The following is a 72089-nucleotide window of genomic DNA, read 5'->3' on the forward strand; positions in this document are numbered from 1 at the left end:
CAAAATTCAAAATTCAAAATTCAAAATTCAAAATTCAAAATTCAAATTTCAAATTCAAAATTCGAATTTCAAAATTCAAATTCAAAATTCAAAATTCAAATTTCAAATTTCAAATTTCAAATTTCAAATTCAAAATTCAAAATTTAAACATTTGATAATTAATTTAACTAATTAAATTAATTAGTAATGTCTTGGACTATCCAAGCCCATTACTTAGATCCACGCGCCCTCCACCCTATCTGTGGAGTTCCAAACTACTTCTTGGGCTAATAACAATTGTTAGGCCCAATACCATTAATGCTAGAGCATCTAGACAATTAGGTGTTAGTGTGTGACCCATTAGGTCCAACATAGCCACTGACATAAATGGGCTTGGGCCCAATAAGCCCACAACCCATCTAATGACAACACAGAGCACTAGCAATGCTTTGTTACCTCAGAACTAGTTAGATTAGTGACTTGATCATCCTATTGCACATATTTGGTTGCCATATATATTTCCTTTCGTCTCGGTTACCTTCCCATAAAACCTAGGGTAAGGAAGCGTATCAACCCCTGCGGTTTAGGGTAAGCTTTATTCGAAATAGGGAATCTTCAATTTACAGACTCTAAAGGCAGATCATCTCATGATCTCTTTTACTATGCATAGATTCCCGAGTCCCTGTAAATGTCATCCTGATTTCTCCGGTTTACAGATAACCTAATCTATCACAGAGATTTGACGAATTCCTTCAGCTTATCACCCTAGCCCTGTGTTCTTTCAGGACAAGCCCAACAGTATACCTATGAGTCTCCATGTTTCAGGCAGACGAGGTGCACAATCAAAGCATGCCTTCTAGAACACAATCTAGGTAATAACTTCTGGTCTTAGGAAAGACATAACCAAATATAAAGAGACTACTCTAATGATACTCTCTATGAGAGTTCCTCATAGAGTCTCTTTGTGGGTCTGTTCAGTGCGAGCTATACCCTTATAGGTCCACCCACGACTTTAGCTAAGACATCTCCATATCTGTAGCACATGAGGTCTATACCTTGTATCCATATACAAGTAGATAAGTCGTGCTAGTCTTACCCGAGATCACTGACCCCATTCTCAGTATCTCTAGACTAGGAACATAAAATTAGGAATAAACATCTGGTATTCTTGAATCCTCATGATTGTGATCTCATCACAGATACTCAAGAGATACCTATTTCATTCCACGGGGTTTATCAAGTTATTCATAAAATATTAACATTAATATCGAGACAGAATTATGAAACAAGATAAAGAATGCTTTTATTTATTTGCGACAATATTAAAAAGGTCTACATCTATGTCCTTATTTAATCATAAGATTGTCTCTAGGACACCCAAATACTAACAAGTATCTCAACAGTGGAATGCACACTCAATAAAAATTTTCTGTATAGGCTCAAAACCTCACGGCTATGATTGCACAGTAATTATCCTGTTCTTTTTCTCAAACAACTTCAATACCAAACAATACATTCAATGAATCATGTCACTTATTGCAATGATGTTTATAAAAATTTGAATATGTATAAGTGCATCTTCATGCTCTGAATCAATTACGAGTTTAAAATTCCCGCCATTTTTCCAATTAAAAACACTGAGAAAACTTTTTAAAATATTCAGAATTTTCACAAAAAACATTGGCTTAGGGTTTTTCAACAACTATTAAATTAAAAGATTTAAAAATTCAAAGAAGAGGAGGTGTGAGATAGTTCCCCTTCTCAGCCGGTATTCTGTATATACTCATGAAATTCCTCCGGCTCAATCCATTGTGCTTAGATGGAATGCGCATTCTCCATTCCCAGATTTAAATATTGCTGTCCTCAGCAACAGATTTAAATCTAAAAATAATCGTGAGCAAGCTAAGCATAACTAGTCGCTTATTCTGAAACAGCATGAAACAATCCAAACTCATCAGTCATAAAAGTGAAAGTATGAAATCAAAACACAGGGTTAGCATATAAAAAATGCTAATCTCAATCACCAAATAAAAGGGGGAGTATGGGAAAGGGGTGGTAGCAGTGAGCTAATATCTCAGTCATCCATGTCATCATCCTCAGCGTCTCGGACAATGGCAGGGATCATCTCTGTGTCCGCACCAGCCTCCTCATCATGTCCGACATCAGCATCGGCATCCTCCTCGGGCTCCTATGCAGCATGTGATGTCGAGGACTGCGCTGTCGATGCGCTCCTCCTGGCCGCATCGAAAGTATCCTCCTCATCTGATCCGTCATATGGCGCAGGCTGGAAAGGTGGAGGTCCATCAGGTCGAGCAGGGCAGTGATATTTCACCATATAGGTCTGATACTCGTGCTCCCTCTGCTACATATACCTAAGCCGCCGCCTGAGGAATCCTATCTGCGTCTCAAGATCATCCAATCGATTATCTTTAGTCAGAACTGATGCTCTCTCAGCTGTAGCAGATGGTCCTGGTGCGCGTCTCGGCCTGCCGCGAGTCTCCTGTGGTGGTGCTGGGTCATCCTCTCCCTCAATTGTTGGTCCTCCTACATAGGTGGAAATGTACTTTGCATCTATGATGGGACGCACGGGGATCGTGTCTCCTTCAGTGGGGATTTCTACCCCTGCTGCTGCACATAAACTCTGAATCAGAGAGTCATGACCAATGGCGGCTGAGCTGGATTTGTTGTGGGCCATTTCATAGATGCTGTCAGCTAGTAGTCGGGGCAAATCAATCTGTAGTCCCTCCATGATAGTATAAATTAGCACAACTCTTTTCACCACAATCTCCGTCTGGTTCAAGCTTGGCATGATGTTGTTGTTGATGAAGTGATGCCACACTTTGGCCACATTGTTCAGTTGCTTTAATCATATCCTCTTTGGTTGGCTGTGGTCTTTAGTCGGGTCCCACTTTTCGCCGAGAAGTGTTATACCCCAGAGAACTGGCTCAGCCACTCCAAAAGGATCATTTCGTTCATATTCAATGGTTGCAAGTTTTGTTTGAAACCTGCAAGTCCTCTGTGTAATTCTGTCATGGTTAGCAGCCTGAAGAATTTCTTGAATTGCAGTAGCATTGTATCTTACTGTTTTCCCTCTCACTTAGCTAACATATTCTCTGTTCGGCCCCTTGCTCAACCGTGTAAGCATTGGCATAGAATTCTCTAGCCAGTTCTTCCATAGCTTTTACCGGCAGTCTCCCAAATTTCCTCCATCCATTGGCCACCATTATGTTGTAGAAGTCCGGGTGCTGACCTTGCTTCAGGACCGATTAGCATGAGCTTCGGACCGGAATCTGTGCTCGTCATAGCCAGGTTCAGCTGCTGGCCGAGAGATGGGTCCACCCCGTGGATTCACCTTGGTCCTCTTAGGATTTTTGTTCCTAGTAGACATGTCCTGAAATGCAGAAAAGTATTCCAAGTTAATTGCAGTGTATAAATCTTAACTGGATCTTCCTATCAAGAGTTTCCATCTAAGTAATTCCATATAAGCATGTTAATTATTACTTTCATGCTGAACATGTAACACAGTATTTGCAACCAAACACAACCAGCATATATTACTTAATCCTTGTATGGCAACAACTCTTATTTTAATCCACCTTCATTAGAATAACTCATGGTGTATTTAACTCATGGTTCATGCTGATCGGTTATTCATATCACCATTCTAATGCATGTTTTCATTTTATCAAGCATGTGGGTGTGTTTCATTTGATTGCGTAAAAAACAAAATATGTTACCATGTAGCAAAGATTTGGGCATTTCATAGCACAATTAGTAAGTGTACATTTGAATGATTAGTTCAGTGAAAAAAATTGTGTCAAAACATGAGGACCGAAATGAATTATATTATGCAGCTCTTATGCGACATTTAATCAAACAGTTGGTATGCATGTTTGAGGATATGTCATTCAACTTCAATTTAACCACGGAAGAACTACTCCAATAGAGCTACAGATGGTAATGCACCAGATATATATATATATATATATATATAGTAGATTCTTTTTCCTACAATTTACCATTTGCATTGAATATTTCTGCCATCTAAATTTGAAACCCTAAGTTCGGTTTTATGCATTGGTGGGTTATCAATTCAACCAAAACCTAGGTGCAATCCCTAAACTCAATGATGTAATAAATAAAGGGGTTGAAGAATACCTGGATGTTCTTGTGTGAATGATTTCTTGAGGATTTACTTGAGATTGGAAGAGGATGAGTGAGAGAGTGTAGAAGAGATTTGTGGGTAGAGAGAGAAGAAGGTGCAGAATGAGGGGGGAAAGGATTTTAAAAAATCTGGGCCGCGTAGGGGCGTTTTAGCGCGCTATGTGCATGCCAAAACGCTCAGTGGCAGAGAGCATGGCCTTGTGAGTACATTAGCGTGTTTTAGCGCTTAAAGGCGCGCTTTAGCGCGCTCTTCGATCCCTTCTTTTGGCCTTTCCAGAGTGTTTTGGGGCTCAGTGTAGAGTTTAAACGCGTAAGGGCAGTGGCGATTGTGCCTCTTTCCCCTTTATTAGCACGTCTTAACGCGCATGTGGCCGCTAAAACGTGCTCTTCGAAGCTCAGGTTCGTTTTCCTCTTGAGCGTTTTGGCGTTCTAATGAGCGTTAAAATGCTAGAAGGCAGGAACATTTTTAGATTTAAAAAAATTCATACCTTAGCCTCTTGAGTCCTCTTCTTCCCGTCACTTAAGATCCTGAACACTATTAGTCTCACACTTCTATCTTTTTGTATATTTTTGTTTTTTATATATTTAATTCAAAGTAAAAATAACTAAAATAGTGAAATTAAAATAAAGCAGTAAAGTGTGGGTTTGCCTACCTATTAGCGCTTGTTTAACGTCACGAGCCTGACGTTTATGGCTTAAGTTACCTCTACAAGAGCAACGGTGGTTGTTCCGCTGTCTATTTCTCCTCCCATGTATAGTTTCAGCCGTTGACTATTCACTGTGAAACTCCTGTCGGAATCCAGCGGACTGATCTCCACTGCTCCATATGATTTCATGTGTCTTACAATGAACGGTCCCGACCATCGGGACTTTAGTTTCGCAGGGAAGAGACGGAGGCGAGAGTTGAAGAGTAATACCTGATTTCCTACCTTAAAGTCTCGAGGCAGGATCTTTTTGTCGTGCCACTTCTTCGTCTTCTCTTTGTACAGACTAGCACTCTCGTATGCAAGAAGTCGAAACTCGTCGAGCTCATCCAATTGAAGAAGCATTTTCTCAGCTGCGGTCTTGGAGTCAAAGTTTAGGTACTTGATTGCCCATAGTGCTTCGTGTTCCAGTTTTACTGGTAAGTGACAAGCTTTTCCGAACAGTATCTGGAAGGGAGACATACCTATTGGAGTCTTGTATGCAGTACGATATGCCCACAGTGCATCATCAAGCTTCTTGGACCAGTCTTTTTTGGAACTTCCCACTGTCTTCTCCAAAATATGCTTCAGCTCTCGGTTGGAAATCTCCACTTGACCACTTGTTTGCGGATGATATGGTGTTGCAATTTTGTGTTTCACTCTACATTTAGCCAGCACATATTCCACTTGCCTGTTGTCAAAGTGGGTTCTGCCGTCACTTATAATTTCTCGCATTACTCTATATCGGACGAATATGTTTCTTTTTAGGAACGCGATGACTACCCGAGCATCATCAGTAGGAAGAGAGACATCTTCTACCCATTTGGAGACAGTCCACCGCCATAAGGATGTATTTGTTTCCATAGGAAGGAGGAAAAGATCCCATGAAGTCTATTCCCCACACATCAAAGATTTCAACCTCCAATATGTTGTTGAGGGGCATTTCATGTCTTCTGGAGATATTCCATATTCTCTGACATCTATCACATGATTCTACGAACTTCCTTGCATCTTTGTAGAGTGTTGGCCAATAGAAGCCATTCATCAGCACTTTTGCGGCTGTTCTTTCTTCTGTGAAGTGACACCGTAACTTGAACCATGACAGTGCCATAGGATGTCTTTCATCTCTTCTTCTGGAATGCACCGCCTTATTACTCAATCAGCACATCTGTAGAAAAGGAAAGGCTTATCCCATAAGTATTTCTTGACATCATGTAAAAACTTCTTTCTTTGTTGCTATGTGAAGTCTACTGGAATTTCTCCTGCTGCTTTAAAATTTGCGAAATCCGCAAACCATGGAGGTGTATTTGTGTTCTTTACTTCCTTCAGTTGCGGATCCGAGATAACATTTATAGCTATAATTTGCTCATCGGGAAACTCCTCTCTGATCTTCAACTCAGGTCTGTCTTGAAGATCTTTTTCTTGAATTCGGTAGAGGTGATCAGCCACCAAGTTTTCTACACCTTTCTTGTCTCTGATCTCCACTTCAAATTCTTGAAGGATCAGCATCCACCTAAGTAATCATGGCTTTGCATACTGCTTATTCAAGAAATACTTTAAAGCAGCATGGTCAGTGTAAACAATTACCTTAGACCCCAGCAAATACGGTCTAAATTTATCAAAAGCATAAACAACTGCTAGTAACTCTTTTTCAGTGGTTGCATAATTCATTTGTGCATCATTAAGAATTTTACTAGCATAATAAATCACATGCAACAATTTATTCTTTCTTTGTCCTAAGACAACTCCTATGGCATAATCACTAGCATCGCACATTAATTCAAAAGGTAGTTTAAAATCAGGTGCAGTGATTATAGGTGCAGTGGTCAATCGATCTTTTAAAATATTAAATACTAACAAACATTCATCAGTGAAGTTGAATTCCTCATCCTTGACCAACAGCTTGCATAGTGGCTTTGCTATCTTGGAAAAGTCTTTGATAAAGCGCCTGTAAAAACTTGCATGACCGAGAAAACTTCGAATGCCTTTAACGTTAGATGGAGGGGGAAGTTTCTCAATAACAGATACCTTAGCTCTATCAACTTCTATACCATCTTTGGACACCTTGTGTCCTAAAACTATGACATTTTTTTACCATGAAGTGACATTTTTCCCAATTTAAAACAAGATTACTCTCTTGACATCTTTGTAAAACACAAAATAAATTTTCTAAACAAATGTCAAAAGAGGGGCCAAAAACAGAAAAATCGTCCATAAAGATCTCAATAGATTTTTCAATCATATCATAAAAGATGGAAAGCATGCACCTCTAAAAAGTTACAGGAGCGTTGCACAAGCCGAAAGGCATCCTCCGGTAAGCGAAGACTCCGTAAGGGCATGTGAATGTTGTCTTCTCTTGATCTTCTGGAGCTACTGCTATTTGGTTGTAGCCCGAGTACCCATCCAGGAAGCAGTAGAAGGCATGGCCAACTAGTCTCTCCAACATCTGGTCAAAGAAAGGAATTGGGAAGTGGTCCTTCCGAGTGGCTGCATTAAGTCTTCTATAGTCGACGCACATCCTCCACCCAGTGATTCTCCTTGTGGGAATCAACTCGTTGTTCTCATTTCTTACCATGGTAACTCCACCTTTCTTGGGTACCGTTTGTACAGGACTTACCCATGCACTATCAGATATAGGGTAGATCATACCTGCATCCAATAGTTGAACTACTTCTTTCCTAACCACTCTTTCATGGTTAGATTGAGTCTCCTTTACGGTTGCCTTACATGTTTAATATCATCTTCCATTAGAATTTTATGAGTACAAAAGGAAGGATTTATACCTTTTAGGTCAGAGAAAGACCATCCTATGGTAGCTTTGTGTTTCTTTAAAACTTTGAGAAGCTTCTCTTCTTCTGCAGTTGACAGCTCAACATTGATGATGACTGGATAAGTGTTGTTGTCGCCAAGGAAGGCATATTTCAGATTTGGAGGTAACTCCTTAAGCTCCACCTTCGGTGCTCCAAGAGGGATGTCATCTTTCTTTCTTTCTAATTCCCACACTTATTATAATTTTCCGGGATACTTCATCGGTACACATTTATACTGAGGAGCAGAACCAGTATCTGCACTTTTCGTCAAAAAAGCGACTTTCAGCATTATTAATCACTTATCATAATTATTTAAGCCTTCTCATAATTATTAGGGTCAATTATGGAATTATCTCATTAATCACATAATTAATTAATTTCCTAAATTAACGGTGCAGGTTCTTACACAAGGGGTCCTCGAGGATTTCTCCACCTCAAGCTCACTTACATGTGCAATATAAGTTCTAAAAGTAATATACAATATCAGTTCCAAAATCAGTGCAATGCAACAGATAATCATGTCATGTCTGTCAAGATATTCTACTGGCCGGAGAAATGCAGGATTTACATACGTCTATTGCCTACATTAGTGCAAGACGCCACTTGCACCCACCCGCAGAATCACCGTATTGTATGACGCCACATACTCAGGCTTACCGTCTAGATGGAACAACACATGCATATTATAAGGCCCTTGCACTTAACAGCTCAAAAGCATTTCAATCATCAAAACATGAAAACACATCATGCATATAGACCATTCCCCCATGGGGTATGGTGGAACCAACAATGGCTAAACCGAGGACACAAAAGCTTACCTAGCAAGCTAAACTATCCAAGCCAAGCTCACACTAGCTCAATGCCCACAAACAGCACAATCACAATCTGTTTATACAATAATTAATTATCAATAATCATTGCTCAAGATTCCATTAAGTGATTAAGGCTTTCCAACTCATTTTAAGTCATTTCATGCAAATTCTGCAGGAGGTATTCGAATACTCCCCGATGAGTATTCGAATACTCCTGGTCTCCAGAAAGTATCCGAATACTTTCACTCAAGTATTCGAATACCACAAGGTATCCGAATACTTTTCCCCAGTATCTGAATACCACCAGGTATCCGAATACAAATACCACAGTATTCGAATACTACCCAGTATTCGCATACTTATTCACGGTATCCGAATACTTTTTCTTCCCAGAAAAGTATTCCCATACTCCTCCAAGGAGTATCCGACTACTGAAGCATAAGTATTCGAATACTACACGAAAAGTATTCGAATACTTATCAGACAGAATGCATAAATTCGTGCATCCTCTGCATAAGTCCATATTTAAGGGTTCAAACGTGATTTGGAGTCCAATAACTCCATCAACAGAAGTTCATTGACATGTTTGAGACTCAGAAACACAGTCCTTAACTCAAATGATCCAAGTTTTACTTTTTAATGGATTAAACAAGCTTAAATCATAAAAATGACAAAAAGGTGATCATGGTATACCTCCAAGGCTCAAAACTCCGAAAATAACACTGACTTGAGCCTCCGACACAACTTCAAGGTGCTGACTTTAAGGAACCACAAAAATGCAACACAAGATGGGTCCTTTACATCAAAAGGTGGCTTCTTGAAGCCTAAAATGCCATGACAATGGCTTCACCCAACCCAACTCTCAAACTCAGCATAAAACCCCAACAACCAACAGCTTAAACCACAAAAATGAAACACCACACTCCCTCACAATGCCAACTACTTAGTGTTTACAAGGTTAGAGGTGGATAATCTCTCATAAAAGTGGTGGCTTGAGGGATTTTGTGAAGAAAAGGTAATGGCTTTGTGAAGAAGAAGAGAGACAGCAGCTCAGCACATAAGACCCACATAGGAAATGGCTGAGTATCAGCCTAGGGTTGTGTGCAAGTGGCTATTTATAGTCCATTTAATTTTAATCACACAATATTAGCACTAATAGCTACGCTTATCATTTTAATCTCAAACTTAGGATTCTGAACCTAGCCATTTTTCTAGAATTTTTTATATTTTTATTTTATTTTTCGCAGCACTTTGCCGATACGCGCTTTAACGAAGCCGGTATAAATTCTGACACCAGTTCTTATTATTTTGACTTGAAACTCGTTATGCTAGCCCTATATATTATTCTAGTGAAATATACACACTTTTCATAATTTTCCGGGATACTTCATCGGTACGCACTTATACCGTGGAGCAGAATCGGTATCTGCACTTTTCGTCAGGAAAGCGACTTTCAGCATTATTTCACACTTACTATAATTATTTAAGCCTTCTCATAATTATTAGAATTAATTATGGAATTATTTCCTAATTCTCATATTTAATTAATTTAATTTCTTAAATTAACGGTGCGGGTTCTTACATTGCTCGTGAGGAGTCTCAAGTGGGTGATACAGAATAGAGAAGAAGTGTTGTCATTTAACTACAGCTAAAATTATACAAAAGAAAAACTACAAAATAAACTAAGAGATCTCTTTTTAAGGAATTCGATGATGTTCTTCGTGCTGGAACGTGCTATTTATAGGCAGAGGAGTGAATGGCAAAGTGAGTAATTCCCTTGGAGTTGTTTTCTTGACTGCATGAAAGAGGCGGTGTGAACAGTGCTTTGCTGGATGAGACAATTATTGTTGAGATTTGTCTTTCCTTCTGATCATCCTCGTGCCTTGCTTTCCTCTTAGCCAATAGAAACCGTTTATTTCCTGTTGCGCACGTTTCCTCTTGCTTGATTGCTGCACCGCTTATGCTTTATGGAAACTTCTTTTCAACGTTTCCTGAAAAGTGGTCAGAGAGATTGAGTTAGTGAAGCAGGTGTATTTAATGTTCTCAATCTGTTCCGCATTTTATATATTTTTCAAAGGATTACGTCACCATATGTTCCCCATTGTGTTTTTGTCATAAAGATTTTAAACATGTGCTTTTAGTGCTAAAGTTGCTCATGGCTTATATGGGAACGAATTTTCGTCCCATCAAGGTGTAATTAAGAAATAAAAAACATTGTTTCCCAAAGTAATTGGAAAGTTGTTCAGAGCAATAAGCACAACCTCAGTGCCCATTTGTTACGCCACAGTGGTTTATAGGGTCAAACCAAAAGAGAAAGAACCCCACATACTCGCCCAGTTTGAAAGCTCAATCCCTTTATCAATAGTTGTTTGACTCTTCTCTTGTACCAGTACATGTTTTTTTTGCATTCGGTCTACATCTTCATTTGCATTAAGGCCATTCACTCATCCAACGCATATTCACAGCCACATTTAAACACTTTCTCTCTTTCTCTTATCTATATAACAAACTCTTCTCCTCCTCTCAAACCCCATCACCAAATCCTCAAATTCCTCATTTGCCCGTCACACATTATATTCGACCTCTCTATCTTTTTTTTCCTTAACATAATCAGAATATTGGTATATCCATAGATGCAGTGAGCATACCCATGTAGAAGCACAAAATGGGACCCATTGGTAATCCATTGTTACAAGCCTTTTCAGGTGAACTACACGCCAAAAGGGGAAAAAATGAAAAAGAGAAGAGCAGGAAATACATATGATGAAAGAAAAATCGTGGAAGGAATTTAACTTGCATTATGTGTCTTTTTTCTTTACTTTTGTTTAAACTTCTCAAGCTTGGTTATGCATGCTTGCCTTGACCATATATGAACCTAGCTGCTCCCTCGGTGTATACATGAGTTTCATTGTCCAGCCTACCAATAGTCTTTGAAAGCATGTCAATAATAGAATATTTGAGGAGAATAACTATAAGAAGATAGGGCTATAATTTCGCTTACGAAGTGCGAACAACTTTGCACAAAGTTGAGGTTGATGAAAATGTTTTCCGGTCAAGATATCTATTTTCCCCTTTAGTCCTCTGCCTCATTCTGATGTCTACTTCTTCAGCACTCAGGTCCAATGGTGAATCTGAAGCCTGGTATATTCCAAGGACAAAGGTAAACAACTTTTAGATTTGGTAAGGTACAACTTAACTCGTATGTATACATTATTGAGTGCTTCTAATATGACTTCTTGTTATGGACCAATTAAATGGTCCTTACTTTTATCCCCACTGCATGAAGCACTTCACTCTCCTATTTTCTCTCAACTTTCCTCCACTACATATAACCACCCATTATGAGCACCACTTCTCTAACTGCTAGTGCACTTTATCTATATATAGCTCTCTATATAGCAAAGGATTAAAAGGGGGAATACAACATCTTTACAACCTATTAATGTTCATTCCAGAACATTTGGCGCCGTCTGTGGGAACTGTGGGAACTGAACTGTAAAGTTCTAATCCCACCTCCATTCACAAATACCCATTGGAGAATATTTCACGCTAATGACGAATAACACTGCTAGTCCATCCAACTATGGCAGAAGCCAAATGGCTTCATGAAGGAGAAAAAAAAAAAAACATTGTCTGCAATTTATCTCATTTGCTGATAGAATCATCGAGTTGATTTCCACGCCAGATTTCTAAAGCTAAGTCTCTTTTGCTTTTCAACATCTTTATCCCATAACTCTAAGTTTTTGCAGATTTAAAAAAAAAAAAAAAGGTCTTAGACAACTACACCCACGATATGCAATTATTTTTCTTTAAACTTTTTTGATCTGTTAACTACATTGTCACTGAACTTTTCTTGCTCTTCATACTAGCTCGGTTGTGTTTTCCTCTACTTTACCTAAACTAATGCTTCAGTTTAATTTTTTATAGTGATCGAGGGTCTTTTCAAAGTTTTTAAAACTGTTCGGTTTTGTCAAGACTGATTTGCTTTCGAGGCATCTTTCCCCATCCTTAGCATTGTTATTAAGGCGTTAACAGCAACACCCTCATGCTAAATGCCGGGAAACATTGGATATACCCATCGAGCACCGTCCAAATCATCAATGCAAAAGTCGTGCCTCGCCACCCTCCGAGTTTGGGTCTCGATCTACAATCAGAATTATTTCCTCACGCATGCATCAGTGATACCATAATTCCAAAATTGCGTTAGATGTTCAAGTATTCATAGAAAAGCTTATAAGATAAGTGATAACTTTTTCCTTATTTATAAATTAGCTACTCTTTTTAGATTTGAATAGATAAAATAAATATGAATGGAGAAAACACGATAAGTACCACGTCTTAGCAAGATAACACCATACCTGTTGAGGTGCTCTTTTCGCAAACAATTCCATAAATTTTGGTTGCACGTTCTTAACATCTTCAAGTAAAATTACAATTTATTTTGAGTATTCCTAGTTTGATTTTATATCTACCAAAATTACAAAAAATAACATTGAGGCACTGATCCCCAACCACAATAACTAGTAAGGATGCAAACGTGATTTCTAGTCAAGCCCGGTAACCACTCTGACACGTCCACTTTTTGATTCTATATATGTCCTATGCACATCCTATCCACTTCCCTAATCCAATGGCATTCCTTTCACGAGTTATAAATAAGTTTTTATGTTGAAATATTAATAGATAACATTAAAAATTAGTACTTTTAAATTTTATTTCAAAAATAAAAATGAACATCAACAAGCATCTTCATGTGGACAGTTTTTCATCCATTTATATTGCTTGAAAATTACTACATGCTTTGATAATTCACTAGGGTGGGGGAGCATGTGTGACTTAGGCATTATTATTTATTAGGATGGGAGCCATATTTTACCATTCTTAACCGCTCTTTTTTAACTGCTCTCTGAATTTTATATGTGGGACTATTCTAAGGACAGAGCTGGCCTACCACCAATGCGTTGCTGATACTGATACCGAACCTGACCTGTTCCCGAATAAGAAACAAGCAAAAGAAGTTTCGAACGATGAAGTGCGCTCGGAGGTTTCCAACCCCAACGTTTCTGCAACAGAATATGCGCTAGCTTTTCAAGATATCAATAGCTGTAACACCCCGTTCTAGAACCGGTTTGTTAACATCGCATTATGATATTAAGCGCAGTTACAATCACATGGGTTCAATTAAAATCCGGATAAATTTTTCATTTTAAAACGTACCGAACTTATAATACCCAATTTCGTGATCATAACCATATTACCTTGCGGAAACAGATAAATTAAGCTTAACATCATGTTCATTTTCCATTTTTAAACCATTAATTTACTTCTTGTTTAGTTCAAAACTTCTACTATATTGTAGGTTTCTTCATTAGCTACCCGTGGCTTCAAACCGTGCTCAAATCGGAGCACTGTATCCCAAGTTAGGACAATTTGAAGCAACACAAGAGAGTGTTGGTCACAGGCCCCGCGCGCTTCAGCGCGCTACCGGGCGCTCAAGCGCGCGCTATCGAGCGCTAAAGCCTCCATCTGGGCGCTTAAGCGCACGGAGGCAGTAAGCATCAGGCATTCCAGTGTGGATGGGCGCCTAAGCGCGCATCATAGCGCTCAAGCGCGCTACCCTGGGCGCTTAAGCTCCCACTGGGACGTTTTAGCGCGTAGAGACAGAAGCATCTCCTCCCTCAGTGGCTAAGGGCGCTTAAGCGCGGACCAGGGCGCTCAAGCGCGCAACCCTGGGCGCTTAAGCCCCACCCTGGGCGCTAAAACCCGAGGGGACAGTAAGCATCCCATCTTTCTGCAGCGAAGGACGCTTAAGCGCACGCCAGGGCGCTCCAGCGCGCAATCCTGGGCGCTTAAGCCCCCACTTGGGCGCTCCAGCGCGAGGAGGCAGAATGCATTGGCACTCGCAGGGGCAGCAGGGCGCTTGGGCGCGCTCCTGGGCGCTTAAGCGCGCTGCCAGGGAATTCCAATTCCCACATTTCTCAAGTCCAAACCTAGGGGAAAATGCATCCCCATTACAAACCCCAATTGTCCATGCCCCAAAACTAAATCCTAGCACTCATCCAACCTCTCCTCATGAGATTTAGCTAGAATTTGGGCAGCATGACCTTTGTTTTCTCATCGTTTACCAGTTTAAACAAAAGGGTACCTAATTGATTTTCAGCCCAACCAATTCAACAACTCAATACATAACAAGCATACAAATATTGAATTTCAAGTAGGCATCATTTACATTACATATCCTTTACAAATCATAGAACTTAGCTTACAAAACACTATGATCATTCCCTTGGCTCCCATCAACAAAAGGTGCAACCAAAGGCATGAGCATAGGCTAAGTTCATCCAATGAGTCAAGATATACAAATGACCATGGGCTTTCAAAATAAAATCCTATACATGTCAACTACAAAAGGCATGCATAAACTCAAAAGAAATGCCACATTTCATGCATAATCCAGATATGGCCACTTGCCACCAGAGGCTCCTGCAGCATCCTTACCTGAAAGGGGGTCCCCACAACACGGGGTGAGATATACGAATATATCCAGTAAACCAGGGGTCCTTGGAGCATCTCTCCACCCCACAGTTCCATATCAGTGTAATAGCAATAACAATAATAATGCAGTAAATACATATCTATGCAAAGTGCAATAACATCTCCAGGAGAAATCCCTCGAGCTCTCAAGCTGTCCTAAGGAAACTCAGATGCAAATAGTCCTACTGGCCAGCTAACTACCAAGTATGATTTACGCATCGTCATGCAACATACCAACATAGGGAAACACCATCCTATGCCACATCAAATGCATACACATACGTATAACAAAGCATTACACTATTTTATTGCATTTATATACACAATCACAACCTCCACCCTTTCAGGGCTTGGTAGAACCGTCAAGGGAATTACACCCAAGGTCCGAAGGCTTACCTCAATGCTTCAGTCGACCTTTGTTCTTCACCAATGTCAATAATACTCTACTCCAAAACCAACACCTACACATGGTGTAATGCAATCAACACATTGCATCCAAGAGTATTTCACAATCAACCATCAACTACTCAATTCAAGACACAACACAAGTATGAGCTTACCAATTACAATGAGCTATTCAAGCTCCATAGCTTGCTCCAATGGTTGATCACTCACGGTTGGTCCAAATGTCTCAATCCTAGACATCATTAGGACACAATCATCAATCAACCAAGTCATACCATTCATCAACAATGCAAGAAATCCAATATCAAGCATCATATTCTTGCCATTTTACAAGTATACTCATTTAGCTATCTAAGCTCATTTTCACCGATTAAATGATATTCCTAGCATTTTCCATAACATGCTCTAAGCTCCATTCTTCCTAGAACATAGCTAATTTAACTACATTTCATCAAAATCCCAATTTACTATTCATAAACCCTAACTCATGCAAATTTCAAGGAATCATGAGGTTCAAGGGTTAGAATCTTACCACCAATGGTCACACAACCAAGCAAGGAGTGTTCCTCAAGCTCCCACGGAGGTTGAACTTCCCAAAACCCAAAAATCTCTCCAATGGCCAAATTTTTGAGAGGCAATATCCCTCTCCACAATGCTCCCCACTCAAAACAAAGCTTGGATTATGAAAGAGGGCGAGATTCTAAGCGATTTAGGCTTTTGAATCACCCAAAACCGTTGGGATTTTGCTCTCTCTCTCTCTCTCTTCTCTCTCTCCCTTTCTCCTCCTTCTCCTTCTTCTTCCTTTCTTCTCTGTTTCTGTCGACGGGAAAGTGGGGGTTTGGGGTTCATCTTTTGGCTTTTAGTCACTTAACATTGGTTAAGTGGCTTTAAGCGGGTATTGGTTCATCTATCTATTCAACTCCAATAATTACCAAACTTTAACCAAAAGTCTGGAATATTATTCTAGGAATATTACTATTTTTATTTTTATATTTGGGTACTTTTGCCAGTACTCATTTATACCCCTTAATTTTCACTGAGTACACTTTTTAACTCCAAAGTGACTCAGATTCATTTAATTAAGCCTTATACTTAATTTCACTCACTAAAACATGTTTAATTAATTAATTACACTAGATTTACTAATTAATTAAGTTGGGCTATTATAATCACCCCACCTTTTAGCGATTTTGTCCGCAAAATCAAGAACGTACCTGTCCTTAAACTCAGGATATTGCCGGAGAAGCTCATCTTCCCGCTCCCAAGTGGACTCTTCAGGCGTCCTTCCTTCCCACTGGACTTTCACCATAGGAATAGATTTATTTCTCAGCTTCTTCTCATCTCTTTCGAGTATCTTCAGTGGTCCAACAGGAGTCTTCAAATTCTCCCGGATTTCAACATTATCAGGTTGAACCACATGAGAAGGATCAGCTACATATTTCCTCAGCTGAGAAACATGAAACACATCATGCAAATTTGCCAATTGCGGAGGTAAGGCAAGCTGGTAGGCAACCGGTCCCACCCTACGAAGAATCTGATAGGGTCCAATAAATCTCGGACTCAGCTTCCTCACTCCAAGGGCTCGTCCCACACCCGTAACCGGTGACAGCTTCAGGAACACATGATCTCCCTCCTCAAACTCTAGAGGTCGATGCTTGAGATCATAGTAACTTTTCTGACGGTCCTGAGCCTTTTTCAGACGATCCTTAATCATTTTAATCTGCTCAGTAGTCTCCTGAACAAAATCCAATCCAAACCGCTCTGTGTCTCCAACCTCTGACCAACAAGTAGGTGTCCTACACCTGCGACCATACAAGGCCTCGTAGGGAGCCATACCCAGACTAGCATGAAAACTATTATTATATGAAAACTCAACCAGCGGGAGATATCGATCCCATGCAGTACCCTGCTCCAGGGTGCAAGCCCTCAGCATATCCTCCAACGTCTGAATGGTCCTCTCAGTCTGACCATCCGTCTGTGGGTGATAAGCAGTGCTCAGTCTCAACTGAGTGCCAAGAGCCTCCTGCAATGCTCCCCAGAAGCGAGAAGTGAACTTCGGGTCCCGATCACTAACAATGCTCTCAGGCACCCCATGAAGCCTCACAATCTCCTTCACATAGAGCCTAGCCAATCTCTCCGCAGAGAAATCTACCCGAACTGGCAAAAAGTGTGCGGATTTTGTCAATCTATCCACAATCACCCATATAGAATCATAACTAGCCTGTGTTCGTGGCAATCCCACTACGAAATCCATGGAGATACTCTCCCATTTCCATTCAGGAACATCCAGAGGTTGCAACATACCAGAAGGCTTTTGATGCTCAATCTTTACCTTCTGACAAATGAGACACTTAGAGACAAATTCGGCAATATCTTTCTTCATACCAGGCCACCAGAAATTCATCTTTAGGTCCTGATACATCCTTGTAGCTCCCGGATGAACTGTAAAATGACCCTTATGAGCCTATGTCATCACTTCCTTCGCCAACTGCCTAGGTACAACAACACGACCCTGATATAGTAGTATACCCTCATCATTGCAGGATACACCACTCTGACCTTTTAGTCGTTTTGCACTTTCATTTTGCAGCTGAGCTTCTTTAATTCTGGTCATCAGTTCATTCTCAATGCTTGTGATTTCAAAGCCACAAATTTTACATGGAAAGATTTTAGATAATTGAATATCTCCGAACCTCTCAATCACATCATAATCTCTGATCATCATGCTTGATATACTCACGGATTTTCGGTTCAGTGCATCAGCTACAACATTAGCCTTGCCAGGATGATATTTCAATTCAAAATCATAGTCCTTTAGGAACTCGGTCCACCGTCGTTGTCTCATATTCAGCTCCTTCTGATCAAACAAGTATTTCAAACTCTTGTGATCGCTGAATATTGCAAATTGCATTCCATACAAGAAATGCCTCCACTGCTTCAACCCAAAAACAATTGCAGCAAGCTCAAGGTCATGGGTTGGATAATTTTCTTCATGCGGTTTCAATTGCCTCGATGCATAAGCTACCACTCGCCTATCCTGCATCAGCACACATCCCAATCCCTTCTTGGAAGCATCGCTGTATAGCTCAAATTCACCTTCCGGGTCAGGAAGTACTAACACCGGAGCGGTCGTCAGTTTCTCCTTAAGGCTCTGAAAGCATTCTTCACATTCTTGTGTCCAAACAAATGGAGTATCCTTCCGGGTCAAACGGGTCAATGGCAACACCATGGCTGAAAATTCTTTAATGAATCTCCGGTAATAACCAGCCAAACCCAGAAAACTTCTTATTTCTGTTACTGTCTTGGGTCTTTCCCAATCAACAACTGCCTCTATCTTGCTAGGATCAACCGCTACTCCATCAGCAGAGATAACGTGACCCAGAAATTGCACTTGAGAAAGCCAAAATTCACATTTAGAAGGCTTTGCATATAACTGTTTCTCTCTGAGAATTTGCAACACAGTTCTCAAGTGACCTTCATGCTCTTCCTTACTCTTGGAATATATCAGGATATCATCAATAAACACAATCACGAATTGATCCAGAAACGGCTTAAATATGCGATTCATGTAATCCATAAACACCGCAGGAGCATTAGTGAGTCCAAATGGAATTACTTGATACTCATAATGTCCATATCTAGATCGGAAGGCAGTCTTCAGAATATCTTCCTGCCTAATTCAGATTTGATGATAACCCGACCTCAAATCAATCTTTGAGAAAACACAAGCACCCCTCAATTGATCAAGCAAATCATCTATGCGCGGGAGAGGATACTTGTTCTTAATGGTAACCTTATTCAACTGACGGTAATCAGTGCACAATCTCATGCTACCGTCCTTCTTCTTAACAAATATGACTGGTGCTCCCCACGGGGACACACTTGGCCGGATAAACTGCTTAGCCGAAAGCTCTTCAATATGCTTCTTTAACTCGGCTAATTCCGGTGGTGACATCCTATACGGAGCCAGAGAGATAGGCCCCACACCAGGCAACAGATCAATCGTGAACTCAATCTCTCTATGAGGCGGAAGTTGTTGAATTTCATCTGGAAACACATCCACAAACTCCCTCACCACGGAAATAGTGCCAATCTCCTCATGACTTCCGCCTACTAAACCCCCCACAAAGACATATCCCAATGCCCCGGCCCTCAAAGCCTTTCTAACCTGCAACACAGATAGATATGGGGAAGAACTAGTAGCAGAATCATCAGCATCAAGCACAATCCTTTTACCGCAGCAGTCTATCATAGCACAGTTCTTTGACAACCAGTCCATACCCAAGATAACTTGAAGGCTGATCATAGGTAAACAAATAAAATCCAGCACGTAATCTCGGCCTTCATATTTGAACTCAACATCTTTACACAACACGAATGTATAACACTCCTCTCCAGTAGCAGTAACCACTTTCATTGGAGGGCGAATGTCATACATTTGCAAATTTAGCCCAACGGCCATAAAATCAGACATACAGGAGTGTGTAGCTCCTGAATCAAACAACACTTCAACATCCATATTATCAATGTAAATTGTACCTTTCACTAGATTCGGAGCCTTCTCCGATTGTTGACGGTCCATGGTATATACTCTACCAACCGTCTGAGACTCTCGCATCGGTGGAACAACAGAGACCGGAACAACAGTAGCTTGAACTGCCATAGTCCTTGCTTCGCTCTGAGGACACTGCCTGGAGTAGTGACCGGATCTTCCACATTTAAAACAAATCACCTCACCGGAAGCACATGGACCTCTATGCTCCTTGCCACATCCCTTGCACTTGGGAGGAGGTCCTCTATCAACAAAATTCTTCTGAGTACCGGATTTTTTGAACAAGTCAAAGGGCTTATTCGTATTCAGCTTCTTGCCTTGCACCTTCCTGTTCTTCCAATAACCTGAGCCCGTTGCTTTATTGGAACTAGGTGCTGGGCCTCAGAAGACTTCTTGGTTTGGGACACCTTATACACTTCCTCCACTTTCCTACACTGGTTTACAAACCGACTGAACTCTCGGATGTCACAATTTGACATCTTCCGAGACATCTTCTCATTAAGACCCCATTGGAACTTGGAGGTCATTTCAGCCGGAGTGGGTAAGGCTCGCCCATAGTTGGCGTATTTCACCAACTCATTAAATTTTGAGAAGTATTGGTCAATAGACATCGACCCTTGCTTGAGGTCGTTGTACTCGTTCTGCTTTTGTTCCCTAGCCTCCCTAGGGAAGTAGTTATCCAAGAACAATGTCTCGAACAACCGCCATGTGATTTCCCGACCTTCAGCTTCTAAGGGCTGCACGGTATTTGTCCACCAATCTTCTGCTTCCTCTTCCAGCATATAAACAGCGTAAGCCAACTTCATTGCGTCAGGGCATCTCATCACCCTGAATATTTTCTCCATCGCTTGGAGCCATTTTGCAGCCGCCATTGGCTCATAGCCTCCCTTAAAAGAAGGAGGTTTGTGTTTTCGGAAAGCCATCAATCTCCTTTCCTCCATTTCATGATCACCAACATTTTCCACTCGAGGTTGACGAACCTCAGTGTGATGACTCCGACTTCCAGAGTGGTGACTACCCTCACCCTCATTGTTACCTACTCCACCCTCTTCCTGTGAAGGAGGTGGAGAAGGCGTAGCTGTGTGAGGAGGAGGAGTAGGTTGCAGGTTCACGGGCCTAGGACCCCTCAACGTCCTCAACTCGGTCATCATTGCGGCCATAGCAGTCCGCGAGTCTTCATTTGTTTTCATCAGATTTTCATTGGCTTGCCTGCTAGCAGCCAACTCCCTCTGAACGGCTGCAAGAGCTTCAGCCACAGGATCAGGCTGTACGCCCGTTGCCCCACGGCCACTTATAGGCCTCACAAGAGCAGCCAAAACAGGTTCTGGCTGAGCATTGGTGTTTGATGGTCCGGGGTTGTTTCGGTTCCTCGTCATGTCACTACACATGTTACACAAAGAAGTGAGTTGATCAGGCCCACACTTAGTGATCACAAATGCAATAATCATACAGAGTACTAAAACAACTATAAAGCATCAAACACTAAGCATACTCAACAATAGCTAACAGATATTCCCGACGAAACTGCTCTGATACCATAAAATTTTTTATGGTATCAGAGCAGGGCCTCTCATCCAGTACGGTGTGGTTCGAGGACGAACCAGGCGGAAGCTGGTGGGCATGTAACATCCCGGGCACTGACGAGGGCGGAGAGTGATCGCCGGTGCTCAAGGGCACGGACAAGGAGCGGCTCCTGGCAGGCTTCTAGGGACGGGGGTACATGAATGAATCGAATCAACACCCGAAAGAGAGGGATTCCAGAGACTGTGCTGGTATGGGACGGTACAGTTAGGAATGGCTTATAAGAATTAATTGGTACTACCTATACTAACAAGATGCATCTACTTTTCGGTAGTCCGGATCGGAAGAACTCCACAGTTAAGCGTGCTTTACTTGGAGCAATTATGGGATGGGTGACCTCCTGGGAAGTTTTCCCGGGAAGTGTGCGAGTGAGGACAAAGCACACTGAAAAGTCTCGTGTTAGTGTGTGGGGACAGTCATTGATTCTTGCAAGTGGTCGGGCGTTACAATAGCCAACCGACTGAATCCGTGAATGTTAACTAAGCAGAATGTCCAGAACTAACGTACGTCTACTTGTTTGGAGAATTCAAGTTCTGATGAGACCTTGAGTGATGAAGCCGGTGTTCAAAATAGAGACCAGTAACGAAGGTCGCTCAACTGTCAGGAAAGAACTCTCTTATCTTTCATTACGTTAGTATTTTTTTTTTCTTTTTTCTCCAGTACATCTCGTTACTTTCATGATAATTGTTATTTTATGTGTGCAAGATAAAAAGCTAAACGTACACCCAACATAATATTAAACTCTTTCACATGGCATGGACCTTGTCCTGTATCTTTCTCTCACAATATTATCTGGGTGCTATATGCTGACTAACTTGATTGATAGATATTATTACGGGCTTAATTAGTTTGTTAAGCCTCGATGTGGTTAACGAATGCATTGGATTCACAATGGCCTGCCGTGAGTGTATATACTGCATATTCATGTCAGAGTAAAATGTATTATGTTGTTAGTTTATGGTATAAAAGAGCAGGCAATATGGTTACACTTTTCTATCATGTTCATGATTGAATCTGGAAAACCTGAAAGGCCTTGAAGGGAAATGGTCTAATCTTATTCTTGGAATAAAGGGACAAACTTCTAGAATCATAATTTATTTGAAATAAGAAGCCATAAGTCTAGTATTAAGTACATATATATAGTGCGTTGTTGTAAGAATAATGGTTAACTGATGAAGACATGTACAATTTTCCTAAGTTGTATATAACTTTTTCCCTGAACTTCAATTCTTTCAATACACATACGACTGAAATTCTCATAAAATTGTTTGTTCCAAAGGGAACAGGCTAAACAAATAAATTTGGAAGCCAATGAGTTAGAATAGGAGAACTAATCAGTCTATATTGTTAAAATTGGCTGAAATCATTGTTAGAGGAACATATCTAAACACTACCGGGCAGTGAGCCGCACAAAGTAAAAAACAGTCCTAAGTCATAAGTTAAAGAAATTTTAAAAGCGACACTTTAAGCTATTTCAAGCCAGGGTGAAAATATATAAAGTGTGCATAAAAAATCATTTTGTTTGTTTCCTTTTTCCTTCTTTCTATCTTACATCACCATAGTGTTCAAACGGTTGTATCTTTGTTTGCTTGAGAATCAGTTTTTACTGGTCTTTTCATTTTGGAGGGCCGGTTAAATATTTAATGATGGCCATCAAGAACTATTGCCTGCGTGCTATTAGGATAATTGCTACAGTGTCCGGGTACGACTTGATTTCTTTGCTACTGCATTTGTCAAGATTCATATTTTATGTGTCACTAGTAAAGCTTGATTATTGATAAATGTTTATGAAAGGAATTTGACAAATGTTCTACCTGAGAGCTATTGATACGTATGATGACTCATTAATGTTAATTTATTTTATAAATTATTTACATAAAAATGCAATGCAAGCTTTTCTGGATTATGAGTAATTGTTTTATATATTATTGGTGTTGTTGTTTGAGAAAAGCGCAATCACATGATGAAAAGAAATAGGTCCAGGCATAGATGGGTACTCAGAACACCAATCATTTACAAACGAAGATCGATGAGCGACTTACGTGTAACCAGGTGTGGAAATTCCATATTTGCATTATTTATTTTAAATATTTCTTCTTTTTTAAAAATGGTAATAAATAATGTTTTTACGCCTTTAAAAAAGTTGGTAAGACCCTGCTTAATCGTAAAGATTAAGATAAGAGATTCTTAACTGTTAAAACAGATAGCGTACAATTTCTTAATCTCTTATGCAAAATGAATTTTTAGATAACTTTATTGCAATTAAGTTTGGAATTTTCCAGAATTGTTCAATGAGCAAGCTGACTTTTACTGAAAAATAATGCGGTGAAACTGCTAGCCAACGTGAGGGCTATGGAGGATTGTAAAGACTAAAAGTTTGGAGATGCCCATTTAATAAACGTAGGCATGTGAAGATGTCACCCCACCTACGCCAACAACAACCAAATCGCTACACAGGGAGTTCTGATAATGCGCATGCATTTTAATGATAAGTCATAGTTTCTAATTAATTAGTTATTATCATTGATAATCCTAACTATGCTTTATTGATTGATGGTTATTATTTATGATTAGTGAATATTGTAATTCTAATTATGAAAAGCCATACTTAGTGAAGTTGCTGGGAACCTCCATACATAATCTGAAAATTAGAATGATAATTTAATACTTATGATTATTAATTGTTTTCTTGTGTCATGTGAATAATGGAGTATCTACATGATGCAATTTTCACCCTATTTGGACTTTAGTCTCCTACATGTCATCTTAGTTATTAGCATGCATCTTAACTACAAGCAAGAATGACTTCTTAATATAGTGTATATGGGTTCTTACTAAAACCTGTCTTGTTTTTTATTATCTTTCAATAAATTCCCTAAACAATTGACGAGTTTAGTGCAAGCTTGCATGTTTCATGTTTTTCAGGGTGCAAGACATCCACCGAGTTAATAATTCAAGACAAAGAAATCACAACATGGCTAGAAGAACAAAGTCCCTTGCCGCCTTAATTGGCCTCTTGGGCAGCCGTTCAATTCCTACTCGGAAACGGGAAAACAAAGTCTCTTTCCGCCTTAATTGGCCTCTTGGACAGCCGTTCAATTCCTACTCGGAAACGGGAAAACAAAGTCCCTTGCCGCCTTCAATGGCCTCTTGGGCACCCGTTCAATTCCTACTCGGAAGCAGGAAACAAAAGTCCCTTGCTGCCTTCAATGGCCTCTTGGGCACCCGTTCAATTCCTACTCGGAAGCGGGAAAGCAAAAGTCCATTGCCGCCAAAAGAAGACCGGCCCTCCGAGATAAAAATGGTTTATTAAAAGAAGACTGGTCCTCCGGGATAGAAATGGTTTACTAGAAGACCTTTGGGCACCCTTCTTTTTCCTAATTGGAAGCGGGAAAATTATTGAACATTTGATTCTGAAAGATCATAATCAACGCACAAGACATGATCATATAGGGTTCTCACACTTTTCTCAGCTTCAAACTCGGAAGCAATTACAAACCCAGAGACGACTACAACCAACGAGCAACACGATAAAGCCCTGGAACCCGAAAGCATTCATAAGCTGGGTTTTCCCGGCATTCGTATCATTTTTCACAACACTAAATACTATTTGATAGGCACGAGGGCTTTACTTTTACCCTGGCATTCCGGCTATGCGCAATGCCAAGCTGGGGGGCTTATGTTATGGACCAATTAAATGGTCTTTACTTTTATCCCCACTACATGAAGCACTTCACTCCCCTACTTTCTCTCAACTTCCCTCCACTACATATAACCACCCATTATGAGCACCACTTCTCTAACTGCTAGTGCACTTTATCTATATATAGCTCTCTATAGCAAAGGATTAAAAGGGGGAATACAACATCTTTACAACCTATTAATGTTCATTCCAGAAAACTTCTCATTCTCTTTCTCTCTCTCTGGTGTTGGTTCAAAACTTGTGTGTTTTTTTATTTAGATTTTCCTGCACCCCTTGCCGCAAAGATTTATTATTCACAAAGGACCAATCGACTACGTGCCACAATTCATCATCTTTACTTCTAGGACCTAATGAGGAATTGTGCACTGATGTTATGAGTCCAAAGGCATTACAAAGAAAGATGGTTATATTCCAAGATTCATGTCAGAAGGACCCTTCATTTGTTCAAATGGACAACATGCTCAACAAGGAGGTATGTAAATCTTCACTCTTCTTATTTAAGTCTGCTTAATTTTATTATAGGTTTTGAGTCTTATGACATACTTTATTCCAGAAGTATAAATTATGGATCTTTTCTTTTTCTAATCTTTAGTGATCTTTGGAAAATCACAAAAATGTCAGCAAATAAAAAATAGGTGTACTATATCATTGTTATTTATTTTTTAAATATATATAAAAGATAAGAAGATACTAGGTGTAGTTCTGTATGATTATGATGGAACCAGAAAAATAACACTGAAATTATAGAGATAATTACATACACTAATATGTAGGAAATAACCCCAAGAATCCTCAACTCCCCCTTCAACCAAATACCTAGGCTCAAGAGTTCCCTAAAAGTCTCTCACTTTCTCCACTAAACCAGAATTGAATACATGCATAATAGAAACAACACCCTAAACTTCTATATATACTTATTCCTAATTAATGGGCTTGGTTACTTTATTAAAGACCCATCAATACTCCCCCTCTAAAATTCACCTTGTTCTCAAGGTGAGGGAAGAGTACAGGTAATGTGAGATACATTCATCTTGGGTCCCAAAGCTTGAAGCATATTGACCAAGTTATAATTGAAGTAAAAAAGCTGCCACTGCAGAATTCTATCGCCCCCTTCCTTTATGTCTTACTCCATCTCTTACGAGCAATGGCCAGTAGATCATTAGCGTTCTCTGCATGTCCTATTCCAAGCAGTCTCCACCCCTTTAAAAATTCACCAACCCTTTGCATTTGACATATTACCTCTATGATTCTGTGCACGCTCAACCGCATAACCCTGTCATCCCCTTGATCGAGGTGCGAAAGATCTTCTTTCTCCAAATCTGTGAATTCGTTTCTCGCCCGCAATAACATCACTGAAAGTTGTTGATTACCGTATACGTGGTTCACGGAGAAAAGTGCATCACATCTAGAACCAAGGTTCCTCCTCCCTTGTTCCATCACGTTCGGTGTAAGTTGTCGGCATCTTGTTCCCCACCTCTCACCGCTGTACGTCGCTTCTGTGGCGTCTCCATATGAGGACTGAGTCACTATGTTGGTGTTATGTGTGTTGCTGGCCTGCACGTTTCCAATCACGCTGCACCGCTGTCGATCCTCCATTTTCTCCGCCATCAGCCATCGGAAACTCGCGCTCTGGTCACTGTAGTTGTCATTCTCCATTAACCTTCCTTGTGCAGCCCTTTGCCCCCTTACCTATGGCACCTGAACCCTGCCCTATAGTAAGATGGGTGTCATTGGGCTATTTTTGTGGCCCAACACTCCTATTTCCTCCAGTAATAAAATTGGGCCCCTGTTGTAGAGCACTCGACCCATTTCGTTTGCTTGGCCAATTGCTTCCTTTAGTAACCACCGTGGCCTGCTCCTTTAGTTCCTCAGAATTTCCAAATTTGGGCCTTGCACCATCATCAGTTGGGGCCCAGTTGTATGGTTCAGCTCCATACCCAAGTTCCCTTACCTTTTCTTTTTCTCTAATTTCATCGTCTTCTTTGTAGCTTTCTTCAAATTTTTTTGTATCTTCTTCTTTACTTTTTTCTTCTTCTGTTTCTTTGAGCCTCTCTGCTTGGGTTGTTGTAGCAAACGGTCTTCCTATATGTCTTCTTCCAACCTTGTCTGCCTTCTCCCACGTATGTCGTCGGAATCCAACTCCCTGCCGCTCGCCGTCGTACGTCTCTTCTATCTCACCACTGCGCGAACTCTGGGTTGCAGTCCCACGATCGTTGTCTATTTCGTTTCGCTCTTCTCCTTCTTTGATTTGCTCCATCTCTAATTTGGTTGTTGATTTCTTTTGAATTTCTGTTTGGATTTGAGTTGCAATTTTCCTTCTCTGTTTGCAGTTGTTCTTCATGTAGTTCTTTCTTTTTTTCTTCTGCAAAACAAGGATCCATGCGCTTTATTAATGTCCACATTATTTTCTGAATTTGATGAACAACATCTTCAACTTGATCCATTCCTTCTTCCACTCGATCCATGTTTGCTTCTAATCGATCCAAGCTCCTCTCCATTCTGTTGTTTTCCATTTTAGTTTTTTTTTTTTTTTTGTAGATCTGGACCAGAAGCACTCCCTAGATCGAAAATTCTCTGATACCAAATTGATAGAACTAGAAAAATAACACTGAAATTATAGAGATAATGGAGGCCATGCCTCTTTTACACACACTAATATGTAGAAAATAACCCCAAGAAACCTCAACTCCCCCTTCAACCAAATACCTAGGCTCAAGAGTTCCCTAGAAGTCTCTCACTTTCCCCACTAAACCAGAATTGAATACATGCATAACATAAACATCACCCTAAACTTCTATATATACTAATTCCTAATTAATGGGCTTGGTTACTTTATTAAAGGCCCATTAGATTGATATTAGAAAGCTACCTTAACATTTCTTCTTATTGCTGAACCAAGCTTATGTGTACTAAAATTTGCAGGCAACAGATAAAGAATGGGTTCAAATGCATTCGAATGCAAGGAAAGTTCCTTCTAAATGGTTTCCCCATCAAAAGTTGTTGTTTATTTAGAGCCACGGAGTATGCTCTATATAGGTTTAGTTCTTAGTAGTAAAAATAATTGAAATGGAAAGTAACAAGAACCAATACTTAGTATTTTACTTCTGACTATTCTTTCTTTTCAATGAAGTTTCTTAACAAACTTGATAGAGTTCTCACATATAGATCTCATTATTAATTTGGGTAGAATTTTTTTTCGATAAAAGGTTAGTTGACCAAAAAAAAATGGGTAGCGGCATATTATAAAAGAAATAGAAATGTATTTTTTTTATTATCTCCGTACAAATTAGCCACGTTTGTAAGGTTACCACACTTAAGACAGCAGTAACAAAAATGTGGCTAAATAATTGACATGCCAAGATTAGCCACCTTTGGCAAAACTGTGGTTAATTAGTTTCATTTACCCACGTTATCTGTTAAATTTTGCCACGTTGAACTGAACTGCATGTTTTTTGTAGTGAATAATTATATCACATGTTTATGGTTTAAAATTCGTTAATTTTGGTACAAAAGTCTCAACATTTACATGGTATCCCACCAATGTAAATATTACATGTCAACCAAAATTCTCTCCCTCTGTGTGTAATGCTCCCATTGGTGAATGAACTAAAACCATCCAATTCAAGAATAGGACAGATCTAAAGTCTATTTAAGGAAATTTAGATTACGATAATCAATTTTCTATATGATTTCCATTCTTGCGTTGGCCATTGCTGAAATGGTTTTAGAAAACATGAAAAAAGAAATTAAGTATTTAGAGGCCGTTTTAAGATGGCGGTTATATATCCATATGTATCTCGCCCTGATCTTGTTAAATAAACAGGATAAAGCAAAACAAATATTGTTGGGAAACATTAGGGAAGTAGCATAATAGAAAGAAAAAAAAAACAAATAACTCCTGAAATACACTGGAAAAACATAGCCTAGATATCATAATATGAAAACCATCTTTGGATCATCTCATAAACCTCCTTAGGCGTGTGCTCTTGAGCTACATGGCCCCCTCCCTGAAAGTAAATGTGCGTATTCAATATTAATAAAACAGAAAATAAAGAGACATTCATCTAGTTCACTCGAAATAATAATAATAATAATAATAATAATAATAATAATAGGACGAGGAGGAAGAGCAGAGGGAGTAATATTAATAATAACAACGTTAACTAACATTTAAGAATTACTTGCCTTAACAGTCGCATAAGTAAGGTGATACTGATCATTATTTTTGTATCCCTCTGTATACCTGTGTACATATATAACAAAAAAAAGTAGTATAATGAAAGTTTTAAGTTAATTAAAATTTATGAACTAAAAAACCTCTCCCCATAGATGGTATTTAATTCAAATAATAAATTCCATAAAATTAAGTAAACTTATTCATTTAACTAACCCTGCCACTTCACCATCAACGAACCACGCACGCCAAGTGCTATTTAACTTCAAATTAAGTGACTTGATTATAGAGTGTACACCAATATAAGGTGTCGCCATATCAAGATCGCCGCTGCAAGAAAACGAATAAAAATAACTATAAATTGCTTATTCATTAATCTATATAGTCTATTGAGTAATTGACTTATGCTTATGTATAGTGCAAACAAGAGGATGATTTTAGAAACTCACATGTAAATTAGAGATCGAAGGTTTGTGTTGGTTAAATTCTGATGATATTCCACAACACTATGAACATTCTTTATATATGCCTCACTATGATTGCATCTTTTGAAATGCCCTTTCGTTCCCTATATGACATTGCACATTTTCTTAGTCAAACAACTTCTAATTTGCCTCTTTCTTTTTTTAGTTTTTTTATAATATATCATTTAAAGAACGTGTATTACCTCTCTAACATTGAGATCCTTTCGAACATTTGGATCATTTGCCCACAATTCAACGAGCGCATATTCGTCTTCCTATAGATCAATGTTGCAACTTTAAATTAGTTCATGAAAATCAAAATATTTCTTTGGAAATAGAAAAAGAGAGGGTTTTACTAATTACCCGACACCTAAATGTTGATTGGTGGATAGTTTCGAGGTCATCAAAGAGACTTCTTCGATTCTTGTTAGACCCTTTGATACAACTTGGTTGCGTAATTCGATACATGTCTATGTAACGGACTAACTGTGCCAAATATTAATGAAGTATTAAATTAATGGATGCCAAGAAAATGAACAAATTCAAAGTCAGAAATATAAACAAACTGTAAAAGATGATTTCTTACCTCCGAGTAGGCTTCATAATCTGACATGCAATTCGTATTGTTCGGATTAAGATTGATATAATCTCCATTACAACTAGCTTTAATTGACTGTAAAAGCAAAATGTGACCCTAGTTTATGCAAAGATATTTTCCACGAATATAGTACCACTATCTCTCAAAATTTCAAAATATATTGATTATTCAGAAAGAACATTAAACTAAAATGTTAGTTAATGAGTTGAATAATAACCTCATATAACTCATTTGATATAAGTGTTCGTTGGTGAGCATATTGAACTCTTGTATTAAAGTCCAAGTAATCGTCAGTCAATGGACTTGCAAGCACAAAACCCTAGTGCAATGCAAAGATCCAAAAATTATATTAAATAATATTCTATTCTATACAAAAACGATATCCATATAATCTAACGATATAAAATCATGGGCATCTTTGCATACTTGAATGTTTAGTAGTGGTAGGTGTCCTGCTTTATAATCTGCAAGTAAATAAAAAGGGCAATCATAAAACAATTTGAAGGACAATAAAATTACAATTTTTCTTTCTTTCTTTCTTTCTTTTTTTGGCTGAATCGCGTTATCCTAGACCGAAATTCATAATATTCACCTTCATATACTTTTTGCACAAGGGGAGTAACAATTATGCCTGAATATGATCCACCACCTATGTAAAGTTGATTTGATCTGAATTTGGGGTGATCCACAAGCCACTTAATACAGCGTAGAGAAAGAACATAAAACAATCATAACTACAATGCTAAGATCATCAAATACAATAGCAGCTAGAAGTTTCCTTGAAAGTAAAAATTAAAAAACATTGTGAACCTTTTGTAGAAAATCATACATATGTTCCACCCATTGCTTGTCATTGCTATAATAACCTCGTTGGGTTTTTGAGTAAGAAAATCCATTGCCAGCAGGCGCATCGATATATATGATGTTGAGTACCTGAAAATTTACATGGATCGATCAGTCAATACAAGTTATTTCTAAAAGCTAGCAGGTTATTTGAATCAGTCAATAGGAGTTGTTTACAAGAAATATTTAAAATATATTGTAATTGCACAAAGTGAACACCTTCGTCCAAGCGTTTGGATTCAATTGAAGTTCCGGAAAACTCCCATTAAAATTGTCGTAATTGAACTTCAATGGCCCTGCGCAAAAGATTTTTAAACAAGCAGCTCAGATCAATATATGCTTCCTTTGTTTACATCAAAGGGGTCTAAATAGTCGAAGTTGTGATTTAGCTTAAATAATTCCTTATTTAGAATATTTTGAGACTAATTTGGTCTATTAATCTAGTGAAAGCTAAATTATAAGATTAGTGAGTTATCCGGCCTACTAAAATTCAATTACGTGTATTTTTGTAAACATTAGATAAAGTTATTTAAATTAACTTTAAAAACTTTAAACCCATAAATAAAATATGAATTACTTAAAAAATCATAATAGAAGAATAAATAGGAACAACTCTTATCACATTGATAAATGTCTTCAGAATTTTCAAATGAGAAGTTAAGAAAAGATAAATCTTTATGTGCAAATTTGAGTATTTGACCTACGACTTGCAATCCTAGGCAATAGATCAATATATTCATTGCCAATTGGACCCGAGCTAGTAGAATTTTAATTACAAGTGAAACTAAATAGGCCAGCCTGTAGGGTTTAAGATTATATCTTTTTAAAATAGGTTTGTAGCCTAATTGTTAAGTGATTTTTTTTTTCTTTTTTTATGTAGACCCGCTCTTTTTTACTCTTTAGGCTAGGCTAAGTTATGTTGCACCGACATTGACTCGAGATACAGGACACGACACGCTACGACACTCCGACACGTTAATTTTAATAAATGTTAGATTTTGATACATTGTGACACGTTTTGATATTAAATAATATTTTTAATTTATGTAATATATATTATATTTAATATTCAATAATTTAACAAAAAAATGAAGTTAAACTTATAATACCCATCAATTTTGAAAAGAAATATAACATAGAACAAATATTTATATTAAACTCAATAAAATGGTAATTGTAATCCAACGAATTTAATAGTTGGAACTAAAAATGCAACGTAACGCAACCTTTGAACCATTTTTTGAGTCTCTGCAACATGTATTAGGGTGTCTGAAAGTGTCAGAAAGTGTCGGATATGACACGTCATGTTTTTGAAGTATCGATGCTTCATAGAGGTTAAGTCTGACTTGATATATGCTAGCTTGTAAAGCTCTAATAAGCCGTTTGACTTATTCACGCTCGTAATCAAGGGTGTAGACTTGAGCACTCAAAACTTCAATTTTGCTTGTAAAAAATAAAAGTTACTATAGTATAAATTCTTTAATTACATGACTCAAATTAAAATTTGCAACTAGATTATTGAAAATCACGAAACTAATTCAATTGGTTTAACTTGTTTAAGTCTGGAGCATTTTTTCCTTTATAAAATCTCTCTTTTATAACTTAATATTTAATAGACATTTTTATAGTAAAAGATTTATTAAAATAAAAGAGTAAAAATTACTTAACATTAAAGATATGTTAGTAATAAAAAATAATAAGTAGCTATTCTTTACATAAAGTATTATAATGTAATAAATAATATAAATAGTTAAACTATTGATATATATATATATATATATATATATATATATATATATATATATATATATATATATATATAACATGATCATTTGACACTGGTGTCAAACTAAAAAAAAATTAACACTGGTGTCAAACTAAAATGTTTGACACCAAATATCAACCATTGATTTTCGTCAATCTAACGATTATAATTTATTGAAAATTAATAATTATTTAATAAGTGTGACCCCATAAAGTATAACCGTTAGATTCACGAAAATCAACAGTTAAGATTTGGTGTCAAACTTTTTAGTTTGACATCGGTTATGACTGTTAGTACGTAGGTGTCCTAGAGACAATCTGAGAGTCAGATGGACCCATGTACTTCTTTATTAGTTATGAATAAAAGTATTCTTTATCTTGTTTCATATTGCATGTCTCAAATATTGAATATGAGTAACTGGATAAAGCCCTTTGAATGGAACGAGTGTCACATTGAGGATCTGTGATAGAGATCACGATCATGAGGGCTCAATGACACCACACGTCCATTGCCAGAAATATGTTCCTAGTCTAGAGATACCGATAATGGGCATTGGTTATCTCGGGTAAGATTAGCATGACTCATCTACTTGCATGGAGATGCAAGGTAGAGTCCTCGTGAGCTGCAGACATGAAGATATGTCTTAGCTGACTCGTGGGTGGACCTATTGGAGAATAGCTCGCACTGAAGTGACCAACAAAGAGACACTACAAGGAAATCTCACAGATAGTATCAATAGGTAATGTCTCTTATTTTTTGGGTGTGTCTTTCCTTAGACCTGACGTTGTCGTATAGACCTGTGCTCTGGAAGGCTTGCTTTGATTGTATATCTTGTCTGCCTGAAAAATGGAGACTCCTAGGTATACTCTTGGGCATGCCCTAAGGACTCAGAGCTAGCGTGACAAGCTAAAGGAATTCGTCAATCTCTGTGAGAGATTAGGTTATCCATAGACCGGTGAAACTGGGATGACATTTACGGGACTCGGGAATCTATGCATAATAAAGGAGTCATGAGATGGCCCGCTCTTTAGAGTCCGTAAATGAAGATTTCCTGTTTCGACAAAAGCTAACCCTAGACCGCAAGGGTTGATACGTTTTTTGTAAGAACCCGCATCGTTAATTAAGGTATTTAATTAATTAATTATGTGAAAATAGGAAATGATTCCATAATTGACCCTAATAATTATTAAGAAGCTTTAATAATTATGGTAAGTGATTAAGAATGCTGAAAGTCGCTTTTCGGAAGAAAAGTGCAGATACCGGTTCTGCTAGTCGGTATAAATGCATACCGAAAAAGTATCCCGGAAAATTAATGTAAGTGCATGATAATTACTAGAATAATATATAGGACTTGTAAAACGATTTTCAAGTCAAAATAATGAGAAATGATGCCAGAAACTGATATTGGCTATGAAAAACGCGTACCAGAAAGGTGCTCAGAAAAATATAATAAAAATATGAAAATTCTTGTAAAATTGAGTAGGTTATGAATCCAGAGTTTGGGATTAAAATGCTAAGCGTAGCAATTAAAGCTAATACTGTGTGTTTTAACCCTTAAGTGGCCTATAAATACAATAGTTGGGCACAAAACTCTAGGTGTGTTTTTTTGAAAGAAACTCAGCGGCTGAGTGTGGCTTCTCTTTAGAGTTTCTTGGAGTCCTAGCCTTCTTCTCTAAAGTTTTCAATTTTTTCTTCCTCTCTTCCATTGAAACACCACCCATCCATTAAAGCTTTAGTTGTGTTGAAGGAGAACCCTTTGTTGAAGATTTGGGTGCTTTCTAAACCTCTCAAGTTTTCATTTTTCTGTTCTAAAAAGAACCAAGGTAAACTTAATTATCTCTTTGTAAATCCATAATTTTGAATATAATATTTGTTATATGTTACTGTTGATTCAGAACCCATGTTAATTTTAAGAAAACATTCGTATATTGTGCGCTCTTCCACTGTAGATGGTTTTTTGTTTTGTCTTTTTATGATTTGGGTGCATCGATTTGCGTGACTCCATATGAAATTTCAACACTTTGAATTTGGTCACTGTTTACCCAATGTAGGGCTTTCACGCTGGTCGAAGTGCTTTTTATATATATATATATATATATATATATATATATATATATATATATATATATATATATATATATATATCAAATTTGCTTTTGATGTGGTTTCGTTACACATATATACATATTAAAGCAATGTCTTTTAGCTTTCGTTCTCCAGGGAGTCGTTCGTTTATATGAACCCAGGGAGTCAGAGGCGTTGTTTTCTTTAAAAGGTCACGTAGTTATATATATATATATATATATATATATATATATATATATATATATATATATATATATTAGTCTTATACATATATTGTTATATTAGTTTTAAAAGGTCACGCTGCTTTTAAAAGGTCACGTAGTCTTATATATATATATATTGTTATATATATATATATATATATATATATATATATATATTGTTATATGGAATCGTTAGTTATATATATTTATAAGACAATAATTATCTTAAATTAAATAAGTTAAATGATATGTCTTAGAAAGGATCTCCAGGTTCGAATTGGAAAAGAAATAATATTCGATTGCCTTGGAATTTTAGAATATGTATATTGATACTATGATGGTCATTGAACCAGATCTGTGAGTGCATTGGATTCTATTTGTGGTGTGGACCCTTGTGATACCGAGTTCGAGTCGAAGGGGCATACGGGTACAGGTAAGCTTTCGTGTCCTCGGTTTAGCCATGTTGTGGTTCCACCATGTCCCATGGGGATATGGTATATGCATGCTGTGTTACATGCTTTTGATGTTTTGGAAATGCTGTTGAGTTATTGTATGTTAGTGCCTTGTTGATATGCATGGAGGTGTTCCACCTATACGGTAAGCCTGAGTATGTAGAACATACAAGAGGGTGAGGCTGTGGGTGAGGTGCAAGCGGTGTTCCTTGTACTACATGTAGGGAATAGACGTATTCCTACATTTCTCTGGCCAGTAGATAGTGATAACACACATTCCATAGATATCTGTTGCACTACATAGTTTTGGAACTGATAATGATATAAATGCTTTTAGAACTTATATTGCACATGTAAGTGAGCTTGGGGTGGAAGATCCTTGAGGACCCCTTGTCTTACTGAGATTTCTTGTTTAGAGATCTCACCCCACGTTTGGGGAATGCTTATTTCAGGGTCAGGTAATGTTGAGACCTCAGGCAGCAGGAGGCCGGAGCTGAGTTAGATTGCTGTTATATTATGTTGCCATGATTGGATGCTGGATTTGCATGCTGCTTATGCTTATAGCTTCAGTTTATGTTTATGGAGTTTTATGTTGAGACTTGTTGTTACTATGTTACTTGGTGAGCATGGGGATTGTCCATGACACATAGTATTATTATGTCTTGGTTATGTCTTGAGTCTTTTGGAGTTGTAATAATGTATCAGGATATTGTCCGGATTACTTGATGTAATGCCGTGATTTAGTTACACACTTTATCTATATATTGAGGTATTTCAGTAGATGTCTTATTGCAATTTACATAAAGGCGATATTTTATGAAACTGATTAAGTAATCAAGTTGGTAATTGATAATGACGTCATAATTGAAAAGAAAAAGAATATTCCGCATTTTTAATTAAGCACCGCTTAATACGATGTAATGTTAATATTCCAGGTATACACGGGGTGTTACATTTTTCTTGACCTAGGTCAATGGGATGGATAATCGAGACGAAAGGACAATTCACACGGTAACCAAATAGGTATAACAGGTTGATCATTCGATGAACTCAACTAGCTCTGGGACAACAAAGCATTTCTAGTGCTCTGTTTTGTCATTAGATGGATTGGGCCTAATGGGTCCAAGCCCATTTATGTCAGTGGCTATGTTGGGCCTGATGAGTCGCACACAAACACCTTAAGTTGTCTTGAATTCTAGCATATGTGTTTTGGGCCCAATAAGGCATAATGGGCCTAAGTTAGAAAAGCCCACATATTGGGCCAAGAGAGAGTAGGTAGTATCATGGGTCAAGTTGGACTTGATCCATCATGTAACCTAATTAATTTTAATGTTAAATTAATAAAACTAATTTGAATTCTAATTTCAAATTTCAAATTTCAAATTTGAATTTAAAATAAAATTATTTTAAATTCTAATTTTTAATTTCGAATTTGAAATTGGAATTGGAATTTAAATATAATCATTTAATTAAATTTATTGAAGATGAAGAAAATAAAGGAAACCAATCAATTTAATTGATTGATCAAAATTAAGGAAACCAATTAATTAAATTAATTGACTGAAATTGGAGAAACAAATCAATTGGATTGATTGATCAAAATTAAAGAAAACAATTAATTAAATTAATTGGCTGAAATTGGGGAAACAAATCAATTGGATTGATTACCAAAATTAAAGGAAACCAATTAATTAAATTAATTGGCTGAAATTAGAGAAACAAATCAATTGGATTGATTGACCAAAATTGAAGAAAACCAATTAATTAAATTAATTGGCTGAAATTTGGTAAACCAATCAATTAGATTGATTGGATAAAATTAAGGAAACCAGTTAATTAAATTAATTGGCTGAAATTGGAGAAACCAATCAATTGGATTGATTGGATAAAATTAAGGAAATTATCCAATAAGATTGGAATTTGATGAGGGCGCTGATTTGTCCTAGTCTTAGGTTAATGAGTCGCCACATCTATATATAGCCCTTCTTCTTCCTTAGTTTTGTGTATAAGTTGTAGGCTCAGCCGAGCTTATGTACTAGGGGCAATAGTGCCAGGTTGGTTGCATGAGATGCACCACTAAGTGACAAGGAGTTGTCAACCTGGTGTTAAGAGAAGGTACGAGATACTGTTGATAATGATCAACCCATCGCTTAATTTGATCTTGCGGTCTTAGACGGGGATTAAAGGAGACGGTCATTTTCTTCACCCACTACGGAGATTCTTAAGAAGAATAACCTTACGTCAATAAGGATAAGGGTCATTGACTTAGATAAAATAGTGGGAGGGGCCATTTATTTGAAGTCTTTAATAATATGATCTATTTATAACAATATTAATTATTTTATTTTTACATCCTATTCAGCTTAATATGTCGGGTCATTTGTCTCTTCGTACTATTCTCGAAACGAACAAGTTGACCGGTCCTAATTTCATGGACTAGTATCGGAACGTCAGAATTATTCTGCGGGCTGAAAAAGTTGCTTATGTCCTTGACGCTGCTTTACCTATTGAGCCTAAGGAAGGGGAAGATGGGTTCGCGGAATTTGATTTCGAGGCCTACAAACAACACATGGATGATAATGTGTTGGCTTGTTGCACCATGCTGGTATCCATGTCACCCAAGCTGCATAAGCAACACGAGCATATGGATGCCCCCTCCATTATCCTTCATCTCAAGGAGTTGTATGATAAGAAGGATAAGTATGAGAGGTATGAGACCTCTAGGGAATTGTTCCTATGCAAGATGACTGAAGGCATGTCTTTTACCATGTCCTGAAGATGATAGTGCTCATTGAGAAGCTAGAGAGTCTAGGCTTCGTAATGGATGCTGAATTAATTAATGACTTAGTTCTATCATCACTTCCTCCTTCTTTCAGTGGGTTCATTATGAACTATATAACATGCATTCGATGAATGTTACACTGCCTGAGTTGTTAAGCATGTTAACTACTGTTGAGGTGTCTATCAAAAAGGATAAGACACAAGCTTTTCTTATTGGTGGGTCTTCCAAGACCAAGGATAAGGATAAAAGGAAAGAGCTTGCGAAGCCCAATCCTCTTAAGCCAAAGGAAAGTGCAATAAAAAGACGGGAAAAGCCAAAGGTAAGGGCAAGGATAAAAATGACATTGAGTGCTTCCATTGTGGCAAGAAAAACCATTGGAAGAGAAACTGTCCTGACTACATCAAAGGTGTAATGGAAAAGAAGAATGGTGATGCTTCTACCTCAGGTATTTAAATGATTGAGGTTAATTTTTCTTGTGCTAACCCGGCTTCATGGGTATTGGATACCTGTTGTGGTTCTCACATCTGCAATATGTTGCAGGTGCTAGGGAATCCGAGGAAGCTTGACAAGAACGAGGTGGATCTTCGAGTTGGGAATGGAGCAAGAGTTGTTGCATTGGCTATTGGAGATGTTGACCTTGTTTCATGTACGGGCCTTAAGCTGCATTTGAAGAATTGTCTTTATGTTCTTAACAACGATGAGACATAAATCCGAGGCCTTTGAAAAGTTCAAGGAGTATAGGAGTGAAGTAAAGAAACAACGATGCAAGATGATTAAAACATTACGATTAGACCATGGTGGCGAATATCTGAGCAACGAGTTTCAAGGAGAATGGGATTCTTTCACAGTTTATTGTGCCTTAAACGCCACACCCAAATGGTGTATCCGAAAGGAGGAACCGAACCTTATTGGATATGATTAGGTCCATGATGAGTGAGACAGAACTCCCAAAATCATTTTGGGGTATGCCTTAAGCACTGCAGCATACCTTCTGAATAGTGTACCTTCTAAATATGTTCAGACCACTCCATATGAGATATGGACTGGTAGGAGACCAAACTTGAGCTACCTCAAGGTTTGGGGATCTCCAGCATATGCCAAAGCGCTAACATCAGAGGATCTTCTTTCTCAAGGAGCTAGTGGAAGTAAAATTGAACTTGAAGAAGTTCAAAGCCCACAAGAACATATTAAGGAACCCGAGTCTGCTCTGCAGGCGACGTTCTCCAATGGAGAAGTAAACACACAACTTCGTAGGTCAACTAGGGTTAGTCAACCACCTGAGAGGTACGGTTATGTGATTGAGAATCAGCCACCCGTTAAGGATGATGAACCTTGTAACTATGAGGAGACAATCAAGGATGTTGACTCCTCCAAATAACTTGAAGCCATGAGGTCTGAAATAGACTCGATACATCAAAACCAGGTATGGACTTTGGTTCCACATCCAGAAGGAATGGTTCCTATTGGATGTAAATGGGTCTTTAAGAAAAAGACTAATACAAATGGTAACGTTCAAACCTATAAAGCTAGGTTGGTTGCGAAAGGATATCGTTAAAGACAAGGAGTTCACTATGATGAGACTTTCTCACCTGTTGCCAAGGTCAAATCTATTCGGCTCATGCTAGCTATAGCAATATATAATGATTATAAAATTTGGCAAATAGATATCAAGACTGCCTTCTTGATTGGGTTCTTGAAGGAAGAGGTGTATATGACACAGCCTGAAGATTTTGAATCCAAAGGCCAGAAGTATACTTCAAAGGTCAATATATGGGCTAAAGCAAGCATCACGGAGTTGGAACATTCGTTTTTGATGAGGTTGTTAGGAGTAACGGTTTCATCAAGAACATTAATCCTCAGCATCCTGCAAACATTGATGTTCGCGGAGCACAGACAGCAGATCCTGATTCTCGCCTGGCCCAAAATATCTTAGCCGCAATTTGGCGAACGGTGGAAGATATGGAGAATCGTAACAATCTCCAACGACAAGAAGATTTCAGGCAGAAAATACGATGAGAATGCAGGATCTGGAGCACCGGTTGTTAGGGATGAAAGGGCCTGGATCAGAGAGGGTCCAAGGCCGAGATACAAATGGCCGAGATGGGAATCACAACCCGGATATGCATGCCCGAATTGTGATAATTGAGAACAAGGAATATCAAATATGGGAACTGTTGGGGGCTCAAACCCTGAAGCACAGGAAATGAATAACTGAAACATGAACATGCAACCTCTGGCCCGGAATGCTTCAGCGGGAGCAAACGTTCAGAGAAATAGAGAGGGGACACATCTTAACCAAGATGCCCAACCCGCCAGAGGACGCGTAGAACCCGATGGTTATAGGAGGAAATACAGTAGGGGCAGTACAATAATAGTCCCTTCACTGGTTAAATATTGAATGCTCCCTTCCTGTAGGATTTTGATTCGGCACACTTACCGAAATATGATGGAAGCTAGGATTCACAGGTCTATATAGATGCATTCGACACGGACATGTATATTCGAGGAATTGATGAACCACTCATATCCCGGATATTTGCCATAACTTTGACTGGGGTTGCGCAAGCATGGTTCTCAACCTTACCTGCCAACTCTATTGGATCTTTTGAAGAATTCGGAGATAAATTTCTTCTGAGTTTTGCAACAAGCAAAAAACATCCAAAGTCCGAGTTCGCACTTGAGAAGATACGACAGCAACCAGGAGAAACCCTCCAGAGGTATCTCAACCGGTTTAAAGATGCAGCCTTATAGGTGTCGGGTTTGCAAGAAATTGTCTACGTCCACCTCATTGTGGTCGGCCTGGATGGATCATCTAGACTAGCCAAATCGGTTTATAAAGACCCTATGAGGACATTGGAGGAATTCAGGACCCGTTCAACGAAGTACCTGAAACTCGAAAAAATGGAGATAGCAAATGCACAATCTGAGGAGGTAAATGGGTGAGTCCCGAGAAGGAGGAGCCCGACCTTAAGAGAAAAAGAGTGAACCGGTAATAAAAAGAAAGACCCCAGAAGCATAATCCCGAATGATAGAGACCGGGTTGGAAGGTATGAAAAATACATACCGTTGAATGCCTCACGCTCTCAAATTTGGAGAGAAGTGGCAATGATAGAGATGAAGAAGGCAGATAGGCCCTGGTCCATATTTGATAGAGGAGGCTTGGATAAGTCCAAATACTGTGCCTTCCATGTTGGACCGGGGCACACCACTGATCAGTGTTGGGATCTCAGGGATGCTATGGACTAATTTGTCAGAGAAAGGAAATTACGTCAATACGTTATTAAGACTCAAGGTTCCAAAAACAATAAGAGGAAGTCCGGAAACCAGAAAAAGAAGAAAGAGTCCAGTGCCTGAAAAGAAAAAGAAAGAGGATAGAAACCAAAGAGATGATTCCAACAATGACGAATTCCCAGAAGCTGAGTTTGATTGCAATATGATTAGTGGAGCCCTTGGAGGAGGGGGAGATACAGTAAGTGCTAGACGAAAGTATCTGAAAGAGGTACTATCAATCAGAGATCGTCCAAAGTTTAAAGAAGATCCCGGTAAACCAGATCCCCCTTTACTCTACTTCACAAGGGAGGATATGGAAGGAGTCTTGCCAGGACACGTCCATGGACTGGTTATCACTGGAACTCTGGTTAAATCCCGAGTTAATAAAATCTTCATAGATGCCGACAACAGTGCTGACATCATCCTTTGGGATGCCTTTAAAAAGATGAACTTGGATGTACAAGACCTCAGGCCTTGTAAGACTACCTTGATAGCTTTTAACGGAGAGAACACACCTTATAAAGGCTATGTAGATCTCAGGTTAACCTTGGGAACAAAAGAAGTGTTCAAGTCAGAGCGCGTAAGGTTCATTGTGGCCGACTTCCCTTCCCCGTATAACGTAATACTTGGGAGACCAACCTACACAAATGGGACATGCTGGTCTCCACGAAGCATCAGAAGATAAAGATGGTAAGTAGCAAGAATGAAGTCATTACCATCCATGGAGATCAAAAAGAATCCAGGGAATGCTACTTTGAAGCTGTTAAGGGAAATGAAGGCGGACAGTTGACTCCACTTCGGATTCGTGCGGGGGATAAAGCTGGCAAAAAGGTAACCCCTCATCTTTCAAGTAAACCAGTCAATGTGGTTGAATTGGATATGAGGGAAGAAGTGATCCCTAGGCCAGAACCAGACGGGGAATTAGAAGATCTTATGCTGGGGAAAGAACTCGAATTAGTAAGACCATAGATCCCTGTATAAAGGAAGAACTAATTCAATTTCTCAAAAGCAACATAGATGTCTTCGCATGGAAGTCATATGAGATTCCAGGCATTGATCCAGCATTTTGCTGCCATAAATTGGCAATTTATCTCGGATTAGCGCTAGTAGCTCAAAAGAAAAGAAAACTAGGCCAGAAAGAAAATAGTTCTTAGAAGACCATGTGAAGGAGTCATTGGATGCCGGGTTCATTCGTGAAATCCAATATACCACCTGGCTCGCTAATGTTGTTATGGTGAAAAAACCTAACGAAAAATGAAGGGTCTGCACGGATTACACGAATCTGAATTAAGTATGCCCAAATGACTCTTACCCTATGCCCAACATAGACCAGCTAGTGGATAACTCAGCTAGATTCCAATTGCTATCCTTTATGGATGCCTATTCTGGTTATAACCAGATCCCGATGTACCTAGAAGATCAAGAAAAAACTTCCTTTATTGCTGAAATGGCAAATTATTGCTACAATGTAATGCCCTTTGGACTAAAAAATTCTGGGGCTACATACCAGAGGATGATGAATAAGGTGTTCAAGGATCAACTCAGCAAAAATATTGAAGTTTACATCGATGATATGATTGTTAAGTCATTTGATATGACGAATCATGTCCGAGATCTAGAGCAAACATTTCAAAAGCTTAGACAATACTGCATTCGTCTGAATCCGGTAAAATGTGCATTTGGAGTCCCGGCAGGAAAATTCTTAGGGTTTATGTTAACCCATAGGGGAATTCAAGCAAATCCAGACAAGTGCAAAGAAGTACTTGATATGAAAGCTCCTCAAAGCAAAAAGGAGGTTCAACAATTGACTGGTAGACTGGCTGCCTTAACCCGGTTCCTACCTAAGTCAGTTGAAAATGTCCTCCCAATTTTCAAATTATTGAAAAAAGAAGTTGTGCAAGGCTGAAACCCGGAATGTCAATCTGCATTCGACAAAATCAAGAAATGATTAGCAGCCCCACCAGTACTATCCAAGCCAGAACCAGGAGATACTCTGATCCTGTACTTGGCTATTGGAGAGGAAGCAATAAGTGTCGTCCTGGTCAAAGAAACAAGTAAAGGCTGGGGGAGCCAATTTACTTTGTCAGTAGGGCCTTACAAGGTCCTGAATTTAGAGGCTGGAAAAAGTGGCGTTTGCCTTTCTGATTACGGCGAGGAGACTATAACCATACTTTCAAGGACACCAGATAATAGTATGAACTAATCAACCTATACGACAGGTATTACACAAGTCAGATCTGGCTAGGAGAATGACTAACTGGGCAATTGAACTCTCTGAATATGACATAACATATGAAAGCCTGCAAGCCATCAAGTCACAAGCTCTGGCTGACTTCGTAATGGAGCTCACCCCGGTTAACACAGGAATTCAAGAAGATGAAGGTCTTATGAGGGTATATATAGATGGATCCTTCAATGACAAAGGGAGTGGAGCTGGGATCATACTTGAAAGTCCAGAAAGTGTGGCAATAGAACACTCCTTGAACCTGGGCTTCCTGACTTCAAACAATCAGGCAGAATATGAAGCCCTAATAGCCGGATTAATGCAGGCTAAGGAACATGGGGCTAAAAAAGTTAAAATCTTCATCCCAGTTGGTAACTTCTCAAATTAAAGGGAAGTACCAGGCCAAGGGTCCTCTGTTGATGAAATACCTAAACAAGGTCCGATAAATGATGGCAGAGTTTGAAGAGGTAAAATCACTCATATTCCTCGAGGAAAAAACAGCAGAGCTGACATCTTGTCTAAATTGGCAAGTACTAAGAATCCACGAAACTACAGGACCGTGGTCCAACAAAGTAGAACTGAGCCGAGTTGTGTGATGATTATCAGCTCGGCAAATGATTGGAGGCAACCCATAGTGGCATACCTCTAGAAAGGAACATTGCCTGAAGACTCACTGGAACCAAGGAAGCTGGTCCGAGATGTAGCACAATATGCAATATTGGAAGATCAATTGTATAGAAAGAGGTTTCACATCCCTATGCTGAAATGCTTAAACTCGAAAGAAGCAGAATATGTTTTGGCCTAGATACACGAAGGAATCAATGGCCAACACATGGGAGCTAAAGTCTTGGCCATAAAAGCTCTTTGAGCAGGATATTATTGGCCAACTATGGAAGCCGACTCCAAAGAGCATGTTAGAAGATGTGACAGCTGCCAGAAACATGCCAGGCTGATTCTTTCACCTCTATAGAAGTTGAAATACATCTCGGCTCCATGGCCCTTTTTCAAATGGGGAATGGATTTGCTGGGACCCTTCAAAGCTGCTTAAGGACAGTTGAAGTGGCTAATTGTGGCCGTAGATTACTTCACAAAATTGATAGAAGCAGAACCTGTTACCACAATAACCTCAGCTAGGGTGCAAAGATTCTTTGAAAGGAACATTATTTCCAGGTTTGGAATACCAGCTGAGGTGGTGACAGAAAATAAAACCCAATTTGCTGATAAAAGGTTCTAAGAATTGATGAAAGACTTAAAAGTCAAACACCGCTTCGCATCTGTGGAACACCCACAGTCAAATGGGCAAGCTGAGGCTGCAAACAAGGTAATTGTTTATGGGCTCCAAAAATGAATGATGGATGCCAAAGAAAGCTAGGTTCATCAGTTATATTTTGTTGTTTGGGGATACAGAACAAGTACATAAACAGCAATAGGGGAAACCCATTTCAGATTGACCTATGGATGTGAAGCTATGGTTCCAGTGGAAATAGAGGAACCATCTTGGAGAAGGATGAATGCTATCAAGCAGAATGAAGAAGAGAATAGCAGGCTACTGACTGCCGAGTTGGATCTCGTTGACGAAGCAAGAATCACGACTCACTACTGAGATATGATGGCCAAACAACTGATAGCAACTAGATACAACAAAAAGTTGAGACCAAGGGTGTTTGAGAAAAATGACCAAGTACTCAGAAGGGCAGACATTGGTAACAAGAATGCCAAAGATGGAAAACTAGCTACAAACTGGAAAGGCCCTTACCGAATTAAAAAAAAAAACTTGGAAGCGAAGCCAATATCCTAGAAACCACGAAAGGCAAAGGAATCAAGAGAACCTAGAACACGGATAAACTGAAAAGGTATTACAGTTAAATCCGGGATCCACCTTCTGAATATTTGAAGTATTTTCAATTTATTTGAAGTATTTTCTAGATGAATTATTTTCCTTTTCTAGGGATTTGACTAAAGCCGAATATGCCAAAAAATTCATGTAATCAGCAAATTTGATATCAATAAATTAGGGATTTTCTTTTCTGAAATTTATCCTTGTTAAATTAGGATGCATCAACATAAATTCTGAGATATAAGTGCAATTTTTCATGCTAACTCTGATCAATTCGAAATGCTCCTTACTTAGGTTTAAAGACCCAGTGGGACATGTGACAATACTGCCTTTACCTTGGATAAAATCGGGTCGTGAGACCCAGATTATGATGGAAAGAGACAGCTGTCACTTTTCTCAATGCTGACTTAACAAAATGTTAAGTTAAAATTAAACGTGCATCATGGAGAATGACATAGAACGGAATCCGTATGAAATGCTTTGACCGCGGCCAGGTCAATATTCCAAAACTCGTGAAATGCATATCAGAGTTGCAAAAATGAGCATCCATTCGAGTTGCGAAAATAACCCATCTCGGATGGGGAAGAACTCGAATAAGATTCGAAAAACTTAGAACATTGGATAAGTTGGAAAAATAGATGCAAAGTTTCCTTACTAAGGAAACGATGAGTAGTTAGAAGTATTAGTGGTTATCAATACCTCAACCAACTCCGCAGGATGACAAACCACTGATGCTTAAGAAAAGGCATCTAAAGTACCAAGATGTATATAAAATACAAAGACGAATGTATAAAGCAAGATCATCCAAAAGCATGAAATGAATTGTCAAGAATCAAAATAGAAACCGAAGAATACCTCGATAATATTCACGACAAATTAAAAAGGGGCTCAAAGGCCCCAAATAAAACAAAATTACAATGAACATCGACATCTCGGCTCTTCATTCAACAAGGGTGGTAGTGGCAGGAGTCTCCTCTTGTTTCATCGGAATGTCAGCAAGTTGATTGGAGACCTCCTCACCTCCTTTAACACGGTCTTCAACCTGATTCACTAAATCACCAGCTGGAGATTCTGGGGGAGGAGGAATGATTTGACCATTGCTGACGTAGCCTTAGGATGTAAGCCAAAAGTGTTGAACTACAATCCAGGGTTGAGAACCTTAATTTGGTTCAAAGCATTGTTGAAGGAACCAATGATTGACTTTTCAAGCTCACCCCGGTAAAATAGGGCATCATCTTTAGCTTCCTTCATCTTTGCCTCAACCCGTTCATGAATGATCTTCAAGTCCTTTAAAGATTGGCAGTTGGAGGTATGCAGATAGTGAAGTTGATTGTTATCCCTTTGAAGGTTGGTAAAGTCCTCCTTTACTTTATAGCCAGATCAAGAACAATCTGGTCATGATCCTTCTTAAGGGAGGAAAAATCTTCCTTCTTAAGGGAGGAAAAATCTTCCTTCACTTTGACCAATTCAGCAGCAGTCTTGGCCCTTTCTTCCCGGGATGCATTCACCTCATTGAGGGTACGAAGATATTTATGCTTTAAAGAAAGTAAAGGCCTCGCCATTGTGGCCATCTTCATGCAGCCGAGCTCCATATCCTCCAACTCCTTAATCTAAGATGCAGTAAGAGGAAAAGAGTTGAAGAATTGCTCTGCAGGACAAAGAGCATCTCGGAGTGCACCACTAATTTCGGACTGCCATAAAGAATGCTTGGTTTGTCCAATGGTTGAAGGAGGAGCAAAAGTCTTCATTTAAATTTGAGAAAAGGTGGGGGCATCCTTCTCAGCAGGGGTTCTTTTAGCTTTGTCGCCAATAGAAATAGGATCACCCTTGTCTGCTGGGATCCCCTTAGCCTTGTCAGTAGCAGCAGCAGGCTTCTTGACTTTGGAGTCAGGGGCCTTTAACTTTTTGGTTGTCAAGTCGATAATCGAATCCTTCTTACCCCCGCTGAGAGCAGCCAGGAAGCTGGGTTGTTCATTTTGCTAACCATCCATACTTGGAACTGCGAAACACAAAGAAGAAAACCGGGTTATATGAACACAATATAGTAAATATATATGTGGAGGTTTAAATAAAGACATACTTATTTCGGAATCAATCTCTTTTCTTGAGACTTGAAAATTAAGGATGCAACATTGGCATTGCCACGAACCCTTATGTAATCCCCAATGGCGAATAGACTGTCGACATCAGCAAGACTCAACTCGGTTACCTTAAAACGATAACTCGAGGAAGCACAACTATAGTGGTCAGATGACTAATGCAAGGGAAACTTTCCTTCCACATCTTCAGAGTCAGAAGCGTTGAGAAACCAAGCTTGTTTGCCGGGATGTGCCAACACCTTAAAGAACTTTTCTTTGAAATTCTTAAAGGACTATGAGTAGACATGAAACGACTTTCGACTAGGGACACCCCAAATAGTAACCCAACCCTTCCGTTCCGAGGGGGTTCACGACCAGTTCGAGGTGTAATAGGTTTTAAAAAAGAAGAAGAAAACAGAAATAGAAGGGGGCAAAGCTAAATAAGCACAAAAACGCTCAAAGACCTTAACAAAACCCCAACCATTTGGGTGAAGTTGGGTGGGAGTGATATGCCTCTAGCATATATATGATTTTTAGCCAAAATGAGAAAGAAATCTTGATTAATCTTGGAGAAAAAGGGCTAGAATTACTATTAATTTGATAAATCTCAATCAAAGATTGTGCAAATAATTTCCTTCTAATTTTGTAGGAAACAGGACAAAAAGAGGCACTTTTAGAAGTTCAGGCCAGAGTCCCACGCTAATAGCGTGAAACTCACGCTAGTAGCGTGAGAATCCAGAGACATCCACGCTTATGGCGTGAAACTCACGCTAGTAGCGCCAGTCATTATTGCCATCCACGCTCATAGCGTGAAACTCACGCTAAGAGCGCCAGATTACGAAATCACAGCACCGTGTTTTTAAAAGGGCTGTTTTGGAAGATGAAAATAGGGACTGTAAAAAGAATGCTCAGCACAGAATTAGGTATTCTGGACCTAAGGAGACCATCGTGCGTCAGAAGGAGAGCTCCAGAGAGAAATTCTTGATCTTCTTCTTCTTCTTCTTCTTTCTATATTAATTTACCTGGTTTTATGAATATTGGATTTTTAGCCATGATTATGGTTGGCTAGTTATTTCTTTTATTGTAGTTAGGGTCACAAACCCTATGTGAACCCTTGTTACGACGGATTGGTTTATTTCTACTCATTTATATAAAGTTCTTTATCTTTACCTTATGCGAAATTTATATTCTCTTTATTAGAATTGATCAATCTAATAGTTGAGGATAGTTTGAGGGTTAGAACCCTAGATAGGAATATTGGGGTTTTCATCCTAAAAGGGGGTAGGATAACGGTTCGTATGCATGCTAGGAATAGATGTGTATTGAATTACAGATGTTTGAATTATCGTGTTCATTGCTTAATTCTCATTAGGGGTTGCTAAGGGATTAAGATTCCAATTGAGATTAAAGGGTTAAATTGCCAAGGAATTGAAATTAAACTAATTAATTTTAGATGATAATTATCTGAGTATTTATATAATTGAATATTTTTAAATCAATCCAAAGTAATAAGTGGGGATCATAAGGTGAGTGCCTATGAAGCACCGACACTTCAAAAACCCTGACGTGACACTTCCCGACACTCTCAGACACTCCGACACTCCCCGACACTTCAACACGCATTATAGAAATTCAAAAAAAGGTTCAAATGTTAAGTTGCGTTGAGTTTTTAGTTCCAACTATTAGATTCGTTGGATTACGATTACCATTTTATTGAGTTTAATATAAATATTTGGGATATTTTATGATTCTATACAAAATTTATGAATATTATAAGTTTAGATACATTTTTTTGTTAAATTATTGAATATTAAATATAATATATACTACATGAACTAAAAATATTATTTAATATCAAAACGTGTCCTAACGTGTCGAAATCTAAGATTTTTTAGAATTGACGTGTCGAAGTGTCGTGTCGTGTCGTGTCACGTGTCCCATATCAGTATCGATGCTACATAGGTGAGTGCGCTCTGGCTACAATGCTTTTCTCATTTTTATAAATCAAATCATTCTTGTTCTTATTTTTATTCTTCATCACCGAAAAATTACAAAAACAAGTCTTTATTTCCGTTCTCAATTTTACACAAATCGACAATATTTTTCAAAAACCATTTGAACCCTTCCATTCTTAAAAGGAATATTAATTGATATTCGACCCAATCCCTGCGGAGATGATACTCTACTTACTTTCTATATTACTTGTGCGATCGGTATACTTGCCGAGAACATCAAGTTTTTGGCGCCGTTGCCGAGGATTGGCGTTTCTTATATCAATTAATTTTGATGTTTAAGATTGGATTTTATTTTTATTTTTGATTTCTGTGTGATATTGAACAGTGCTACTAATCTCTTTTCTGAGTTGTATGCGAGGTAAAAAGCCAGAATTTCCACTTGATTTGGAGATTACCAAGACTGAAAAGAGATACATAAAACTTGCTCGGAAGAAGCTTGCATTCAACGAGCTAGGAATTATGTCTGAAGAAGCACACAGGATGGCAGCGAACAATGAAGAGGACAATTCGCTCATGGATACTATCCTAACTCCATTATTCAACAGGCCCAATGCGAGCATTGTTCAGCCAAATGTTGCCAACAATTGGGAGCTCAAGTCCTCTCATATTCAATTGGTGGAGAGAGCTCAATTTGGAGGAGAGGAGAGTGAAGATCCTCCCCGATTCGTTGACAAATTCTTGAGTATCTGTGACTCAACCAAACACCCTCAGGTGTCGAACGATGCGATCCGGTTGAGGCTGTTCCCTTTTCCTCTTAAGGGAAAAGCTCTTAGTTGGCTGGAGAGGCAGCCGGCAGCAAGCATTGCTACATGGGATGATATGTCTCAGAAGTTCTTTGCTGAGTTCTTCTCAATGGAGATCTTAAGGGAAAAGCTCTTAGTTGGCTGGAGAGGCAGCCGGCAGCAAGCATTGCTACATGGGATGATATGTCTCAGAAGTTCTTTGCTGAGTTCTTCTCAATGGAGAGGTACAACCAGATGGTGAATGATATCACCAATTTCACTCAGTTGCAGGGTGAATCAATATGTGCAGCATGGAACCGGTTCAAAGACTTAATGAGAAGGTGTCCTCGGTATAACTTGACTTCTGGTAATCAAGTTAGAATCTTCTTCAATGGTTGCAAACCGGAGGTGAGAGGATGGTGTTGAATGGTGCAACAGGTGGCACGATTAAATCCCTAAGAGCAAATGAGACTCTGGAGTTGATTGAGAGGATGACTGCCAATGAAAATAAAGTGATGTCATCCAAGCCTAAGAGGGGTATCCTTCAACTGGAAGGTAATGATGCGGTGCTAGCTGAAAACAATTTGTTATCTCAGCAGGTAGCCAACTTGACATCAAGGCTTGAAAAGATGGAGCTTGCTAGTGTTCAGACTAAAGTTGCCGTTGTTGTGTGTGAATATTGCCAGGACAATCATGAGTCTAATGAATGTCCTGAGATGCCTTCTGATTTACCTAAGCAAATGCAAGTGAATGGCATTTGGTATGATCAAAGACCTCAACAACAAAATGTTCAAAGAGGTCAGAATTTTACTCCCGGAGGTAATAATTATCAACGGAAGATTCTAGGCACATGTCTTGATTACAATTCCAACAACTACTTGCAGCCTCCACCAGTCCAAGCTAAGGAACCTTCTGATTTGGAGAGGTTAGTTGGACAAATAGCTCAACACTCCAATGCCTTCATGGAAGAGACTAGGGCCAATACTAAAAACATGAGTGCTTCTATAAGGAATTTGGAGAATCAAATTGGCCAGCTGGCTAAGCACGTTGCTGATAGAACTCCAGGCACTTTCCCTAGTAACACAGTTACAAATCCCAAGGAGGATTGTATGTTTGTCACAACTAGAAGTGGTAAGGTGGTAGCAGCTTCAGAAAAGTTGAGCAGAAAGGTGAAAGCTAATGAGAAGCTTAAGGCGGTTGAGGAGTCAGAAAAAGAGGAGGTGATTCCTTCTGATGTTAAGACACCTCTTCAGAAAGGTGAAGAAAAAGAGCCACCTATTGTTGCTGAAAAGAAGAAATTTGAGCTGAGTCCCGAATATGTGAGAGCCATGACACCTTATCCTGAAAGATTCAAGAAGGATGATCAGAAGCAACAGTATGGAAGGTTTCTTGATATATTCAAGAAGTTGCATGTCAATATTCCATTTGCTGAAGCTTTGGCTAGCATGCCAAATTATGCCAAGTTCATGAAGGATTTGTTGTCAAGGAAGCACAAGTTGCAAGAATGCCAAACGGTGACACTCACTGAGGAGTGTAGTGCTATTATTACAAAGAAGTTCCCGCCTAAGCGTCATGATCTAGGGAGCTTCAATATTTCTGTTGAAATTGGTAACACCAAAATTGGCAGGGCATTATGTGATCTAGGGGCTAGCATTAATTTGATGCCCCTTTCTGTTTGTAATTCCTTGGGGATCACCGAGTTGAAGCCTACTTTGACATCTCTTCAACTTGCTGATAAGTCTGTAAGGAAGCCTAGTGGAATAATAGAAGGTGTTCTTGTGAAGGTTGACAAGTTCATCTTCCATGCTGATTTTGTGGTGTTGGAGATGGAAGGAAGAGCTGAGATGCCTCTTTTGCTGGGTAGACCTTTCTTAGCTACATCTCGTGCACTGATTGATGTTGAAAGCGGGAAGCTCGAGCTAAGAATGAATGATGAAACCGTTACTATTCATGTCTTTGATTCTCTAAAATAGTCTTCTCACAAAGACGATTGTTTTAGTCTTGAAGTCTTAAAGGAAGAAAAAGATGCAGCGGTTGAGGTTCCTGAAAAAGCAGATGATTATAAAGAAGATGGAACCTCAAAAGTGGAATTGAAGGATCTTCCTCAAACTCTAAAAGATGATGTCAAAGAGGTGAGGACGCTTCAAAGGAGGCGTAATCTTACAAAGAAGAAGGCAATGAGAAAGGAAGTGGTGAAACTCTTTGATACGAGTTGGAAGAGACACCGGGAGCTGAAGTTTGACAAGAGACACTGAGACTCTATCTCTCGGAAAAATCAATGCTTCAAAGAGTTCTTAACATGGCTTTATGGTTTGGACCAAATCTGGGAATGGTGGTCTCATACACCAAGGCATCCAGTACCACCGGACCTTCCATTTGCCGAGCCATCCCACGCTGCTGAGAGGGATGACATGGAGGGTTGATTATATCTCCTTGCTGACGGAGATTTTGTATATTAATTTATTTTTCTGTTTCGTATTTTTAGTTACTTTGTGTTGGTATATCTCTCTCTGATGTTTTAATGTGCGCATTATAGTTTATCCTATATGCCACTGTTTGTTCCGTTGTGCAGGTTTTTCTTCCTTCTTGTGGTTTAATTATTGCTGAGGATAGCAATTCTCTAAATCTGGGAATGGTAGGCTTGCATCTTAGAACTGCAATTCTTCTATCAGGGGAGATATTCTAACTCTTTTAATTTTCTTAGTTATTTTTGTAGTTATTTTGTGTGCTATATAAAATAAAAATAAAAATAGTGATCTGTTTTTCAAGCAATTCTCTGGTTTAAATGTGCTTATCTAGTTAATGTGCTTGACTGAATTCTTGGAAGTATGTTATATGACATTCTGGCATGACATTGCATAGATATAATGGGATTACATGATTGCTCGTTTGTCTGAACTGATGTTGTGAAATTCTGATAATGTCTGAGGTCAATTTTCTTGAGTCTATATTGATACCATCATAGCTGTGAGGTTTGAGCTTAAACACTGAATTTTCTTGTTGAGAGACCTCACTGATGTAACACTCTAGAACTTGATCTGTTTCTCTGTTATGCATGCATTGGTTGAAGTGATAAAGGCATTTTGTTCTTGTTAGCTATTGGCCAAAATAATTCACCTATATGAAATTTTTCCATTGCTAGCCCCTTGAGCCTGAACTTAATTTTGTTGATAAATGACCTGTGCCTAATTGATGGCTTAGCCTATATCCATGTGACTTACCTTGATTGAGATTGAATTACTGATGTGTTGAAAATAAAACAAAGAAATTGAGGTAAGCTCCACCAAGGTCAAGTAATTAGGGGATGTAAATTGCATCTGTGCCCTTAAAAAAAAAGAAAAAAAAGCAAGAAAAAGAAAAAAAGGGTGAATGTGCATAAAAGGTGTTTGGAAGGAATTAATTCCCGAAATTCTGTGGGAATGTTAGTGGAGCAAAACCATTGAGTTGAATGTGTTAAAGTGAAATAATATCAGTTTTTCAAACTCATTGTTGTTTGAGCTACCGTCCATATATTCCTACCCTTTAACCCGGCCAAGTTACAACCTGTGAAGTCCTTTTGATCAATTGATGCATGTGTTTGATTCTTCATTTTTAAGAATTTTTGAGAATATGATCAAGCCTATAGTAGTGTTGTAGCAGTGATTGATTAAGTGCTCATGATACCCTTAAACACTGAGTGTTGAGTGGACTTTATTTATCTGTGTGAGGGGTAATCAATGTAGACTTGTATCTTTAAGTAGCTGATGACATTGTTGGGAGTTTATGATATTGGGTCAGGCATGCATGGCATATTGTGTCTGAGAGTGTCTATGGATTGTTATGTTGGATTAAATTGAATATGTCCTGGATTGAGTCTTGTACATTGCTGGGGACAACAACGTTTAAATCTGGGAATGATTTGATATGCCTCAAGCATATATATGATTTTTAGCCAAAATGAGAAAGAAATCTTGATTAATCTTTGAGAAAAAGGGCTAGAATTACTATTAATTTGATAAATCTCAATCAAAGATTGTGCAACTGATTTCCTTCTAATTTTGTAGGAAATAGGACAAAAAGAGGCACTTTTAGAAGTTCAGGCCAGAGTCCCACGCTAAAAGCGTGAAACTCACGCTAGTAGCGTGAGAATCCAGAGACATCCACGCTTATGGCGTGAAACTCATGCTAAGAGCGCCAGATTGCGAAATCATAGCACCGTGTTTTTAAAAGGGAAGTTTTGGAAGATGAAAAGGGGGAATATAAAAAGGATGCTCAGCACAAAATTAGGTATTCTGAATCTAAGGAGACCGTCGTGCGTCAGAAGGAGAGCTCTGGAGAGAAATTCTTGATCTTCTTCTTCTTCTTTCTCTATTAATTTACCAGGTTTTATGAATATTGGATTTTTAGCCATGATTATGGTTGGCTAGTTATTTCTTTTATTGTAGTTAGGGTCACAAACCCTATGTAAATCCTAGTTATGACGGATTGATTTATTTCTACTCATTTATATAAAGTTATTTATCTTTACCATGTGCGAAATTTATATTCTCTTTATTAGAATTGATCAATCTGATAGTTGAGGATAGTTTGAGGGTTTGAACCCTAGATGGGAATATTGGGGTTTTCATCCTGAAAGGGGGTAAGATAACGGTTCGTATGCATGCTAGGAATAGATGTGTATTGAATTGCAGATGTTTGAATTATCGTGTTCATTGCTTAATTCTCATGAGGGGTTGCTAAAGGATTAGGATTCCAATTGAGATTAAAGGTTAAATTTCCAAGGGATTGGAATTTAACTAATTAATTTTAGATGATAATTATATGAGTATTTATATAATTGAATATTTTTAAATCAATCCAAAGTAAATAAGTGGGGATCATAAGGTGAGTGCGCTCTGGCTACAATGTTTTTCTCATTTTTATAAATCAAATCATTCTTGTTCTTATTTTTATTCTTCATCACAGAAAAATTACAAAAACAAGTCTTTATTTCAGTTCTCAATTTTACACAAATCGACAATATTTGTCAAAAACCATTTGAACCCTTCCATTCTTAAGAGGAATATTAATTGATATTCGACCCAATCCTTGTGGAGACGATACTCTACTTACTTTCTATATTACTTGTGCGATCGGTATACTTGCCAGGAAGCATCAGGGAGCTATGTGAAGATGGTTCAAAATGCAAATATGGAACTCGGTCAAGGGAAACCTAATAACGAGTTGAGTAACCAGATCCTGGAAGAAGAAAAAGAAGAAAGGCTCATCTGAGTTCCCCCTAGAGCAAACTGGTTTATCTTCATATGGGGGAGCTATATCATAGTTTTCTAACTTCCCAAAAGGAAGCCCATACACATCATCGATATTTGACTCAGCAGAACGAGACTCCTCTACAATCTCTGGTGGAGATGATGCCATAAATACCTTAAACAAGAAGAAGAACTTAATCAGAAGGACAAAATTGGCATACCTAAATAAAAAAAGCTACTAGATGAAGAGTCGCTAGAGGATGAAGAGGTTGGTTTGTCCGAGATTGTGATCAGATCATTTTCCTCACCAGAAGCGGAGGTAGATCCCGGAACATCCCATGTCGGCAACTAGCCAGAGTAGAGTCGGCTAAAGAGTCACGTTCTTGTTCAATGAGTTTAGAACTTAGAAAGACACAAGAGTAACATGGGCCGACTTGCTTAGACGTGGGAGAATTTGGAAGAACGTGGGAGACTGATGACATACGGGGATTCAGGTTAGTAGATAGATTGGAAGGGTTTAGATCAGTCTGGGGAAAATGCTGGGGGACGCATCTGCTTGCGAAAAGACGACTCCTATCCCTTGTTGAAGAACCACTACCCCGGCTCTGACCTAGACCCCGATTAGACAACCAGGATCTCCGTCTAGATCTACCACCACGATAATCGCAAAGAATGGCTTCGCATTCCTCTTCTTCAGTCCTTAGCATCCCCCACAACCAAAAACGAACACCAAGGGGAGCCTTCTTCAAAAATTCGGAATCTTCCTCCTTCTTTCCCTCACAATGCTAAACTAAAGAAAGAGGTTTTTTCCCCCTCATTTTGATAAATTTCAAAACGACACCAAGTTTAAAATAACAAAGAAAAAAACGACAATGGAGGGTGACGCACGCTAAAATGCCAGAAGTTTAAACAACATGCATCACTCCAGAAACACAAAATACTGACATAGCAAGAAGAAAAGAAAATCAGCGATCGATTTGCCAGAATGACACATGAAGAACAACAAATCCAAAACAGAAATGATGAATGTCCAAAAAGCAAACGGCCAAATGCAAACTACTAAAGAAGCAAATAAGAGAAGTTCAAAGGAAAGCAAGAATACCTGAAATAATAAGGTGAACTTGCAAGAATATGCAGAAAGATACTTGCAGATGTTAACGCTCAAGATATTTGGGCAAAGAACAACTTCTGCAGAATAACCAAAGTAAAAAATAAAAAGGGGAAAGGACGCATGCTTATATAGCCATAATAGTAACTACAACGGTTACAGATGGCAAGCGTTAGGGGCACTGATGTCATTACACGCAAAAAGTAATGATTAGACGCTTGAAACGACACCTTCAATAAATGCGCACAAAATGCAAAATCGCAACAAAACGGCTGCAACATGCTAACAAATACGAAAAGCATCATGTGTCAAAACGAAATGATTGCTGACAATAAAGTCTGTAACCAGAACTGAAAAATCAAATCCAGGATTCAAGGAATGTACACCTAGACAAAACGATGTTTAGTCGAGTTACAAGGATGATACGCTTGGGGGCAACCCGCCAGTTCGATCTGAACAACTCAAGCTCTTCATTATCCGGCTATATACACAATATCTCGTCGGTTCCTACTTAACCCGCCGAGATAAGGGGCCATGAGGAATCATTTCCGGTTCCAAAAGAGAGTTATAAGCTCAGAACATGTGTTAGAATATTGCGTAAGGAATAATGCCAAGACTGAGTTTCTGGAACGGTGTGCTTGGGGGTAACTCGCGAGTTGATCACAACAACTCAAGCTCGTTCCTAACTCAGGGCTAGGAGCATGTACGACATCCCATCGGGTTCGTGCTCAACCCGATGAGATAACAAGCAATGAAGTCCCCAGGTGAAAAATCCTAAAATGCGAGGAGCATATATGCAAAGAGCTCACAAAAACTCAAATGTTTTCAGCATAAGATCTGAACCAATGCACAAGGGAATTCACCCCAGCAACCCGGACTCCCAGGTAGCCTGGCTGAGGGGCAACTGTTATGGACCCATATAAGGGACCCATTGATTGACAAGCCTAAAAAGGGGCAATCTAAGATTTAAATCAAGCATAATTATGGAAAGAAATCCATCAAGGATTCTAATCCTAAAACGACAACATGACAGATGGGCTTGGACACGTATCAGAGGTATCAAGGCCTATATTCCACGACCCACGGGTATATCCTATAAATAAGAGGTAAAACCTAAAGGTACGCTACGCTCTCTCTCTCTTACTGTTATGTTGTCACTGTGCGTACAGACACACCCCATTTGGCAAAGCCGTTATTTGTTTATTGTGCACAGTGATCTGCTTGACTCAAGGGTATCTCCTTCATAGATACCTTGGGAGAAGGTACTAGATCCAAGATCAACATATCAGTCTATTGGGTTGGACATCTCTGTCTCCAAGACAGAACATAAAGAATAGCTACTTATTATTATATATATTTATATAATGGCCAAAAGTTATTATTTGACAATATAAATAATTATTATTATTTAATGCTATTAGTTAGTAAATTATTACTTAATTTAGAAAATTGCATTTTATTTATTACTATCTTTTTTTCAATTGTGTTTTTCAAAGCATCTGTTTCTTTCTATTGTTATCCGATTTTCTAACGTAAAAAATATCTATTAATTATTTAATTTATAAACATAAAAATCACTTAAAGAAGATATGTCATTTTGGGTTCAAAGTTTAAAAAATTAAAATGATAAAGACTATCATAATTCCGGAATAAGTTAAAATTATAAAATACCATAATTTCAACCCAAAATGACGTCGTGCCAGTGAATATTAGACAAAATTTTCTAAAATAATATTAAAAAAATGAAAGTAAATAAAAAGATATCAAGAGGATGTGTTAGAAAAATATTTACCATTTTCATAGAAGAAACCAGAAAGGGCAGAACAACTAGCACCTCCAATAAGCCAAAGTAGGAGTGGATCATTCATGGGACTCCTTTCAGATTGAACAAAATAATAAAATAGTTGCACTTCTTCTCTTTCACCCACTCCTATGTACCTGTAATATACATTGTATGTCACTGGGCAATGGGCATACGTTAATCGTTCTTACTGGCCACTTTCATGCCCTCATCAATTTGTAAAGTAAATAACTCACCCGGTTTCCAACATGAAAGGAAGTTTCCCAAAACCTGGTAGATTATTGACATTAGAATTTGAAGACGTGATGTGCAACAAATGAAGTGCAGTAACCAAAACACACCATGACTTCCAAACACTAGCCATTATGTTGTGTCACACAGTATGACACTAGAAGTGAATGGAACAACTTAATATATAGGTGGCATTGTTCGGCTAAGACAAGATCCGTAAACTTTGGTACTTATTAATCATTAAAACACTCTATCACTACGTTAAAACTCTTGATTGGAGATAAAATTTAATTCTTGGCGTATTTGAATTCAATTAATGTTTGGAGATCTGTGCTCCTCATTAATCGGGTAGAGTGAGTAAAAAAGAGACAACATGCTGCACATACAAGATTGTTTGTCCGTCAAGTAATCTTTGGTGAATTCCTTTATCTTTTGGAACTTTAATAGAATGTATTTATTGTTTTATAGGACCGTTATCGTTATTTAATTTATAAAAATAAATTAAGTCATTTAAAAATTAATTCGTTTAAAGGACCATAATGTAATTGTCATTGAAATAGATAGCAAAGCTCGAATCTTAATAGCCAAACTCTATTTCAGTGACGGACTTTGATCGTAATATGTTTTACTCTTACATTTGGTTTTCCATGTTCACGAGTTTAAATTTGGTTAATATTTTCTGTCATTTTGTTCTTTAAAAAATAGTTTTTTAATGAAAAAGTCAATTGCTGATGTTGCTTGTGCATGAATTTATTGCTGTCAACCGTAAGATTGCAAGGTTGAGCATTTGGATAGTCAAGACTCAAGATGGTCTGGATAAAAAGAATAAAAGGAAAAAAAAAGTAGTGGGAAAGAAAAGGAAAGAGAATAGACAATAAAAGGTAGCTTTCTAACCCATGTAATGTGAAATTAGAAATATTTCACCGTTTTAATTATTTTGAAAAATTATTTATCAATTTAATGCGAGTGAAATGTATATTGAAAGTGTTCGCGTTTGAGTCGTGCTTCACCTTCATACGTGACTTGTGTAAAAATTATCACAATACAAGACACACATCTTCACAATTCGTGTTTGTGTTCAAGTCATGCATGCTGTAAGAACTCGCATCGTTAAATTATGAATTTAAATAATTTAATTATGATTTAAGAAATAACAGTGAAGTGTCTCAAAAAATTATAGTAAAAATATGATAATTCATAGAAAAATGTATAGGTCAAGGATATAAAATTTTAAACTTAAACAAAGAGCGAAACTAATTAAACTAATACTGTTAATTTAAGTGGGTACACTTATAAATAGAAAGTGGCTCACAACCCTGGGCATTTAAACACTATTCCAGCCACCCCTTTTCTTCTTGCATGGCTTCCTTGTTTAGTTCTCCATTGTGCCATTGCCTTGCTTCCAAAAGCTTGTGACTTTCTCACTAAATCCCATCAAAGTCTCCATCTTTCTATACTTGATCATTGCTAAAAATTGAAAGAAAGCATCTTGGAACAGAAAAACCTCTTCTTGGGTTTTAGTTTCTGTTTTGGTGAGGGTTGAGGGCTGCCATTCTTTGTTGTGTGCGTTGGAGCCATTTACACATACATTGGAGCTCAAGGAGCCATCTTTGTGGAGAAAGAACCAAGTTTTGGAAACCATTTCCGTGCTTGCCTCTAGACAGAGTTGGAGAGTGGAGCCAAATCATCAAAGTCCCTTCCTTTTTTTATTTTGAAGCTCATGGGTATATACCTCAACATTTGCGTTTGTGTTTTCCTGAAAATGACATGATTTGAAAACGTAAAATTATGAATTTTAATAACTTGACGTTGGTTGATGAACTTAAGTGTTAAAATGCATGCTAAGTCGATGGGAAGATGTATCTAGGTAAAAGATAGTATTTTAAAGGATTATTTCGTGCTGGGCTGCTATTTTTGGCCACTATCGCGAAATATCTGGATATGGCATATCCGTATATTTCGATAGTAACAAATTTGTTTTAGTAAAAATTCAATAAGAGCTACAGAGCTGCAAATCAAGTGTTGTTTGGACTATATAAAGCTAACATATAAGGCTACAATGTTGTGAAATTTCGTAACTGTAAGAACTCGCACCGTTAATTTAGGAATTTAATTAAATAAATATGAGATTTAAGAAATAATTCCATAATTGACCCTAATAATTATAAGAAGGCTTAAATAATTATAGTAACTGATTATTAATGTTGAAAGTCGCTTTTCTCACGAAAAGTGCGGATACCGGTTCTGCTCCACGATATAAGTGCTTATCGATGAAGTATCCCGGAAAATTATACAGAGTATGTATATAATCCTAGAATAATATTCCGAAAAGTTTGAAGTCAAAATAATGAGAACAGGTGTCAGGACTGATATCGGCTACGTAAAAGCGCGTACCAGCAAAGTGTTGCGAAAAATATAATAAAAATATTATAAATCATAGAAAAATGGCTAGGTTCAGAATCCAAAGTTTGGGTTTAAAATGATTAGCGTAGCTAGTAGTGCTAATACAGAGTGCTTAAAATATAAGTGGTCTATAAATACATTGGCACAAGGCCCTAGGTCAGAATTCCCACCCCTATACGTTGGTTTTTTGAGTTCTTATGAGGCAGCCACCTTCCTCCACCTTCTCCCCTTCATTGATGCTCCAAGAGAGCACCTTTCCTCTTACTTTCTTCACCAAAGTTTTTTGTATGAGTGTGCTCTAGCCTTGGAAGGTTGAAAGTCCAGCCATTTCTGAGTTGTGGGTTTTGTTTTGAGTGTGAGAGCTGCTGACTTTGAGATTGTATGGTGTGGGAGCCATCTCCATGCCATTTGAAGCTTCAAGGTGCCATTTTGGTTGAGAAATGACCAAGCTTTGGTCACCATTTCGTGGCTTGTGTAATCTAACTTCTTGGAACAGATTTGAGAGCTCTAAAAGCACCTTGTTCTGTTGAGTTTGAGCCCCCATAGGTATACCTTGAACATTCCCTTTGAAATTTCATGAAAATAGGTTGTTTGTGTCATGAAAAGAGATAACTTTAATCATTCAAGCTAAGGTTTATTAATCTAGGGTTAATGAGTGATAATGAACATTTGTTTTGGGACAAAACCGAACCTTGGATCATTGGAAGCCTTTACCACTTCGGATTATGCAGAAAAATTTTGCAGAAATCTGTTCTGCCCGCGTAGTAATTGATTACTTTTCTTTGGTAATCGGTTACCAAGTGCAGTAATCGATTACCCTGTTTTGGGTAATTGGTTACCATGTGCAATAATCGATTACCCTGTTTTTGGTAATCGATTACCCACTGTTAAAATGACCAGAAACCAGTTTTAATGCGTGGGAAAGTCCCCATTTGGGCATGATGCCCTAGGAAGTCTATATTACTATAGGAAACAGTAATACCTTTAATAGTGGGGCTTAATGCTTGATAATTATGAACTAGAAAAGATGTATACGAAAAAGGAAATGTTGTCATAATGAAATGAACCTTTAGAATATGGATATTGATGATGTTTCTTATATAAACAGACTGTGATTGTGCTGTTTGGTGACCTTGGGCCAGTGTAGACTCTTGGTTTGGATGGATAGCTTGAGAGGTAAGCTTTCGTGTCCTCAGTTTTGCCATTGGTTGTTCCACCATACCTCATGGAGGGATGGTTTTTATGCATTATGTGTTTTCATGTATTGATATTTGACATGTAATTGAGTTGTTAAGTGCAAATGCCTTATGATATGTATGTGATGTTCTGCCTAGACGGTAAGCCTGAGTATGTAGCATCATACAATATGGTAATCCTGTGGGCAAGTACAAACAGCGGCTTGTACTACTGTGGGTTGTAGACGTATGTAGTTCCTCAATTTTCTCTGGCCAGTAGGATCTTTACACACATAACATGATTATATTCTGCATTGCACTGATTTCTGAAATTATACTGTTATACTGCTTTTTGAAATTATATTACACATGTAAGTGAGCTTGGGGAGGAGAGATTCTTTAGGACCCCTTGTCTTACTGAGATTTCTTTTTAGAGATCTCACCCCACGTTTGGGGCACATTTTCAGGTTCAGGTAACTCGGGGGTTGATACCTCGGGTGGCAGGAGGCCGGAGCTTAGTTGACTGATGTATGCATGTTGTGCTGATTTGATTGGATGCTGATCTATGTTTGATTGTCATTATATTGTTATTTGAGCTGAGACTATGTTGGGCTTTGTTGCCTTATTTGGTGAGCATGGGGGTTGTCCATGCCACATTGTTTTGACTTTGTTTATTTAGACTTGAGTTGTATAATGTATTAGGATACTGTACAGACTACGTGTTGTAGATCCGTGATTTAGATACATCTTTATGTTAAGAGGTATTTCAGTTAGTTATTTATTGCAATTTACATACAGGCATTATTTAAAACAAAAGGACTAAGTAATCAACATGATTAACAATAATGATGTCATAATTGAATATTTTAAAAAGATAGCTTCCGCATTTAATTGAGCTGCGCTTAATACCGTAATATGGTAACAAATTCGGATGCATATGAAGTGTTAAATTTTATGGTATCAGATCACTTTCTAAGGAAAAAGCCTGTATGTATTGCAATAACTTAGGATGTTTGTTGTGTGAACCATCTGTTGCGTTTTTTTGGGTTTTACTATGATGATGCATGCGTGACCATATTGGGTGGGCCTGATCAACTCATTCTTTGTGTAACTTGTGCAGAGTCATGGTACTTCCTCAGAGGAACCGAGAGACGAATGAGGATCAACCTGATCCTGTCCTGGCTGCACTAGCTGAGTTGCAGGCGGCTCGACAAGCCGACCAGGAAGCCATGAGAGTGGCTAACCAGGCTATGTTGGACGTTGTCAGAGAGGCGAACAGGAAGGCCACAGAGGATGTGCTGGAGGCGAACCGCCTGGCAAACATGACCATGATGAGGGTCATGTTGGAGGAGATGAGGACTGGTCCTGTTGGTGGCCAGCATCCTCCGCCACCACCTCCACCCAGTCATCAGGATGACAATCAGAGTCACATAGAGGGTGCCAGTCATCTTACTGGGATGATGCAACCCTACCTTGAGCCTGCTGAGGAAAGAGATACGATTGACTGCCGGCTGAATGATTTCCGCAAGCATAAGCCACCATCTTTTGATGGATCCTTTGATCCAATTGCTACTGTGAGATGGCTCCAGTCTTTGGACAAGATCTTCAGAGTTGTGCAGTGCACCGACCCCCAGAAGCTGATGTTTTCCACCTACATTTTGGAGGGAGACACTCACGAGTGGTGGAAGAACACCTCTCAGGTGTATGAGATGCAGGGTCATATGATTACATGACCATTCTTTGAGGAGCTGTTTCTTGGGAGGTATTTCCCTTATGATGCGCAGGAGCGAAAACAGGGAGAGTTTGACCGTTTGGTGCAAGGCTCGATGATTGTGGACGAGTACTTGGCAAAGTTCAATGAACTGGCCTAATTTTCACATTTCAGGATTGCTATGCCTACACCGACATTCATGGCTGCCAAGTTCCATAGGGGACTTAATGAGGAGATCGCAGATCGAATTGCTGGAGCTGCATCCAGAGACTTCGGTACTTTGATCCAGCAGTGTCGTGACATTGAGGACATCTGCATTGTGAGCAAGGCCAAGAGAGCCAAAGTAGATGAGGTTAAGGGAACCAGTAGTTCCACTTCCTGGAGAGACAGGAAGTTTGTAGGTAGAGGTAAGGGAAAGCAGTGGGTTGCGAGGCAAGCGCAAATTCAGTCCAAGAGGATTTCGGCTCAAGGGAGTGCAGCTAGATCTCTTACTCCCAGATGTACTGGATGCAGGAAATTCCATGTTGGGCCATATGCTACCGGGCAGGTCATTTGTTTTCACTGTTGCAAGGAGGGCCACTATGCTAGAGATTCTCGTCGTCTACGGCGAGAGCTGCAGTGTTTTAGGCGATTCCATTGCAGATGATTCCTACTGCATCCACAGCGGCATCTGTTTTGCCACCTGCCACTGGCCGAGTTTATACTTTGGACAGGCAGCAGTCGGACAGAGCTCCGAACCTTGCGAGAGGTATAATTCATGTCGGAGATACTTTGGTGATGTATTATTTGACTTAGGGACGTTGCACTTATTTATTGCGAGCCCAATTGTTGTGGGGCTGAACTTACCCATATTTGAGCTTTCTCTATCTCAAAGGGTTATTACCACTGCGGGGAAGAAATGCGATGCTTCATCTATTTATATGGATGTGGTATTTTCTTTGGATGGTCGAGACTGTGTAGCAGATCTTAATTGTCTACCCATGGTCGACCTTGAGATCATTTGGGTACAGACTGGCTGTTGAGAAATTGTGTTTTGAATTATTGTGATTGCATAACATGATGTATGAATTATGTTTATACATTGAATGTTGTATTGAAGTGTTTGATAATATGACCTGAAGAACTACATTGATTGAGTGGGTAGTTGGCTATCGGTGTTTTGTGGACTATCCCAGAAAGGGATGTATCCGAAGAGGTCGCCTTTGAGGAGTTCCATCAGACGCTCAGTTGATGTGTGATTCATTGAGTGATCCTTGTGTACGAGGTACACAAGAGGCTGGTATGCCTAATTGTTCTTTGGCCGATAATCTATGTCATGGGCTTTCCTTTGGGGATTGGATCCTAAAAGTGTTGACTCTTAGGAGTTCTATGAGGGCACCGATTTGAGTTTGACTCATCGGGTAGTTTAGGTGCACGAAGCCTTTGGGTAAGCTTCATCACCATTGATCATGAGTTTTATTGGTTAAAAGTGGAGTCTTGGCATGTTTAATGAGTTGTTTAAGTAACTAACATGATCACTGACCTAAAGGGGTTTAAAGATGCATGCTTTAACATTCTAATGTGTTAAAAATGGAACCTTGGGAGTGATATCTCGCGAGAGGCAGAAACTGCATTATGTCGTGAAATATCCTGGGGTTGGAGATATCCGGATATGACCCCGACAAATATCCGGATATTCTGGGAATTTCGAGACAGTGACTGTTCTGTTCATACAAAACTGTATTTGGGGTCTGTGGACCCTAGATTGGTTAAGTTAAACCTCTGTAATAATTAACTAAGTCAGAATCAAATGGATTAAGGGCTTATGGCTTTGTGAGAAGCCTAATAGCATGAAACGTAAAAGGAAAGCGTTGTCTTTGTGTCATACACTGTTAGATTGTGAATGTTGATATGATTGTTGGTCTAAACAGATTATGATTGTGCTGTTTATGGACCTTGAGCTAGTGTGGACATTGGATTGGATTGTTAGCTTGCGAGGTAAGCTTTCGTGTCCTCGGTTTAGCCATTGTTGGTTCCATCATATCCCATGGGGGAATAGTGTATATGCATGATGTGTTTTCATGTATTGATTTTGAAATGATGTTGAGCTGTTATGTGCAAGTGCCTTATGATATGCATATGTTATTTCACCTAGACGGTAAGCCTGAGTATGTAGGTGACATACAATAGGGTGATTCTGTGGGTGGGTGATATGATCCCCAATAGGAATGGAGGAATGGATCTACTAGGAATGGAATTCTAACCCCAAATTCATCCACCAACACGACCTGTTAAGAACAGAGCGTATCTCACGCTACAGACCTCGGATTTGGGTGATTCCAAAACGAGGTGAAAGATGGCTTCCTGAATCATGATTTTGACACACGAATCACCGGAAAAGGATAAGGAATTCGAGAGATATGAATCCAAGATAATATAGAACGAAATTGGAGTTTAAGGATTATAGGTAGGCGCCACAATTCGAAAGAATTGATAAGCCCAAGAACGCCACAAGGATTGATGCCCTTGATAAGTTCAGAGATTCTCAAAAGAACCCAAGAGAACTAGTCTCACCAAAATAGGTTAACTTGATATTCCAAAATCTGTCTTCAAAAGCCATGGTGTTCCCTTATATAGTGGGCAACAACCATATTGAGTTTAACCTAAAAGTACTTACACATAAAAGAAGATAGACAACCCAATAATCCAGCCCAATAAGCCTTATTACAAAAAGTTTAACTAAATATAAGAAAATAAAAAATTAAGTGCAGAATTTGGGCCAAGTAAAATAAAGCCTTCATGCATATCCATTGAGGCTTATTCTTCAAGGTCTTCAATTTTAATTAAGTGTATCATTTTGGGCTCTTCTTCCTTTAGACTTGGGCTTGTCTCAAGTAAAGTGGTCACCAAGAGATTTAGAGCCTCTTTAGCCTTTTTAGCTTTTGCTCTTGTCATTGGGCCTCCAAGACCTTGTATGTCCTCCAAGTTTATTGTCTTGGTCATGCCACCTCCTATGTCCTCAGCAGTGGGTGCAAGTGGTGTCTTGCACTGATTGTAGGTAATAGATGTATGTAAACCCCCTGCATTTCTCTGGCCAGTAGAATAGTTGACACACATGACATGATTATTATGCTGCATTGCACTGATTTTGGAACTTATATTGTAAACTGCTTTTAGAATTTATATTGCACATGTAAGTGAGCTTGGGGTGGAGAGATCCTTGAGGACCCCTTGTCTTACTGAGATTTCTGTTTAGATATCTCACCCCACGTTTGGGGCACATTTTCAGGTTCAGGTAACTCGGGGGTTGATACCTCAGGCGGCAAGAGGCCAGAGCTGAGTTGAGATTTACGCTTTTATGATGATATGCTTGAATGCTGACATGCTTTATATTTATTATAATGTTAATTGAATTGAGACTATGTTGGGCTTTGTTGCCTTATTTGGTGAGCAAGGGAGTTGTCCATGCCACATTGATTTGACTATGTTGATTTAGATTCGAGTTGTATTATGTATCAGGATTATGGTCCGGGCTACGTGTTGTAGTTTCGAGATTTAGATACTCACTTATTTATATTATGAGGTTATTCAGTGTAGTTAGTTGTTTATTTGCAATTTACATACAGGCAATATTTTGAAAAGGATTAATTAATCAACTTGGCTAATAATAATGATGTCATAATTGAAAAGAAAAAGTTATTTTTGCATTTTAATTAAGCGTTGCTTAATAAGATGACATGATAACAAACTCGGTATACACGGGGTGTGTTAAACCCCTAGTTCATCAGGTTTTTAAGCATGAATTAGTATCAATTTGTGTGATTAAATGGATGGAAAAGAGGTTAATGTCCTGGAAAGCCCTTAAGTACAAGTTCTGAAAGCTTTGTTGAAAATTTACATTATCTTGTAGGGAAATGAAGCTCAAGGAGCAACAGAGAGAAGGAAGAAGATTCTGAAGAAAAGGGAGAATGCTAAGTGTTGAGCGCTAAAACTTCCAAACAGAACGTTTTAGCGCGCTGCTGCAAACTGAAGACAAAAAATTTCTGGTCATGAACGTTAAAACTTCTTGAAAAGTTCTGGTCTTGAACGCTAAAACGTCCAAGTCAAACGTTTTAGCGTTGAAGACAGTTAAAAGCAGTTGGGCATCCGTCAAACATGGACGCTAAAACGTCCAACGGTGAAAGTTTTAGCGCCCATGTCAGTTTCTAGTTGTTATTCAGTTGTATTTTGTGACTCTATAAAAGGGCAAGTGCCTTCACATTCTCTTACATCCTATCTCAGATCCTCTGATCTGACTGTTCACTTTCTCTGACTTTCCAAATTTTTTAGGATTAGTTCTTGTAATAGTTAGTACATTTTTATGTAATTGTAATTGAAGATTGAAGACTCAACCATCATGACAATGAAGTTTGATCTTTCTTCTTCTCTTGTTTATTCTTTCATTATGTCTGAGTAGTGTAACATCCCGTCTAATTAGGAAACTATTTAAATTGTGTTTAGGAATGTGGCAGAGTACTTGCCTTCGGATTATATAACTGTTTGCTTTAGGATGGAGTTAAATTAAATTAAGGAAAATTTTTGGTTGACCATGGAAGGTGAGTACCTATTTTGGGCATGTGAAATTCTAGTTATAAGCATAGGAATAAATTAATTATAGCATATAGAAAGTATGATACTACTTAGTATTATATGGGTACTCATTAAAAGTATGTGAGTAATTTTATTACAAAGAATAAACCTTTAGTAAATAATTTGAGGATACATAAAAATTTATAAGGCATGGGTCAATTCCTAAATGAGAGAACAATTGGACTTGTATATTTTGAACTCATTTTCCCATTAAGGGCCTCGGCCCAAGGGCTTGTGAAAGGGGCTTGTAATCATCTCAATTTTTCCTAACTTAGATGACCCTTACTTATTATAAGAAATCTACATGGTAGTTGGTGATTGGCCAAGAATCAACCAAATGGCAACATCTACCCATCTCAATTCTCCACCACTTGTGCGCCTAGGGTGAGTGGGGAATTCTGATTTGTTTTTTTTATCTTATCTAAATCCAAGCAGCCTTGTTTTACGATTGGCCAATAAGGAAGGAGTATTCAGTTTTGCATGTAACGCTACTGGCCAAAAATCTCACTTTCTTATTTTCTCTGTTGTGCGCACCTTTGGGGGGAAGATACCAAGTCTAAGCTTTGTTTTCCTTGCTGAACTTTTGTACAGATTGTGAGCTAACTGTATCACTCTTTCCTTCTCCTCATGCGCTGTGAAAAGAAGCCTCAAGACTGACTGCTAACCTTCCTATTCAGAATCACCATTTTTCCTTCCATTTACCGCTCCACAAACCGTGAGCTTTCCTAAGAGAGAACTCAACATCAAAACTTCCTTTCCCTTCCCTGTCTTACTCGACCGAGCTGCAACCAGAGGAGGCTTTGTGCGAAATTTTCTTGATTCGCTGTTACTCTCTTCGTTTAGAAGGGGACCTCCTTGCTGGCAGATTGGGAATCCAAATTCTGCTCATGACCTCACTGCCCCTCTTGGGTTCGGCTTAAGACCCTCACTCGTGGAGATAAACTCGACCTCTTGGGACGTTGGAAGCATAGGATGGCGTTGTCAAATTTGGGGTTGTGGGGTGTATACGATAAGGTACCAACAAAAGACTGTTACATTACTCCTTGTTTCGGTTTGCATGTAGGATTTAGGAGGAGTAGTTTATTGTCTCATCTGCCCTTGTTTCTGCTCCTTGGACCGTACACTGAACCAAAGTATGCAAGTATTAATAGCAAAGTGTCATGAATAGGGACTCATCTAAAGTTTAGGAGCTGCATCTTTGAAATAGACAAAACACCTAACCGTGCATGTGTAGGAAAACTGAAGACAGTGGGCTAAAATATTAATCTTTAATGCCTTAATGTTGTGAGCAGAATTTTGGTAAAAGGAAAAATAATAAGCAACCATGTGATGTCTAAAACCGAATGTGTGTGGGTGTGTTGTGAATCCTAGAAAATCCTTAGTTGTTAGCAATTAGGGGGATTGAGTATGTAAATAAAATACTGAACCTGTTGGAGTACTTTCCCTTGGGATTTCGTTGTTACCTGTTACTAAATTTGTAGAATGTAATTTTGGTGTACGCATGTTTTGAGAAGTGATTTTGGGGCCTGGAACGTAGCAGAAATGGTAGGACTGTTTATAGATTAATGTTTTGTTTAACTTGCATATGATAAATAAACTATAGAGACCGCATGCTGGGTGCTTCAATGACACCCTCTAAACCTTGTCAACATGGATATTTATATTATAAATGAGTGACACCTAATTAGTGAGCAGAACCGAACATGTATGCTAATTAAATCTTGGATTTTAATTGTTGTTGACAAATTGATTAAGCAGAGTGAAGTCAGAAAATTTATTAGGCCTAGCATATGTTTTGATGAACTGTCACAGCTTGTTTTTGGGTTTCCCCTAGTACACCTTAGGACTTGTAGAAAGGGTAGAGGAATGTCTAATTAGGAATTCTTAATTATTAGCCAAAGCCGAAATTGTATACTTAAGAAGTGGTAAATTTTGTTAACGATTGGTAAAGCCAAACCAAATCAGAAATTGAATCTAAGTGAGAAAGCATGTTAAAACCGAATTCACATGCATGTGTAAGTAATTTGTATTTTCTTTCAATTAAGGACAACTAGTAAATTAACTCTATGGCAGAAAATGTGTTTATTATATGAACTTGAGAAACCGAATTGGTACGTGTTGGGGACTTAGGATTTTGCTATAGAAATATGTTATTAATTAATGGGAAGACAGAAATTGGTGATCACAAGAAGCATGATAAATCAAATGAAACGCAAGAATAAAGAGGCATGGGAATTTCTTATAAATAAGAGATAATAGGAATAAAACTCTGACTTATTGTACCATTGATTAGGTGCGCATAATTATTAAAGTGTGGGCTGGTTTTAGTGCCGTTGATTATTGCGTGGACACAAGGTAAGTGTTTGGTGGTATTACTTAATGTGACTATTAGCTAGTGTATAGAATTGTGAATTGTTGCTCACATGTGCCTTGGATTAATTTGCTGTTATATGCTATATATATATGCTGCCTATGAATGTGACAAGATGGAAAATCATGAAAGAGAAGTAATTGTGATGTGGCAGCTTGGTACGGAAAGTACATGAAAGATATGCTATTATGATGATGATCTAGTCATGCATATACATCTCATAATTCATTTGTTTCTTGTTTGTGTGTGAAGCATATCATGGCATACATGCACGAATTCATGCTATTCATGGACTACGATATTTATATAAATATGCATATGATTGAGAACGCATCATATAGGCATCCCTTCGGTACCAGGGCATGGGACACTTGGCTTCCGTCCGCTTAGGCCACAGTTGGAATTCACCTTTGAGGGAGCCATTATGGAATATCCACTGTGATGGTGCGCGCACGACGGTGCTATGAGCGCAATGATGGCGTTATATACGCACTAAGATGACTATGATGAATATACATGACCATGGCGTTATCTACGCAATAAGATGATGATGATTAACAGCTGTATGGAATTTTAAATGTTGATGCGACTGCTTTATAATTTTGTGCCTAGTTTAATACTGTTGCATTATTGGTTTTGCTATCACACAACTGAGATTTTTCTCACCTCTCTGGGGCTGCTATTTTTACAAAATGGCAGGAGGAAGGAAGAGCATATG

The 72089-nt window shown here is 38.6% G+C and overlaps 2 protein-coding genes, 1 long non-coding RNA gene and 1 other non-coding gene across 5 annotated transcripts in view; 2 read left to right on the forward strand and 2 right to left on the reverse strand.

Moving 5' to 3' along the window:
* The first annotated feature begins 10946 nt into the window (after positions 1 to 10946).
* On the forward strand, positions 10947 to 28301 carry LOC133296072 (uncharacterized). Of its 2 annotated transcripts, none has more exons than XR_009749447.1 (3): positions 10947 to 11608; positions 24446 to 25695; positions 28146 to 28301. XR_009749447.1 is itself a non-coding variant. In XM_061495023.1 (3 exons), the coding sequence occupies exons 1-3, from the start codon at positions 11571 to 11573 to the stop codon at positions 28233 to 28235; spliced, it is 342 nt and encodes a 113-aa protein (XP_061351007.1). In that variant the 5' UTR covers positions 10954 to 11570; the 3' UTR covers positions 28236 to 28301. The 2 variants fall into 2 exon arrangements, 1 of the variants encoding a protein (XP_061351007.1); XM_061495023.1 differs by having other exon boundaries at positions 10954 to 11608; positions 25482 to 25695.
* An 845-nt stretch (positions 28302 to 29146) lies between these two features.
* Positions 29147 to 31355, reverse strand: LOC133296073 (serine carboxypeptidase-like 17). The gene is made up of 10 exons (XM_061495025.1): positions 31289 to 31355; positions 30886 to 30923; positions 30677 to 30778; positions 30448 to 30534; positions 30225 to 30347; positions 30065 to 30136; positions 29847 to 29965; positions 29614 to 29727; positions 29409 to 29466; positions 29147 to 29230 (listed from the first exon to the last, which is right to left on the reverse strand). The coding sequence occupies exons 1-10, from the start codon at positions 31353 to 31355 to the stop codon at positions 29147 to 29149; spliced, it is 864 nt and encodes a 287-aa protein (XP_061351009.1).
* A 19633-nt stretch (positions 31356 to 50988) lies between these two features.
* LOC133296077 (small nucleolar RNA R71) lies at positions 50989 to 51094 on the reverse strand. Its single transcript, XR_009749451.1, has one exon. It is a non-coding gene; the product is annotated as a small nucleolar RNA R71 (small nucleolar RNA).
* Positions 51095 to 69503: 18409 nt separating this feature from the next.
* Positions 69504 to 72089, forward strand: part of LOC133296075 (uncharacterized) — a 2743-nt gene continuing 157 nt past the window's right edge. Inside the window, exons 1-3 of the long non-coding RNA XR_009749449.1 lie at positions 69504 to 70014; positions 71294 to 71355; positions 72071 to 72089. The exon at positions 72071 to 72089 is cut by the window's right edge and continues 157 nt beyond it. This is a non-coding gene — a long non-coding RNA (uncharacterized LOC133296075). The remainder of the gene's footprint in view (positions 70015 to 71293; positions 71356 to 72070) is intronic.

Source organism: Gastrolobium bilobum, unplaced genomic scaffold, assembly GCF_033153095.1.
Source record: "Gastrolobium bilobum isolate Gb01-03AN ecotype WA unplaced genomic scaffold, APGP_CSIRO_Gbil_v1 utg40354, whole genome shotgun sequence".
Lineage (NCBI taxonomy): Eukaryota > Viridiplantae > Streptophyta > Magnoliopsida > Fabales > Fabaceae > Gastrolobium > Gastrolobium bilobum.

Excerpts from the sequence above, each read along its gene's own strand:
- LOC133296072 (XM_061495023.1), top strand. The coding sequence starts at position 11,571 with ATGGTGAATCTGAAGCCTGGTATATTCCAAGGACAAAG. Across the intron at positions 11,609-25,481 it reads GGTATATTCCAAGGACAAAG|ATTTTCCTGCACCCCTTGCC; the intron begins GTAAACAACTTT and ends TTTTTTATTTAG. Across the intron at positions 25,696-28,145 it reads ACAACATGCTCAACAAGGAG|GCAACAGATAAAGAATGGGT; the intron begins GTATGTAAATCT and ends TAAAATTTGCAG.
- LOC133296073 (XM_061495025.1), bottom strand. The coding sequence starts at position 31,355 with ATGGATTTTCTTACTCAAAAACCCAACGAGGTTATTATAGCAATGACA. Across the intron at positions 30,535-30,676 it reads TATCAAATGAGTTATATGAG|TCAATTAAAGCTAGTTGTAA; the intron begins GTTATTATTCAA and ends TTGCTTTTACAG. Across the intron at positions 29,467-29,613 it reads GTTGATGGTGAAGTGGCAGG|GTATACAGAGGGATACAAAA; the intron begins GTTAGTTAAATG and ends ATATGTACACAG.